General features: G+C 43.7%; 1 protein-coding gene across 2 annotated transcripts; it reads right to left on the bottom strand.

Annotated features, from left to right (window-relative positions):
• Positions 1-29,092: 29,092 nt before the first annotated feature.
• On the bottom strand, positions 29,093-62,989 carry EMP3 (epithelial membrane protein 3). 2 transcript variants are annotated; one of them, XM_040434782.1, is made up of 5 exons: positions 62,848-62,989; positions 41,557-41,656; positions 37,514-37,616; positions 35,015-35,155; positions 29,093-32,263 (listed from the first exon to the last, which is right to left on the bottom strand). In XM_040434782.1, the coding sequence occupies exons 2-5, from the start codon at positions 41,632-41,634 to the stop codon at positions 32,094-32,096; spliced, it is 492 nt and encodes a 163-aa protein (XP_040290716.1). In that variant the 5' UTR covers positions 41,635-41,656; positions 62,848-62,989; the 3' UTR covers positions 29,093-32,093. The 2 variants fall into 2 exon arrangements, with proteins under 2 accessions (XP_040290716.1, XP_040290724.1); XM_040434790.1 differs by lacking the exon at positions 62,848-62,989 and adding an exon at positions 58,779-58,917.
• Positions 62,990-72,089: the final 9,100 nt, after the last annotated feature.

Here is a 72,089-nt window from a genome sequence, read left to right as displayed (position 1 = left end):
CAGACGTCTGCATGATTTTTACGGATCCACTGATAGATGGATCGGATCCGCAAAACGCATCCGGACGTCTGAATGAAGCCTTACAGGGGCATGAACAATGACTGTGGTGATCACCCCATATAGACTCCCTGATCACCCCCCTGTAAAGCTCCATTCAGATGTCCGCATGATTTTTACGGATGCACTGATACATGGATCGGATCCGCAAAACGCATCCGGTCGTCTGAATGAAGCCTTACAGGGGCATGATCAATGACTGTGGTGATCACCCCCCCTGTCATTGATTACCCCCCTGTAAAGCTCCATTCAGATGTCCGCATGATTTTTACGGATGCACTGATAGATGGATCGGATCCGCAAAACGCATCCGGACGTCTGAATGAAGCCTTACAGGGGCATGATCAATGACTGTGGTGATCACCCCATATAGACTCCCTGATCACCCCCCTGTCATTGATTACCCCCCTGTCATTGATTACCCCCCTGTAAAGCTCCATTCAGACGTCCGCATGATTTTTACGGATGCACTGATAGATGGATCGGATCCGCAAAACGCATCCGGACGTCTGAATGAAGCCTTACAGGGGCGTGATCAATGACTGTGGTGATCACCCCCATATAGACTCCCTGATCACCCCCCTGTCATTGATTACCCCCCTGTAAAGCTCCATTCAGACGTCCGCATGATTTTTACGGATGCACTGATAGATGGATCGGATCCGCAAAACGCATCCGGACGTCTGAATGAAGCCTTACAGGGGCATGATCAATGACTGTGGTGATCACCCCATATAGACTCCCTGATCACCCCCCTGTCATTGATTACCCCCCTGTCATTGATTACCCCCCTGTCATTGATTACCCCCCTGTAAAGCTCCATTCAGATGTCCGCATGATTTTTACGGATGCACTGATAGATGGATCGGATCCGCAAAACGCATCCGGACGTCTGAATGAAGCCTTACACGGGCGTGATCAATGACTGTGGTTATCACCCCATATAGACTCCCTGATCACCCCCCTGTCATTGATCACCCCCCTGTCATTGATCAACCCCCCTGTCATTGATCAACCCCCCTGTCATTGATCAACCCCCCTGTCATTGATCACCCCTCTGTAAGGCTCCATTCAGATATTTTTTTGGCCCAAGTTAGCGGAATTTTTTTTTTTTTTTCTTACAAAGTCTCATATTCCACTAACTTGTGTCAAAAAATAAAATCTCACATGAACTCACCATACCCCTCACGGAATCCAAATGCGTAAAATTTTTTAGACATTTATATTCCAGACTTCTTCTCACGCTTTAGGGCCCCTAGAATGCCAGGGCAGTATAAATACCCCACATGTGACCCCATTTCGAAAGAAGACACCCCCAGGTATTCCGTGAGGGGCATATTGAGTCCATGAAAGATTGAAATTTTTGTCCCAAGTTAGCGGAACGGGAGACTTTGTGAGAAAAAAATTAAAAATATCAATTTCCGCTAACTTGTGGCAAAAAAAAAAAATTTCTATGAACTCGCCATGCCCCTCATTGAATACCTTGGGGTGTCTTCTTTCCAAAATGGGGTCACATGTGGGGTATTTATACTGCCCTGGCATTCTAGGGGCCCCAAAGCGTGAGAAGAAGTCTGGTATCCAAATGTCTAAAAATGCCCTCCTAAAAGGAATTTGGGCACCTTTGCGCATCTAGGCTGCAAAAAAGTGTCACACATCTGGTATCGTCTTACTCAGGAGAAGTTGGGAATGTGTTTTGGGGTGTCATTTTACATATACCCATGCTGGGTGAGAGAAATATCTTGGTCAAATGCCAACTTTGTATAAAAAAATGGGAAAAGTTGTCTTTTGCCAAGATATTTCTCTCACCCAGCATGGGTATATGTAAAATGACACCCCAAAACACATTCCCCAACTTCTCCTGAATACGGCGATACCACATGTGTGACACTTTTTTGCAGCCTAGGTGGGCAAAGGGGCCCATATTCCAAAGAGCACCTTTAGGATTTCACAGGTCATTTACCTACTTACCACACATTAGGGCCCCTGGAAAATGCCAGGGCAGTATAACTACCCACAAGTGACCCCATTTTGGAAAGAAGACACCCCAAGGTATTCCGTGAGGGGCATGGCGAGTTCCTAGAATTTTTTATTTTTTGTCACAAGTTAGTGGAAAATGCTTTTTTTTTTTTTTTTTTTCATGCAAAGTCTCATATTCCACTAACTTGTGACAAAAAATAAAAAGTTCCATGAACTCACTATGCCCATCAGCGAATACCTTGGGGTCTCTTCTTTCCAAAATGGGGTCACTTGTGGGGTAGTTATACTGCCCTGGCATTCTAGGGGCCCAAATGTGTGGTAAGGAGTTTGAAATCAAATTCTGTAAAAAATGACCTGTGAAATCCGAAAGGTGCTCTTTTGAATATGGGCCCCTTTGCCCACCTAGGCTGCAAAAAAGTGTCACACATCTGGTATCTCCGTAATCGGGAGAAGTTGGGGAATGTGTTTTGGGGTGTCATTTTACATATACCCATGCTGGGTGAGAGAAATATCTTGGCAAAAGACAACTTTTCCCATTTTTTTATACAAAGTTGTCATTTGACCAAGATATTTATCTCACCCAGCATGGGTATATGTAAAAAGACACCCCAAAACACATTCCTCAACTTCTCCTGAATACAGAGATACCAGATGTGTGACACTTTTTTGCAGCCTGGGTGGGCAAAGGGGCCCACATTCCAAAGAGCACCTTTCGGATTTCACAGGTCATTTACCTACTTACCACACATTTGGGCCCCTAGAATGCCAGGGCAGTATAACTACCTTACAAGTGACCCCATTTTGGAAAGAAGAGACCCCAAGGTATTCGCTGATGGGCATAGTGAGTTCATGGAAGTTTTTATTTTTTGTCACAAGTTTGTGGAATATGAGACTTTGTATGAAAAAAAAAAAAAAAAAAAAAAATCATCATTTTCCACTAACTTGTGACAAAAAATAAAAAATTCTAGGAACTCGCCATGCCCCTCACGGAATACCTTGGGGTGTCTTCTTTCCAAAATGGGGTCACTTGTGGGGTAGTTATACTGCCCTGGTATTCTAGGGGCCCAAATGTGTGGTAAGGAGTTTGAAATCAAATTCAGGAAAAAATGAGGAGTGAAATCCGAAAGGTGCTCTTTGGAATATGGGCCCCTTTGCCCACCTAGGCTGCAAAAAAGTGTCACACATCTGGTATCCCCGTACTCAGGAGAAGTTGAGGAATGTGTTTTGGGGTGTCTTTTTACATATACCCATGCTGGGTGAGATAAATATCTTGGTCAAATGACAACTTTGTATAAAAAAATGGGAAAAAGTTGTCTTTTGCCAAGATATTTCTCTCACCCAGCATGGGTATATATAAAAATGACACCCCAAAACACATTCCCCACCTTCTCCTGAGTACGGAGATACCAGATGTGTGACACTTTTTTGCAGCCTAGGTGGGCAAAGGGGCCCATATTCCAAAGAGCACCTTTCGGATTTCACAGGTCATTTTTTACAGAATTTGATTTCAAACTCCTTACCACACATTTGGGCCCCTAGAATGCCAGGGCAGTATAACTACCCCACAAGTGACCCCATTTTGGAAAGAAGAGACCCCAAGGTATTCGCTGATGGGCATAGTGAGTTCATAGAAGTTTTTATTTTTTGTCACAAGTTAGTGGAATATGAGACTTTGTAAGAAAAAAAAAAAAAAAAAATCATCATTTTCCGCTAACTTGTGACAAAAAATAAAAAGTTCTATGAACTCACTATGCCCATCAGCGAATACCTTAGGGTGTGTACTTTCAGAAATGGGGTCATTTGTGGGGTGTTTGTACTGTCTGGGCATTGTAGAACCTCAGGAAACATGACAGGTGCTCAGAAAGTCAGAGCTGCTTCAAAAAGCGGAAATTCACATTTTTGTACCATAGTTTGTAAACGCTATAACCTTTTACCCAAACCATTTTTTTTTTACCCAAACATTTTTTTTTTATCAAAGACATGTAGAACTATAAATTTAGAGCAAAATTTCTATATGGATGTCGTTTTTTTTGCAAAATTTTACAACTGAAAGTGAAAAATGTCATTTTTTTTTGCAAAAAAATCGTCTAAATTTCGATTAATAACAAAAAAAGTAAAATGTCAGCAGCAATGAAATACCACAAATGAAAGCTCTATTAGTGAGAAGAAAAGGAGGAAAAATTCATTTGGGTGGTAAGTTGCATGACCGAGCAATAAACGGTGAAAGTAGTGTAGGTCAGAAGTGTAAAAAGTGGCCTGGTCTTTCAGGGTGTTTAAGCACTGGGGGCTGAGGTGGGTAAAATGTAGTGACAGGCACTCAACCTTTAGCACCATTCAGTAAAGTTGTGAGATTTGAGGTTTTTTAAAAAAAAACTTAGGTTTAATGAAAAAACTATATTCACAATCCACAAAATCTTTATGGATTGTGAATATTGTTTTTTCATTAAACCTAATTATTATTTTTTTTAAATGCAAATCTCACAACTTTATTGAATGGTGCTAAGGTGAGTGCCTGTCGCTACATTTTACCTGATTATATCCATTTACTCTTTATCTGTAATGGGGTGCCGAAGGCACACTCGGTCTCCCATCAGCCACAGACCTGCTGCTTAGCGTCGGGAGCAAGGATCTGTGTTTGACCTCGTTCCCAGGGCGGCTTTTGCTAGCTGGGAGGCTCCCTGCTCCTAGGTCTGCCTTGAGCGCCGAGCTGATCACTCGGTGCTCGACTGGTCGGTCTGTCGATCATGTGACGCTGGCCACGTCATATGACCCTCACTCCCACTATAAATACAGGCAGCCTTCTGGCCACAGGTTGCCTGTTAATTTAGGTTCCCTGGCAGTTGTTGGATACCTGTGAACTTACCTGATCCTGTTCCCTGACGATCCTTTGCCTGCTCCTCCTGTACTGCACATCTTCCTGGTATATTGACCTCGGCTTCCACCTGACTATTCTTTGTGGACTCCTTTGGTACTTCTCAACTCTCCTGGTATTTATGACCCTGGCTTCTCCTGTACTGCTTTGTCCTCTGGTTTTGACCCGGTCCGTTCACTATCCGTTATTTGTCTTGTCTGTCCTTCTCGCACGTATACTAAGTTAGGGACTGCCGTCCAGTTTTCCCCCTGTCATCAGGACTCGTGAGGCAAGTAGGCAGGGCAGGGGTGAGGGTGGAGCGCAGTGGTCACTATCCTCCCCCCTGTGTGTGTGTTGTGTACGTGACCGTTACAATATCCATACCTACAGGTGGGTGAGCCTCTATAACACTTTCCATATTACATTTATACTCTGCTCACGATGCCCCAGGCAGATGGGCGTTTGCTCAGTCTAAAACAGGCGCTACCCTCAATATATACTACAAGAAAATTTAGACTAGCGCATTCATATTCATAGTCACAGGTGCATTCCATCAAGCAAACATGGTTGATAAAAAAATTGGCTGCACAACATAATGTTGATATTGCTTGCCTTAATTGTCTGTTGTGTCATCCCCTGCATTAGAAAGCTCTTAGTAAAGCCTTGGACGAAACTGTTCCTGAAATGATAATGGGAAACTTGTACGATGATGTTGATCAAGAAAAACAAAAGACTTTACTGGAACAGGAACAAGTGGGCCCTTCCCCCCACTCCTTCATACCAATACACACAAGGCCAGGGATAGATCATCTAACTTCCCTATGTCAAATCCAGTGTCATGGGAGGCTATTCGCAAGGAATAGGTTGTCATGGAAGCTGGTGAAAGAGGACGCAGGGCAATATGGGATAGATGGATAGGATTTTAAAAAAAAGAATGAGATTAAAGGGGGGTCTGATAGAGAAGTGAATATCATTCAGTTTCCCTACTCAGATTCTGCTCAAAAGAACAGAAGAAAATGGCTTCCACAGACAAAATGGCTCCCATGTCCGGCTACAGCTTCTGTTCACCTCAAGCAAGCAGCTTCAAGCAAAGAAACAAAGACTAACGGGTTCACCCATCTGGCAAGGGGGAGGGGGGGGGGGGACTTCCTCTGTGTACACACGGAGTGGCAGAAAATAGATATATGTATCTATGCAGTGCTTTTGGCCAATAGTCAGATATATGCCACCCTACATTCCCCCCACTTGTTCCTGTTCTATATTGCTACCATATATAATGTCAGCTGTTCCGCAATAAAGTTGAGAAGTTACTTTGACCATACCTGAGTCAGTGTGATTTCTTTTGTGCATCCGGAAATACCATTTTAATTTGGAGCAACAGAGCAAACCCTAATTACCCTGTTTAGGGGTGACTTTAACACAGGCATCTACATAACATTGGCGGATCTACTGAGCTTCTAAATGTAAGATAGCTTTCTAGCTGTCTTACATTTAGACCATTTTTTACACATAAACCAGGAGTAAAAAATGGTAAATGAGACGGACCTGCCCACGCCACACCCACTTTTTTTACAACTAGCATGAGTGGGGCACAAGTCGCAGATTGCGCCAAAATTACATAATATAGGAGTATTTATGGTTAGTAAATGACCCCCATACTGTATACAGAAAGCTACAGCATAAGATACAGAAACAGTCACTTAGCCTGCACTTAATTCTCAGGAGGCCGGGGCCCAATATAGTGGAATGCAAATACATAGGTAGTCGTTTCAGAGACTCCTTCCTTGGAGCCTAAATGGGTTGTCCATGATTAGAAAAAAACGTGCCTGATTTCTTCCAAATTACAGCACCACCCTTGTCCACAGGTTATGAGCAGTATTGCAGATCTACCTCAATGTTTCCAATAGAGCTGAGATGTAATGCCAGACAGAACCCATGGACAGGGGTGGTGCTGTTTCTTGGAAGAAATTCGCTATGCTTTTTTAATCCTGGAGAACCTCTTTAATTATCTGTTGCATGCATAGAACTTTATATCTTTAGGCCCCTCCTAAAAGGGCTCCATTGGATAGTACGCATGTACAGTGACTTCAGCCCTAGGAATGCGGCCTAGTACCAGTTATCAGTCTTGCTAACTGTAGATTAGGGTCCTGTATCTGCCTTAGTACACTAACAAGTAATGAATGGAAAGAACCACTAAAATAAAATATCTATCTATACTACTTACATACATAAATTTGTTTATTAGAATTTATTTGTGGCATTTGCATAATTCCTTTATGCTTTTTTTAAAAAGTCTAATAAAAAAACTTTAATAAAAACTGTAATAAAAGTTAGATATGCGAGGTAGCTACATAGGGGGGCCCAATTCAGAATTTTGCTACAGGGCCCCATGGTTTGTGTGTACGCCGCTGGCCACTAGTAAGGTTGAGGTAGGGAAGGGACTGATTATCAGGGGATTTCTGGTCAACCAGAAACCCTCCTACGTGGGACCCTGCTGTATTCTACACTGACCAAAATACACTTTCAGTTTTGCTCCCATTTTGCATGAGCTGAACTCAAAGATCTGAAACATTTTCCTACATACACAAAAGACCCATTACTCTCAATATTGTTCACAAATCTGTCTAAATTCAATTGGTTAATACGTTTTCCCCAGTTGCCAGGGAATGCAGTCGAGCTAAAGATCAAACAGGTTGCTGGTTTAAACGATCCTCTGCCGGGCAGCGCCCCAACGAGCCAATTTTATTAGATGACATTGTGGATCTAGCCACCCCCCTCTTTTGCCATTAACTTTAACATGTTTAATCACAATTATTTATTAAGCAACCAATCAGAAACATGATGGTATGAAAAATGACACGTAGACTCACACGGCATGACTCATATTTATCATGGACATGAGTCATCTATCTGCAAAAGTGCCCCCTGTCTGTATATATCACATTCTGCCAAGCAGTTCTTTATTTGTGGCGTCTGTCCAACTTCCTTAATGAATCAAGTGACTATATGGTGAGTCATATTTCACAATCAAAGGTTTTAGGCATAAAACCAGAAATTTGAGATTTGAACAATTTAAGTACAATTAGCACCATTAATGTTCATTAACCACTTAATTTCTTTTACATTTTCTCCTCTTGAACATAATTGCTAATTGTCTATAGAGAGTTTCCTAATTGACTACATTCAGTTATTAAACCAGGGCCTATGGGCCATCCATTAACTGAGGTGTACTCTTCCGGTCGAACCTTATATCCCCAATGCAGATCTTATATCTGTTCTCCCCTGGGAAGGAGAAGGAGACACAGGTGAGCATATGTCTTCCTCCTCTTAGAACACCGTCTGCTTAGGTATTCAGAGGATCCCCCCCCCCCCCCCATGACATATTCTGACTAATTTCTGTTACATTACTTAAAAGGGCAGGGCCGGTGTTGGGGGTGGGGGTGGGCGGGAACTGGGCAATTTCGCTGGGCCTCCATCACCCAAGGCAGCTCCCTTCCAGTCAGTGGCAAATTACAATAGGGACATCGGGGTCAGAAAGCTGGGGGGGCCCAACGCCGACCCGAATCGCCCCCACATACTGTGGAGGGGCACGGGAGCGCATAGTTCCCTGCCCCGCTGCTGATCACTCTGCCATTAGCCTTCAGGCTAGTAGGCCTAGGCCTATGCGATAATGAAATCCCAGCGCAGGCCTGCGCGATGATGTCATTGCACGCACCTGTGCTGGGACGCAGCACAGTGAAGTGTGCGTGCCTGCGATCACACGCCTGGACATTGGTGAGTAATTAGCTTTTAATTTTTTTTTCATTTTTATTTTATTTTATGTGCCGACATGGGGGACACACACAGGAGTACATGAGACAGTACATTGAGGGGAATTTGCAGTATGGGGGCAAAATTACAATGGGGGAGAAATATTATAGTGGGATTACTGTGTGTGGGCAAATTATTATGGGTGGGATTACTATGTGGGGGCAAATTACCTATTATGGGGGCAAAGTGGGGAAACTGCTGTGTGGGGGGAAACTACTATGTGGGGCATTGTGGGGGAAACTACTGTGTGGGGGCATTGTGGGGGAAATTACTGTGTGGGGGCAGTGTGGGGGAAAACTACTATGTGGGGGGCAGTGTGGAGGAAATTACTGTATGGGGCAAACTACTGTGTGGGGGAAATTACTGTGTGGGGGCAGTGTGGGGGAAATTACTGTATGGTGCAAAACTATGTGGTGGGGCAGTGTGGGGGAAACTACTGTGTGGGAGCAGTGTGGGGTAAACTACTGTGTGGGGCAGTGTGGAGGAAACTACTGTGTGGGAGCAGTGGGAGATAAACTACTGTGTGGGGGCAGTGTGGGGTAAACATACTGTGGGGGATTACTATATGGGGCAAGATGGGGGCTTGCTATTGGGGAGGCACTGTAGGGGCAATTCTATTATTTTTGGGGACACTATACAGGGATTAATTACTGGAGCACAATAAAGGGTGTTATTATTACTGGGGTACTCTAGGGGACATTATAGCTGCTGTGGGACACTATAGGGACATTTGGGGTAATTTATCAAACTGGTATAAGGTAGAACTGGCTTAGTTGCCCATAGCAACCAATCAGATCTCACCTTTCACTTTTGAAAGCTTTTTTGGAAATTCCAGTTCTACTTACACCAGTTTGATATAATGACCCCAATTATGTCTACTGGGTCACTATTCTTTTCAGCAGTATAGCAACTGTGGCATTGGGGAGCACAACAGGTACAGTATTGGGAGCTGGCAGCAGGATGACACTGTGGGGACACTACTGTATGGGAGCAGTGTGGGGTAAACTACTTCTGTGGGAGCAGTGTGGGGACCTATTTAGTGGGGGACGTGTGGGGGGCAGTGTGGTGGGAAACTACTGTGTGGGGGCAGTGTGGGGTAAACTACTATGGGGGGATTACTATATGGGGCAAGATGGGGGGCCTTGCTATTGGGGAGGCACTGTAGGGGCAATTCTATTATTTTTGGGGACACTATACAGGGATTATTACCTGGAGCACAAAATAGGGTGTTATTATTACTTGGGTACTCTAGGGGACATTATAGCTGCTGTGGACACTATAGGGACATTTGGGGTAATTTATCAAACTGGTATAAAGTAGAACTGGCTTAGTGGCCCATAGCAACCAACAGATCTAACCTTTCATTTTTGACAGCTCTTTTGGAAATCCAGTTCTACTTTACACCAGTTTGATAAATGACCCCAATTATGTCTACTGGGGTCATATTTTTTTCAGCAGTATAGCACCTGTGGCATTTGGGGAGCACAAACAGGCACAGGTATTGGGAGTGGCAGCTGGATGACACTGTGTGGACACTACTGTATGGGAGCAGTGTGGGGTAAACTACTGTGTGGGAGCAGTGGTGGGGTAAACTTCTATGTGGGGGCAGTGTGGGGGAAACTACTGTGTGGGGAGCATTGTGGGGTAAACTACTATGTGGTGGAAGTGTGGGGTAAAGTACTGTGTGGGGGAAGTGTGGAGTAAACTACTGTGTGGTGGCAGTGTGGGGTAAACTACTGTGTGGGGGCACTGTGGGGTAAGCTACTGTGTGGCGGCAGAGTGGGGTATACTACTGTGTGGGGACAGTGTGGGGTAAACTACTGTGTGGGGGCAAATTACTATATGGGGGCAGTGTGGTGGAAATTACTGTGTGGGGCAGTGTGGGGCAAATTACTATGTGGGGGGATTACTATGGGGGGGGGGCAGTGTGGGGGAAATTACTGTGTGTGCCTTGCTATTGGGGAGCCACTGTAGGGGCAATTCTATTATTTTTGGGGACACTATACAGGGATTATTACCTGGAGCACAATATAGGGTGTTATTATTACTGGGGCACTCTAGGGGACATTATAGTTGCTGTGGACACTATCGGGACATTTGGGGTAATTTATCAAACTGGTGTAAAGTAGAACTGGCTTATTTGCCCATAGCAACCAATCAGATCTCACCTTTCATTTTTGACAGCTCTTTTGGAAATCCAGATCTACTTTACACCAGTTTGATAAATGACTCCAATTGTGTCTACTGGGGTCACTATTTTTTCAAGCAGTATAGCACCTGGGGCATTGGGGAGCACAACAGGCTCAGTATTGGGAGTGGCAGCTGGATGACACTGTGGGGAACACCATGATGGGGAGGTTGATGGAAAAAATTGAGAAATCTAAGTGTCAGTGTTACAAACTCTGTAGAGACGAGATGAGGACTGAAAGAATTTGTCATGTCGGTCTGGGTCAAACGGAGGAGAAGAGGAAAGAGAAGGTCTACATGACAGGAGATGTCCCTAGATGTAAGAGGTATGTGGTCACTATGACATGTAGAAAGTTTTTAAAGGAGAGTAACACTTTAAAGGCTATATTTGTCCATATTTCTTGTTTCGGCACCACTTAATATTTTGCCCCACACTTTGTCTAAAACCGTCCCTGCTTTAAAGGGTAGATAATTTCATCATGCTTAGAGTTTTACTGATTTAAAATAATGATGGCAGTTACCAAGGTCAACATCTGATATTTCAGGTACAACTACTGTATCTCACTATACAAATCACACCAAAGCAGCTTTTCTGCTGCACCATAGAACCTCTGAACTGATAGAGGGTTATCATTATTTCAGCAAACAGGTCATTTATTACATAATTGCAAGTTATACAATTTTTCAGTATTCTTTCTTCATCAATTCCTTATGATTTTTTGCTTGCAGTCCGTCATTCTTTCCTTCCAAAGTCCTGGTCATGTGATGATCATACCGATGTTTGGCTTGTTAGTAAACCCATCTGTGATACCTGTACTGTAACAAACCCTGCACCTATGTGTCCATCAAAAGACCATGACCGATTTTTATCTACTGGGAGTAAACTAATGTTCCGATTACAATAACAGCAAGCAGTGATCTTGAAAACAGGAATCAGGAATTCATACAGAACATACACTGGAAACTCCACTGTAATTATGGAACCTTTTATGGAACCTTATTTGCTCAAACCGGAGCACTCAAATACAAATACATCTGTCGCTCCTCCTGTTTTAATAATTGTATTCCTCGTAAAATAACAATTCTGGAGCCTCATTTCATAGACCTTTGTGTTGTGCCAGTCCTTCATTTTTCTTCTGAAATATTTATGAATAAATGGACAACTGGGTGTTACCATTCACCTTGTCAAAGGGGTGTGTCCCTACAAGCTCTGATACCAATCGTAATATTTTTTTTACAAATTTCCAGGAGAAATGACACAATGCAAAGAGAGGCTCCAGTATTTTTTAATAAAGAGTACAGGTAGATAATAAAATAGGTCAGGGGTAATGACGGGACCTCTCTTGCATTGACAGGACTGTTGTTTGATCAGAAAAAAGTTTTTAAGGGTACGTCCACAGATCACTGAAAATACTGTAGAAAAGTTTGCTGCAGATTTTGCTATGGATCTACAGCAAAAAAACCTGCTTGAATTAGATGCGTTTTTTGCTTCAGAAATATCGGTGGAATTCACCCTTTCCATTACAGAGGTTCAAATCCATGGTGGAGATCCACAGCATATACAGTGCCTTGCAAAAGTATTTTCATATTTTGTTACATTACAGCCTTAAGTTTAATGTTTTGTTAATCTGAATTTTATGTGATGAATCAGAACACAATAGTCTAAGTTGGTGAAGTGAAAAGAGAAAAATATATAACTAAAACTATTGTTTAGAAATAGAAAACAGAAAATTGGCATGTGCGTATGTATTCTCCTCCTTTGTTAGGAAGCCCACTGGTGCAACCAATTACCTTCAGAAGTCACATAATTAGTGAACTGATGTCCGCCTGTGTACAATCTAAGTGTCACATGATCTGTCATTACATATACACACCTTTTTTGAAAGGCCGCAGAGGCTGCAACACCTAAGCAAGGGGCATCACTAACCAAACACTGCCATGAAGACCAAGGAACTCTCCAAACAAGTAGGGGACAATGTTGTTGGGTACAAGTACAAGTCAGGGTTAGGTTATAAAAAAATATCCAAATCTTTGATGATCCCCAAAGATGTTGTTTGTCCTTCCTTCAAATTATAGAACATGTCATATTCCTGTCCGTTTTGGGGACCACTGGTAGAAAAATGTGGCATATAAGCGGCAAAATACATATGGTTGTGTACATGTAGCCAGAGGTTTCACATAATTGTATACTTTTAGGTTTCAGTAGAAGACAATACTTGAATTCAGGTGTATGGAGTACATTTGCACATTATACACTTGGATTCTACTAAATAAAAAACACAAAGGGGCACATTTGTTAAGACAGAAGTTTTAGACGCCAGTCTTAATAAAGGCCCTGTGCTGGCAGTGGATCTGCTGAAGTTATGAAAAGGCGCCGGCCTCTTCATAACTTCGGGGCATCAAGCACCCATTCTAAGGCCCCTTGCAGGCGAGCGTTCCTCCCGCAGCGAGTCCGCAATGCAGCTCCCGGCCTGACCTCCCAGCGATGTCGGAGGTCACATAGCATTATATTGATTTATGATGCTATGTAACCCTTACAGTTCTTGAATGTATTGGATAACACTGGCATAAGGCTGTCAGTGTTATCCAATACATTCCAGAACTGTAAGGCCTCTTTCACACGGTCGTCACGGATTTGGGCCAGATAAGATGCGGGTGCGTCACGGGAAAATCGTGATTTTTCAGCGCGAGTGCAAAACATTTTAATGCGTTTTGCATGCGCGTGAGTAAAATCGGAATGTTTGGTACCATGGTGATGGATCATGTGACGGACCATGTGATGAGCGCAGTGACGTCACCACAGGTCCTTTTCCTCAAAGAGGAAGACAGAAGAGAAGCAGGGCTGCGCGAACAAGTTGATTAAGGTGAGTTAAATTTTTTATCATTTTTTTTAGCCCCTCCATCCCTATTTTACCAAGAATTCTGTATTAAAAATGCTATTATTTTCCCTTGTTATAAGGGAAAATAATAATGATCGGGTCCCCATCCTGATCATCTCCTAGCAAACATGCGTGAAAATCCCACTGCATCCGAAATTGCTTGCGAATGCTTGCTATTTTCTATGGGGCCTGCATTGCATGAAAAACACACAAAATAGAGCATGCTGCGATTTTAACGCAACGCACAAGTGATTCGTGAAAATCACCGCTCATGTGCACAGCCCCATAGAAATGAATGGGTCCGGATTCAGTGCGGGTGCAATGCGTTCACCTCGCTCATTGCACCCGAGCGGAAATCTCCCCTGTGTGAAAGAGGCCTAAGGGTTACATAGCATCATAAATCAATATAATGCTATGTGAATCCCGTCAGTGCTGGGAGGTCAGGCCGGGTGCTGCGATGCGGACTCGCTGTGGGAGGAACGCTCGTCTGCAAGGGGCCTAAGTGTAAGACTGCTTCCCAGCTGTCTTACATTTAGACGATTTTCTATGCCTAAAACAGGTGTAGAAAATGGTGAATGAGACAGGCCTGCAGCGCCGTACCCTTTCCCTGCCCACAATTTTTGACATGGTGTCAGCGGGCCGTTGCACCGCCATTCTGCATATGAAATATGCTAATTTAGTACATGACTACCAAAGAATTTAACTACTCTTACAAAAACAAAAAGATGTATCCTTCAGCTATATGATACAAAGATAACGTGAACGTAGGCACAATATACCAGTGTAACCACCAATTTCTTTTTTTATTTTCAAAAATTAAAAATTACAGTGACATGAATCACTCACAAGCTCCATTAAATATTCACTCACGCGTTTTCAAACGCAACATGTGTTCCAAGTCACATCCATGGTATGGCTAAGAACACATGTAACATTTCAAATGCGTAAAAGATTTTTTTTATGGGGCTCAATATGATTTAAAATTTTTGCAAATAAAGAGAACTATTGGTTCCACTTGAGTACTGGATCATCGCATTCTTGAAGTTATAATAAATGGACCTGGCCGGGCCAGATCTGTGCATCTGGAACACACAGTAGGAGGACAAGAGACTTGCCCATGCCTGGACTCCATGTAAATCCTTTGCCATAAAAGGAACTTTTAACAGACATTTTGGCTTCTATACAAATGCCATTATTTGCAGAAGATGCTCCTTCAAGGCATTATAGGACAATAGAGTTTTTCACTTATGGTTCCTACCCCAAAGCTAATTGTGTCCTGAACAACAAGGCTGTTTGTTAAGCAACAATTATTCTTCAAAGATCTGGACTTAAGGATATTTTGTATACGTTTCAACAAAATGAAAAATTATGTTACCTCTCATATTAATCGAATAATATAGGTGAATTCACATAGTGTTAAAGAGGACCTTTCACCGATTATTACTCTATGAACTAACTATACAGACATGGAGAGCGGCGCCCAGGGATCTCCCTTCACTTACTATTATCCCTGGGCGCCGCTCCGTTCTCCTGCTATGCCCTCCGGTATCTCCGTTCCCTAAGTTATGGTAGGCGGAGTCTGCCCTTGTTCTTCTGTAGCGCTGGCCAATCGCATTGCAGAGCTCACAGCCTGGGAGAAAAGAACCTCCCAGGCTGTGAGCTCTGCGCTGCGATTGGCCATCGCTAGAGCAAAACAAGGGCAGACTCTGCCTACCATAACTTAGTGACTGGAATCTCCGCCTACTATAACTTAGTGAGCGGAGATACCGGAGGGTATAACGGGAGAACGGAGCGGCGCCCAGGGATAATAGTAAGTGCAGTGAGATCCCCGGGCGCCGCTCTACATGTCTGTATAGTTAGTCCATAGTGTAATAATCGGTGAAAGGTCCTCTTTAAGTACCATTACAGACAAATCCATTGCAAAATCCAAATATAAGGCTGCAGATTTGTCCGTGGCACAATATTAAGCCACGTGTGAATCCACCTTCAAAGTTTTCCTGGGCCTTCATTGAGGAAAATGTTGACCAAACTGAAAAAATATCATGCATAAAAACTAGTGGACCATCTGCCTATAGGAACCAGTCTGATAACTTCTTACATATTCTAGGGTCCACTAAATTACAGCTTGAGTCTCCCATGGTCCACTGAGGCACCAATATGTTTTATTCTGTCTATTAAACAAAAAAAACTATCCAGAAAGACCCTTCTTTATTACTAACACAATGGCTTCATTTTTATGTTTATTACAAAGAAAACGGAGCGGCTGTCACATGATTGCTGGCCCAGTTTCTCTCTACTGATCCCTGGGAGTTGCATCTCTAGGACATATGCAGAGCCACTGAATAAGTAGTGCTGGCTGGACTGTTCACTAGATATTTCCCAGTTTACTCATGTTGGGCTACGGTCCTGTCCTACTTAAAAGGGTTGTCTTGGATTTTAAGAAAGTTGCCTAAGAACTGGTCCTACATAGAGTTGAGCGAACACCTGGATGTTCGGGTTCGAGAAGTTCGGCCGAAATTCCGGAAATGTTCGGGTTCGGGATCCGAACCCGACCCAAACTTTGTCCCCGAACCCGAACCCTTATTGAAGTCAATGGGGACCCGAACTTTTGGGCACTATAAAAGGCTGTAAAACAGCCCAGGAAAGAGCTAGAGGGCTGCAAAAAGGCAGCAACATGTAAGGTAAATCCCCTGCAAACAAATGTGGATAGGGAAATTAATAAAAATTAAAAATTTAAAAAATAAAATTAACCAATATCAATTGGACAGAGGTCCCATAGCAGAGAATCTGGCCTTCACGTCAGCAGAGAATCAGTATCTTCATGCCATAGCAAAGATCTGGCTTCATGTCAGCAGAGAATTAGTCTCTTCATGCCATAGCAGAGAATCTGGCTTCATGTCAGCACAGAATCAGTCTTCATGTCACTAGCAGAGAATCAGGCTTCACGTCACCCACCACTGGAACAGGCCACTGTCACACATTTAGGCCCCGGCACCCAGACAGAGGAGAGAGGTCCCAGTTAACAGAGAATCTGGCCTTATGTCAGCGCAGAATCATGTCTTCATGTCATTGCAGAGAATCATGGCTTCACGTCACCCACCACTGGAACAGGCCACTGTCACACATTTAGGCCCCGGCACCCAGACAGAGGAGAGAGGTCCTGTAACAGAGAATCTGGCCTTATGTCAGCGCAGAATCAGGTCTTCATGTCATAGCAGAGAATCAGTGCTTCACGTCACCCACCACATGAACAGGCCCACTGTCACATATTTAGCCCAGGAACCCAGACAAGGAGAGGACCCGTAACAGAGAATCTGGCCATATGTCAAGCGCAGAATCAGTCCTTCAAGTTATAGCAAAGAATCAGGCTTCACGTCACCCACCACTGGAAACAGGCCACCTGACCACACATTTAGGCCCGGCACCCCTGACAGAGGACAGAGGTCCCGTAACAGAGAATCTGGCCTTATGTCATCGCCAGAATCAGACTCTTCCATGTCATAGCATGAGATCAAGCTTCACGTCACCCACCTACTGGAACAGGCCACTGTCACACATTTAGGCCCAGGCAGAGGAGAGAGGTCCCGTAACAGAGATTATGGCCTTATGTCAGCGCAAGAATCAGTCTTCATGTCATAGCAGAGAATCAGGCTTCACGTCACCCACCACTGGAACAGGCCACTGTCAAACATTTAGACCCCAGGCAGAGGAGAGAGGTCCCGTAACAGAGAATCTGGCCTTATGTCAGCGCAGAATCAGCCTTCATGTCATAGCAGATAATCAGGATTCACGATCACCCACCACTGGAACAGGCCACTGTCACACATTTAGGCCCAGGCACCCAGCAGAGGAGAGAGGTCCCATAAACAGAGAATTGGCCTTATGTCAGCACAGAATCTGTCTTCATGTCATAGCAGAGAATCTGGCTTCACGTCACCACCACTGGAACAGGCCACTGTCACACATTTAGGCCCCGGCACCCAGACAGAGGAGAGAGGTCCGTAACAGAGAATCTGGCCTTATGTCAGCGCAGAATCAGTCTTCATGTCATAGCAGAGAATCAGGCTTCACGTCACCCACACCTGGAAACAGGCCTCAGTCACACATTTAGGCCCCGACACCCAGACAGAGGAGAGAGGTCCCGTAACAGAGATCTGGCCTTATGTCAGCGCAGAATCAGTCTTCATGTCATAGCAGAGAATCAGGCTTCACGTCACCCCACCACTGGAACAGGCCACTGTCAACAATTTAGGCCCCGGCACCCAGACAGAGGAGAGAGGTCCCGTAACAGAGAATCTGGCTTATGTCAGCGCAGAATCAGTCTTCATGTCATAGCAGAGAATCAGGCTTCATGTCACCACCACTGGAACAGGCCACTGTCACACAATTTAGGCCCAGGCACCCAGGCAGAGGAGAGAGGTCCCGTAACAGAGAATCTGGCCTTATGTCGCGCAGAATTCAGTCTTCATGGTCATAGCAGAGAATCAGGCTTCACGTCACCCACCACTGGAACAGGCCACTGTCACACATTAGGCCCCAGGCACCACAGCAGAGGAGAGAGGTCCCGTAACAGAGAATCTGGCCTTATGTCAGCACAGAATCTGTCTTCATGTCATAGCAGATAATCAGGCTTCCACGTCACCCACCACTGGAACAGGCCACTGTCACACATTTAGGCCCAGGCACCCAGGCAGAGGAGAGAGGTCCCCTTAAACAGAGAATCTGGCCTTATGTCAGCACAGAATCTGTCTTCATGTCATAGCAGAGAATCAGGCCTTCCGTCACCCACCACTGGAACAGGCCACTGTCACACATTTAGGCCCCGGCACCCAGACAGAGGAGAGAGGTCCCGTAACAGAGAATCTGGCCTTATGACAGCGCAGAATCAGTCTTCATGTCATAGCAGAGAATCAGGCTTCACGTCACCACCACTGGAACAGGCCACTGTCTCACATTTAGGCCCCGACACCAGACAGAGGAGAGAGGTCCGTAAACAGAGAATCTGGCCTTTTGTCAGCGCAGAATCAGTCTTCATGTCATAGCAGAGAATCAGGCTTCACGTCACCCACCACTGGAACAGGCCCACTGTCACACATTTAGGCCCCGGCACCCAGACAGAGGAGAGAGGTCCCGTAACAGAGAATCTGGCCTTATGTCAGCGCAGAATCAGTCTTCATGTCATAGCAGAGAATCAGGCTTCATGTCACCCACCACTGGAACAGGCCACTGTCACACATTTAGGCCCAGGCACCCAGGCAGAGGAGAGAGGTCCCGTTAACAGAGAATCTGGCCTTATGTCCGCGCAGAATCAGTCTTCATGTCATAGCAGAGAATCAGGCTTCACGTCACCCCCACTGGAACAGGCCACTGTCACATATTTAGGCCCCGGCACCCAGACAGAGGAGAGAGGTCCCGTAACAGAGAATCTGGCCTTATGTCAGCACAGAATCTGTCCTTCATGTCATAGCAGAGAATCAGGCTTCACGTCACCCACCACTGGAACAGGCCACTGTCACACATTTAGGCCCCGGCACCCAGACAGAGGAGAGAGGTCCCGTAACAGAGAATCTGGCCTTATGTCAGCGCAGAATCAGTCTTCATGTCATAGCAGAGAATCAGGATTCACGTCACCCACCACTGGAACAGGCCACTGTCACACATTTAGGCCAGGCACGCAGGCAGAGGAGAGAGGTCCCGTAACAGAGAATCTGGCCTTATGTCAGCGCAGAATCAGTCTTCATGTCATAGCAGAGAATCAGGCTTCACGTCACCCACCACTGGAACAGGCCACTGTCACACATTTAGGCCCCGGCACCCAGGCAGAGGAGAGAGGTCCCGTAACAGAGAATCTGGCCTTATGTCAGGCACAGAATCTGTCTTCATGTCATAGCAGAGAAATCAGGCTTCACGTCACCCACCACTGGAACAGGCCACTGTCACACATTTAGGCCAGGCACCCAGGCAGAGGAGAGAGGTCCTGTAACAGAGAATTCTGGCCTTATGTCAGCACAGAATCTGTCTTCATGTCATAGCAGAGAATCAGGCTTCACGTCACCCACCACTGGAAACAGGCCACTGTCACATATTTAGGCCCAGGCACCCAGCAGAGGAGAGAGGTCCCGTAACAGAGAATCTGGCCTTATGTCAGCGCAGAATCAGTCTTCATGTCATAGCAGAGAATCAGGCTTCACGTCACCCACCACTGGAACAGGCCACTGTCACACATTTAGGCCCCGGCACCCAGACAGAGGAGAGGTTCATTCAACTTTGGGTTGCCCCGCAATATAATGGTAAAATGAAAATAAAAATAGGATTGAATGTGGAAGTGCCCTGGAGTAGAATAATATATTGTTAAGGGGAGGTAGTTAATATCTAATCTGCACAAGGGATGGACAGGTCCTGTGGGATCCATGCCTGGTTCATTTTTATGAACGTCAGCTTGTCCACATTGGCTGTAGACAGGCGGCTGCGTTTGTCTGTAATGACAGCCCCCGGCCGTGCTGAATACACGTTCAGACAAAACGCTGGCCGCCGGGCAGACCAGCACCTCCAAGGCATAAAAGGCTAGCTCTGGCCACGTGGACAATTTGGAGACCCAGAAGTTGAATGGGGCCGAACCATCAGTCAGTACGTGGAGGGGTGTGCACAGGTACTGTTCCACCATGTTAGTGAAATGTTGCCTCCTGCTAACACGTTCCGTATCAGGTGGTGGTGCAGTTAGCTGTGGCGTGGTGACAAAACTTTTCCACATATCTGCCATGCTAACCCTGCCCTCAGAGGAGCTGGCCGTGACACAGCTGCGTTGGCGACCTCTTGCTCCTCCTCTGCCTTCACCTTGGGCTTCCACTGGTTCCCCTGTGACATTTGGGAATGCTCTCAGTAGCGCGTCTACCAACGTGCGCTTGTACTCGCGCATCTTCCTATCACGCTCCAGTGTAGGAAGTAAGGTGGGCACATTGTCTTTGTAGAGGGGATCCAGCAGGGTGGCAACCCAGTAGTCCCGCACACGTTAAAATGTGGGCAACTCTGCTGTCGTTTCGCAGGCACTGCAGCATGTAGTCGCTCATGTGTGCCCAGGCTGCCCAGAGGTAAGGACAAGCTGTCCTCTGTGGGAGGCGTATCGTCATCGTCCTGTGTTTCCCCCCAGCCACGCACCAGTGATGGGCCGAGCTGCTTTGGGTGCACCCCGCTGTGAAACATGCTTCATCCTCATCCTCCTCCACCTCCTCCTCATCCTCGTCCTCCTCGTCCTCCAGTAGGTGGGCCCTGTCTGGCCACATTTGTACTGGCCTCTGGTGTTGCAAAAAACCTCCCTCTGAGTCACTTCGAAGAGACTGGCCTGAAAGTGCTAAAATGACCCCTCTTCCTCCTCTTCCTCCTGAGCCACTCCTCTTCCATCATCGCCCTAAGTGTTTTCTCAAGGAGACATAGAAGAGGTATTGTAACGCTGATAACGGCGTCATCGCCACTGGCCATGTTGGTGGAGTACTCAAAACAGTTCAACAGGGCACACAGGTCTCGCATGGAGGCCCAGTCATTGGTGGTGAAGTGGGGCTGTTCCGCAGTGCGACTGACCCGTGCGTGCTGCAGCTGAAACTCCACTATGGCCTGCTGCTGCTCGCACAGTCTGTCCAGCATATGCAAGGTGGAGTTCCACCTGGTGGGCACGTCGCATATGAGGCGGTGAGCGGGAAGGCCGAAGTTACGCTGTAGCGCAGACAGGCGAGCAGCGGCAGGGTGTGAACGCCGGAAGCGCGAACAGACGGCCCGCACTTTATGCAGCAGCTCTGACATGTCGGGGTAGTTGCGAATGAACTTCTGCACCACCAAATTCAGCACATGCGCCAGGCAAGGGATGTGCGTCAAACCGGCTAGTCCCAGAGCTGCAACGAGATTTCGCCCATTATCACACACCACCAGGCCGGGCTTGAGGCTCACCGGCAGCAACCACTCATCGGTCTGTTGCTCTATACCCCGCCACAACTCCTGTGCGGTGTGGGGCCTGTCCCCCAAACATATGAGTTTCAGAACGGCCTGCTGACGTTTACCCTGGGCTGTGCTGAAGTTGGTGGTGAAGGTGTGTGGCTGACTGGATGAGCAGGTGGAAGAAGAGGAGGAGGAAGCTGAGTAGGAGGAGGAGGAGACAGGAGGCAAAGAATGTTGCCCTGCGATTCTTGGCGGCGGAAGGACGTGCGCCAAACAGCTCTCCGCCTGGGGCCCAGCCGCCACTACATTTACCCAGTGTGCAGTTAGGGTGATATAGCGTCCCTGGCCGTGCTTACTGGTCCACGTATCTGTGGTTAGGTGGACCTTGCCACAGATGGCGTTTCGCAGTGCACACTTGATTTTATCGGACACTTGGTTGTACAGGGAAGGCACGGCTCTCTTGGAGAAGTAGTGCCGGCTGGGAACAACATACTGTGGGACAGCAAGCGACATGAGCTGTTTGAAGCTGTGTGTGTCCACCAGCCTAAATGACAGCATTTCATAGGCCAGTAGTTTAGAAATGCTGGCATTCAGGGCCAGGGATCGAGGGTGGCTAGGTGGAAATTTACGCTTTCTCTCAAATGTTTGTGAGATGGAGAGCTAAACGCTGCCGTGTGACATGGTTGAGATGCTTGGTGACGCAGGTGGTGGTGTTGGTGGTACATCCCATGTTTGCTGGGCGGCAGGTGCCAACGTTCCTCCAGATGCGGAGGAAGAGGCCGAGGCGGCGGCAGAAGCAGCAGAAGAGGCCGAGGCGGCGGCAGCAGCAGAAGAGGCCGAGGCGGCAGCAGCAGAAGAGGTAGCAGGGGGAGCCTGAGCGACTTCCTTGTTTTTAAGGTGTTTACTCCACTGCAGTTCATGCTTTGCATGCAGTTGCCTGGTCATGCAGGTTGTGCTAAGGTTCAGAACGTTAATGCCTCGTTAATGCCACTCGGGTCTTGTCATCAGCACATTGTTTGAAGAAGTGCCATGCCAGGGAACTCCTTGAAGCTGCCTTTGGGGTGCTCGGTCCCAGATGGCGGCGGTCAGTAGCAGGCGGAGTCTCTTGGCGGCGGGTGTTCTGATTTTGCCCACTGCTCCCTCTTTTGCTACGCTGTTGGCTCGGTTTCACCACTGCCTCTTCCTCCGAACTGTGAAAGTCAGTGGCACGACCTTCATTCCATGTGGGGTCTAGGACCTCATCATCCCCTGCATCGTCTTCCACCCAGTCTTGATCCCTGACCTCCTGTTCAGTCTGCACACTGCAGAAAGATGCAGCAGTTGGCACCTGTGTTTCGTCATCATCAGAGATGTGCTGAGGTGGTATTCCCATGTCCTTATCATCAGGAAAAATAAGTGGTTGTGCGTTAGTGCATTCTATCTCTTCCACCCCTGGGGAAGGGCTAGGTGGATGCCCTTGGGAAACCCTGGCAGCAGAGTCTTCAAACAGCATAAGAGACTGCTGCATAACTTGAGGCTCAGACAGTTTCCCTGATATGCATGGGGGTGATGTGACAGACCGATGGGCTTGGTTTTCATGCGCCATCTGTGCGCTTTCTGCAGAAGACTGGGTGGGAGATAATGTGAACGTGCTGGATCCACTGTCGGCCACCCAATTGACTAATGCCTGTACCTGCTCAGGCCTTACCATCCTTAGAACGGCATTGGGCCCCACCAAATATCGCTGTAAATTCTGCTGGCTACTGGGACCTGAGGTAGTTGGTTCACTAGGACGTGTGGCTGTGGCAGAACAGCCACGTCCTCTCCCAGCACCAGAGGGTCCACTAACACCCCCACGTCCGCGTACGCGTCCCTTATTAGATGTTTTCCTCATTGTTCCTGTTCACCACAATTTTGAGAATGGCAAATTTGGGAATAGTTTTTCACCCCAGAACAAAAACTGTGCTTTTACGGTCTCTAGAAATAACTTGACCAGCTCAAACAGTACAGATTTGGTTGAATAGAAATGTGAGGCCTATTTTTTTTTGCGCTGTGTGACAGGTATATGTTTAATCACAGAATTAGACTTGTATCTGCATGGTAGCGTGTGTGTTAAGTTTTTCTGAATGACACTATCAGCACCTTGAATCTAAGATATCCTTTTTGGGATAGATTTCAAGTAGGCCTCATATAACATAAACTACTTAGTTATTTTGAGAATGGAAAATTTGGGAATAGTTTTTCAACCCAGAACAAAAACTGTGCTTTTTCGGTCACTACAAATAACTTGACCAGCTAAAACAGTACAGATTTGGTTGAATAGAAATGTCAGGTCTATTTTTTAGGCGCTGTGTGACAGGCTCAACTTGCCCCTGATGTAGTATATGGCCAAAAAATAACCACACTATTGATGGTTAAATGCACTTGGGTTACACAGGCTCAGCCTGCACCTGATGTAGTATATGGCCAAAAAATAATCAGACTGTTGATGGTTAAATGCACTTGGGTGACACAGGCTCAGCCTACACCTGATGTAGTATATGGCCAAAAAATAACCAGACTGTTGATGGTTAAATGCACTTCGGTGACACAGGCTCAGCCTGCAGCTGATGTAGGATATAGCAAAAAATAACCACACTATTGATGGTTAAAAGCACTTGGTGGTAGCTTGTGCTGGCGCACCACAAGCCACAAAATGGCCGCCGATCACCCCAGAAAAAAGTGATCTAAAAACGCTCTGGGCAGCCTAAAAAAAGTGAGCAAGTCGATATTAGCACTTCAATGATCCACAGCTGCAGATCGATCACTGAATTAAGTCTTTTGGAGGAGTTAATCTGCCTAATCTCGCCCTAACGTCGCAGCAGCAACCTCTCCCTATGCTTGAATCAGCAGAGTGACGTGCAGCGCTACGTGACCCAAGCTTATATAGAGGCTGGGTCACATGCTGCACTGGCCAATCACAGCCATGCCAATAGTAGGCAAGACTGTGATGGCCTCTTGGGGCAAGTAGTATGACGCTTGTTGATTGGCTGCTTTGCAGCCTTTCAAAAAGCGCTAAGAAAGCGCCAAACACCGAACCCAAACCCAGACTTTTACGAAAATGTTCGGGTTCGGGTCCGTGTCACGGACACCCCAAAATTCGGTACGAACCCGAACTATACAGTTCGGGTTCGCTCATCCCTAGTCCTACACCAATGACATCATCCACATCATTCACATGTCCACTGCAGCCAATCCCCTGAGCACTGATGCTTGTACAGTATGTACGGACTGAGGCCAGTGATTGGCAGCAGATGTCACTTGACAGCTTTGTTTAACTCTGGAACACTGCAGCTTTTCACAGAAAATATAGAGGAAAAATGGTTTAAATGTAAGACAGCAAGGAAGCGGTCTTACATTTAGAATTGAGATGGATACGCCGAAGTTATGTGGAGGCCAGCGCTTCTACATAAATTCGACGATCCACCGCCAGCTAAAGTTCTCATCTTAATAAATGTGCCCCATAGTTTAAAAGCAAGGTAGAAGAAGGAGAATAGTCAACTAGACATCTCTTTTCTGGCTTGCCCCATCCGATACGGTCTGATTCACATGTCTATCCCTACTGGTCATTAAAGGGGTTATCCCATGAATAATGTAAAAAATGAAAATCAGACATCATATACTGAATTACAATTTCTTTCTAACAAAGCTGGAACCAGCCCTGTACCTCACATGGATCCAGAGATCTCCACATTCATTGCTCTGCTGGATTTATATCAAGCAGGCAGCTCTCCCTATCACAGCTCAGGAGGCAGTTGAAGGAGGCCCTTCATTTTTCCATAACCATCCCTTCCTGGTGCCCCAGCAGTAATATACTGTTTTTATTCCCAATTGTACTCACCAGTATCCCCCAAAAATTATACTGCAAAAATAATAGTGCCATACAGATAGTCCCCTCATAGTAATAGTGCTCCCCAAAGTCCCACCAATAGTAATTATTCTCTCCCAGACTGTTCTCATTAGTAATAGTGCCCCCTACAGTACCACCAATAGCAATTATGCTCCCCAAGAGTGCCACCATTAGTAGCAAAGTCCTCCATATTGTGCCCAATAATAATTTCCCCCTGCACCTCCAGTAGTAATAAGGCCCCCTATAATGCACCCAGCAGTAACAATGCTCCTCTATAAGGCACCCCTATACAGCCCCCAGGACATAAGGCATCCATTTTTGGTCCCAGTATTTATAATTCCCCTTAAAGTAGCCCCAGTTGTTATAATGCCCCCTGTAGTATCCAAAATATTTATAAGCCCCCTCCCCCGTAGTGCCCCCATATATATAAAAAATATGAAAGTATGAAATACTCACCTGACTGCTATTCTCCACCACCGTCTGCAATGTAGGCCACAGATCTCTTCCGGCCTGCAGTCTGAGTTGCTGCATCCTGGCGCAGGCAGTCACAATTACATTAACCTCCTGCAACCTGCAAGCATTCATGACTACTTCATCACTACCCCTGAGACCCGGGGCAGTAGGTCACGATGATGTACAGTAATCGCGGCCTGATGTGCCATTCTAGTGCCTCATAGGCTTCAGTAGCTCTTTTATGTATACGCACACAGTGGGTATAATGTGCAGATTTTCGGTGTGGTTTTTCATGGAGAAAATCCACACTTTAATATAGTACAAGCTGAGATTTTTTTTAAATCTCACGTACACAGTGCATACATTTTACGCATGGAAATTGACCTGCGGTGGGGATTTTGAAATCCATAGCATGTCCATTTTTGGTGTGGATTTTCAGTGCAGATTTCACCCTTTGCAATGCAAAGGGTGATATCTGGGGCAAGTCTGTGTGAAAATCTGCAACACATGCAAGTATCACATGTGGACTCTGCTGCGTATTTGGTGCGGAGACGTAGCAAAAAAAAAAAACTATGAAAACCCACGAAGAAAACCTGTGAGTTACAGCATATTCACAGGGTACACCATAAGGGTAGCTATACATGGTGCGGATTACACGTGAATACTATCCACAGCGTATATCCACAGCGTAATACATTACTAGCAAAGTAAATGAGGTTTTCCAAATGTCATGTAGACGGTGCATATTTGGCATGGACATTGATCTGCAGTGCAGCTTCTAAAGTCCACAGTATGTCAATTATTTGTGCAGGTCTGCGGCTGATGTATTGTGGTTTTACCCACAGACTCTAATGGGGTTGTCAGCATGATCAACGCCATTAAGCCAGGCATACTGCCTGCTAGGGTTCATCATGCTGATTAAAATGATACCTTTCTTTTGTCTATGTATGTTAACCCCTCAGTGACCAGCCTGTTTTGGGCCTTACTTACTTTCATCGTCGCGTTCCAAGAGCTATAACTTTTTTATTTTTCCGTCTATATAGCTTTATGAGGGCTTGTTTTTTGCGGGACAAGTTGTAGTTTTTAATGGCGCCATTTTGAGGTACACATAACTTCATGATTAACTTTTTTTTTAACTCTTTCTGGGAGGGAGATGGGAAAAACAGCAATACTGCCACTGCATTTTTACGTTATAAATTTTACGGCGTTCATTTTTAGGTATAATTAACATAATATATTTATTCTCTGGGTCAGTACGATTACAGTGATACCAAACACGTCGTTTTTTTTTAGGTTTTACTACTTTTTTGCAATAAACCCCCTTTTTTTAAAAGAAAAAAATGTTTTTACATTGCCGCTTCCCAAGACCCATGACTTTTTATTTTTCTTTCTATGGAGTTGCGTGAGAGCTTGATTTTTGCGGGACGATTTGTATTTTTATTTGGTATCATGTTGGAGTAAATGGCGCTTTTTTATCACTTGCTATTACGTTTTTTTGGGTGGCAACTAAGAATAAATTAACAATTCTGATAATTTATGTGATATTTATGTAGTCCGGGTCGTTACAGACGTGGCAATACCAAATATACGGGGGGGATTTTTTTTTTTTGCAATTTTTTTCATTGAAAAGCGTATATTTTCAATGGAAAAAAAAAACATTTTTTTTTGTTTTTTTTTTTGTTTTTTTTTTACCACTTAATAGTCCCACAAGGGGATTATAACAGACAGTATTTTGATTGCTTTTAATTATCCCTATATTGCATTGCATTTTAATAGCAGTGCTATTTTAACATTGACCAGCAGGCTTCGCCAGAGAGGCGCAGCCTGCTGGAAATTACTACAGACGGGACTAGGGCCTACATCGGAAGCCAGGTAGCCTTCAAACACTTTGGCACCCCACGATCGCATTTGCGGGGTGCCGATGGGAGACAGAGGGAGTCTGCTCCCTCTGTCACCGCTTTACATGCGGCGGGCGCCATTGCCCGATGCATGTAAAGTGTTAAACAACCCGGATCGGCACTCCTGCCGGTCCGGGCTGTTAGAGCCGGGTCCCCGCTCCCCGCAGCCCAGCCTAAGACCCCTTAGTGACCATCGTAAAAACATGTATCGGTGGTCACTAAGGGGTTAAACAACTGCAGAGACTCTTACGTCAGTTAGGGCTCTTTCACACTTGCGTTCTTGTCTTCCGGCATAGAGTTCCGTTGTCGGGGCTCTATGCCGGAAGAATCCTGATCAGGATTATCCTAATGCATTCTGAATGGAGAGAAATCCGTTCAGGATGCATCAGGATGTCTTCAGTTCCGGAACGGAACGTTTTTTGGCTGGAGAAAACACCGCAGCATGCTGCGCTTTTTGCTCCGGCCAAAAATCCGGAACACTTGCCGCAAGGCCGGATCCGGAATTAATGCCCATTGAAAGGCATTGATCCGGATCCGGCCTTAAGCTAAACGTCGTTTCGGCGCATTGCCGGAGCCGACATTTAGCTTTTTCTGAATGGTTACCATGGCTGCCGGGACGCTAAAGTCCTGGCAGCCATGGTAAAGTGTAGCGGGGAGCAGTATACTTACCGTCCGTGCGGCTCCCGGGGCGCATGGGGCGCTCTGACGTCATTCTGGAGCGCCCCGGGAGCCGCACGGACTGTAAGTATACTGCTCCCCCGCTCCCCGCTCCTACTACGGCAACCAGGACTTTAATAGCGTCCTGGGTGCCATAGTAACACTGAAAGCATTTGGAAGACGGTTCCGTCTTCAAATGCTTTCAGTACACTTGCGTTTTTCCGGATCCGGAGTGTAATTCCGGCAAGTGGAGTACACGCCGGATCCGGACAACGCAAGTGTGAAAGAGCCCTTAGTCCCACCCTTGTAAAAAAAAGAACCATGAACATGCACATGTGAATGCTGCTCTCCCCTTTGCCCATATAGCTCTGTTTTTAAGTTTTGAGGGGATCAAAACTACCCACAGGCTTCCTTTAAGAAAGCAAACACATTTCCAGGGACATATGTTTAAAAGCTGGCACTGTCCCTGAAAAATTAGAGCATGTGGTGATTATGACATAGGAAACATATTAACCATACATTATATAGGTCAGTTTAAAGAAAAATATATTTGTTAGGTTTATCAAGGTTAAGACATTTTCACAATGCAATAAGCAATGAACACATTTTAGACTACATACAAAAAAGGGCTGCACAGTTCTAATGTGCTGAGCCGCAATTCATACCTCAACACAAGAAAGTGATAGCATCTGTCTGTATAAGGCCAGGTTCACAAAGGGAGTTTTGCCTGCTTTATTCTTTCATATTTTATAAGAAAGCAGAAAGTTGCATACCATCACCTGTGTGAACACAGCCTAAAGCAGAATATACATAATTACTGTATGTCAATAATACCACAAAAGCACTGTGCTGAACTCTAGCAAGAACTATGATGGACCAGTATGGATGACAACAGACAGGCGCTGAGCGAGCAGGCAATTATCAGGAAGGGACCATTCCTTCCCAATAATCGCCTGCTTGTCAGAGGAGGAGAAAGCTACATTTACATGCAGCAATCACCTCCACTGTATGAGGATGAGTGATGGCTACTGGGGCTCTTCCTTATACAGATTCATTGATTTAAAGGGGTTATCATTATCAACCCGTATAATGACCCCCCAATGCCCCTGCCCCTCATATAGATTATACTTACTCTGCTCCCAGGCACCTGCGTCGCTCCTGATCCCCGCATGGCCGCCGCTGCATCTCCACGTTGCGCGGATCAAAAGATCCAGCGATGAGGGAGAGCAGCAAATAGCAGGCTGCAAATGGGACGAGCCTCAGTAGCATCGTGGCGGCGGCTGTGCAGGGATCAGGAGCGCCGGGGATGGGGGGCCTGGGTATTGGGGGAGAGGTCATTATAGGGGTTGGATAACCCCTTTACAGTGCTGCATAAATGATGAATTCACGACGCCAGCACATTTCCACAAGCAGATTATCAGAAATGTGCTGATTGACAATGGTGCGGTGTAAATCCGCCATAAAAGAAACATAAGGGGTAGTGTCTCTATTTAGGACTCTGCTGATAATACAACTAATTCCTAGATCACAGAAGTTTCAGATTAGAAAAGCATTTATTTAGTAATGATACATTGTATACAGTTGGACTATTACTGCACAGAGGTCTGATTGCTCCCTTGCTTTAGCTATGCTGTGGAATTTGGCACCTTCGAACCTCCAGTGCCCTTTCAAATATTTTGGACGTTCCAGCATTTCCTTTCAAACTACTAAGCAGGTGCAGAATGCTATACATGTGTGCTAAATACTCTTCACATACAGCAAACAGTATTCTATTTATACTTGCACTAAAGAGGTTCAACTTAGTTAAAATGCTGATTTACTTTGTAGTTACTAATTGCTGAACTAGCAGTTCCCTGATATAATGTTAAAGGACGTTAAAGGGATTATTAAGACCAGTGGAGTAGATAGAGAAGTAAGGGCCCCATAGCAAGGATCAAACCAGCCCGCCCCCCCACACACACAGGACAGAATAGTTTCTGCCATAACCCTTGGGCCATTTTTCCACTGCTTTCCAGTAGAAGAGGAGATAATCCCAACTATGACTGGGCCCCATCTTGCCCTGGGCCCCATAGCAGTCACATGGTCTGCCGCTATGGTAGTTATGCCTCTGATTAAGACACCTCCTTTTAATACAAGCTGGTCCAGTGATTAGATGATTGCCACGGGACCGACTTCAGAAACTCTATTACCGACGAGGAAGTCCTACTTGGCCACATATTTCCCCTGCACGTAGTGTTACATGACGGACATTCAAATGAATGACTGACCTCGAAATACATAGAAGGGTCTGATGGAGCAAGAGTCCTGCTTTGTTAGTGGGGTTTCACAAGGCGAGAATCCTTCCCGTACTTTTGACATCCATATTTATGGGAAGGGATCTTAAGTGATTCAACAACTCCTTTAACAATGTAATATAAAATTATAATATTCTTATAATATCATTGTATGGAACAGGCCTGCAGACCATGGACATCCTCTACTGAAGCCTGTATTCTATGAACACACTATCCAGTCAGGACATCGTACAGAATAAATAGAGACTGTGTTCTGCCGACAGAAGTTAATGATGCAAACCTCTTGCCACCCTATTATGGCATTAGTCTTGCTTGTGACGGGGGCAATTTTGTTAAAGAGTTCCGGTCTTTACTCCTGACATGCGACATGTTCTGGAGCATCTTTTGTTAGGTCTCTACATTGTGCCGATCCTCTGTTATTCCTTCTAAAATATATGAATGAATTGAAAACTGGGTGTTGTGATTCCCTCTAGTGAAAGTGATGTGTCTCTACACATTGGACAATGTGCAGGGGCACACCCTAAACGGGAAATACCCAGTACGGTAGTAGTACAATGAAGAGTGATAAGAAAATATGCTCCAGAATAATTATATTACTAGTAAAACAGACATGTCAGACGAGGTGACGGGTCCTTTTCAATCACATTATATTATGGAATTGCTAGTGGTGTAATTATCTAATATAATAATTACAGTGGATCTATACCAGAGCTATAATCTGAATGCAAACAACACCTTTATATCCTCAGTCTTGAATGTAAAAATATATATTTATATATCTAATGTTATAGTATATACAACAGTAGGAAGAGCAGAAGCTATTTTCAAGGTCATCTTGGAAACAGCTTCTGCCTGCCGTCTTACCTTCATGTGCTTTATGATAGAACTTCTGCAGCATATATAATGTATTTCTTTTAGAACGACTTTTTCAATCGTAAATGCTAACATTATGACAAGAAAAAGAAGAGGACATCTTACAAAGCATTATTCTCCAGAACATCGCATTGGTTTTCAAGCTGATGGGTACAAATATGTGGTCTCTTCACAAATCCTATTTAGTAATACCTGACAATTATTTCTGGGAATGTGCCAATCCATGAAGTGGGAGTAATAAAGAATATTATTAGTACGTGTCAAATCCAATGGGCCACACGTTCACATGACAAACCCAGCAGGTGGTCTTCTCATAGTCTGTTTAGAGCTCTTCATTTGCGGTAAAGAAAATGTCTCTTTCTGTTACTCCCGTTTTCTTAGGTGGATGTACATGATGCCACTCAACATGCTGAGCGGGAAGGCCACCCAAGCCAATACATAGCAGTGGCCAAAGGATCCTCCTTCACCCTTATCTTTATGAAATTCTGTCACATGGGTTGTATAGATGACTGCTCCAGAAAACACAGCCAGACCTGCACAAAAGATACAAGCAGTCCATTATTCAGTATGTTATAGTTCAGCATGTTTTCTGATGGCCTCCTGGATCACAATGGAAATATTAATATCAAGCAAACCTACAAGCTGCTGGAGAAACACACAATCCACACATAGAGGTCATCACAATCCCTTGGACCATTAGGTCTCTTTCACATGAGGGGTACAGAATGAGTCAGGGTCAGTTCAGTGAAAAACTGATGGTTTTTTATGCAAGTTTAATCAGTTCTGTTTGCGATTGTGTTCAATGTTTCTGTTTTTTCCATCCGGATTGCATCAGTTTTTCATGCACATTAGAAAATACTGAAGAATAACACTGAACATCTTCTAGAAACCATCAGCGAAAAACGCATCTGGGTGCCTTCTGTTTTTCACCCAGCCCCATTAATTTCAAAGGGGCAAGGGTTGCAACGTAGAACATGCAGCGATTTATCTTTAAGGCCTCATGCACACTAATGTATTTTCTTTCCGTGTCCGTTCTGTTTTTTTTTTTTGCGGACCGTATAGGGAACCATTCATTTCAAAGGGTCCGCAAAAAAAGCGGAAGTTACTCCGTGTGCATTCCGTTTCCGTATGTCCATATTTCTGTTCTGCAAAAAAATAGAACATGTCCTATTATTGTCTGTATTACGGACAAGGATAGTACTGTTCTATTAAGGGCCAGCTGTTCCGTTCCGCAAAAAATGGAATGTACACGGATGTCATCCGTATTTTTTGCAGATCCGTTTTTTGCAGACCGCAAAATACATATGGTCGTGTCCATGAGGCCTAACTTGAAGATAATCAGTAAAAAAGTATGCTCATGTGCATATACCCATTGAAATTAAGGCGTCAAAAATGAGTCTAGAAAGCTGCCTGCAAACTGGATCGCATCTGACCCCTTGTGTGGAATTAGCCTTATTGGTAGGTACTAACCACTCCACATGCTTCAGACCTAGTCATCTTGGTCATCTCAGTTTGTCCCTTGTCAAAGTCACTGAGATCATTACACTTGCCTAATTTTCCTGCTTCCAACTCATCAGCTTTAAGAACTGACTGTTCACTTGCTGCCGAATATGTGCCACCAAATAGACAGTTATTCACTTCACCCTTCAGTGTCTACTATAGTATGGTTTATCGAGTCCAGTTCATGGGTCAATCCTCCAGCTGTGTATGGTCACGTTTAGGGTGCTGCGACAGTCAGGTTTTTTTATGCAGTTTTTTAAGCCACAACCAGGAGTGGATTAAAAAAAGAGAAGCTATAGCTGTCTTATAATTTCTCTCCATTTATGATCCACTCCTGATTCTGGCTTCAAAAACTGCATAAAAACCCAAAAGTGTGGCAGCATCTTCATGCTTTTTAGCAGCAGTTGCTATTGATTGGCATTTACTATTACAAGAAAGCACATGTACTAAAGCATTTTTGGCAAGGAATGGGGAATAGGCCTTTTATCCTGGGAACTAAAGCTCCTTGCACAAGAACGCAGTGATATAAATCATCTTTCAGTTCACATTTTTAAGCCATGCTAAAATATAAGTTTGAAAAATAATGTATTTCAATATAGGTAACACATAAATTGAAGAGGACCTATCACTAGTTCACCAAATGTAAACTGTGTGCATTGCCCAATCCAGTGGCCCCCTGAGCATTATTTGTTTTTTTGTGGATCCAACCCCCTATTCCCAATATATGACCCTCTTTGCATCTCTCTGACATACTACATTATCATACGAGACCACACTGTGTGATTAGATAATCCTGCACCATTTTAATGAGATCAGAGGAGACCAGGACTGGGAGGAGAAGATAATAGACCCTAGTCAGCGGGGAAGCAGAGCATTCAGGGTAGTTAAAAATTCCCTTGGGCTTTGCTGGGCCAGACCACTCTGATGCAGTCTGTGATGACTGGACAGGGTCAGAGCAATGTAGAAGACTCATCCTCAGGAGACAAGATGTGGTTGCTGCCTCCATGACAGACCACCATCCTTTTATATATAGGTTTTGCTAAATAAAGGGGGCCATATTTCAAGAACAGTGGGTGAGATCCTTCGAAAAAAGGAATGCTCATGGGCCAATGGGAGATGGGCACTGTACACGCTTTACATTTGTTGAACCAGTGATAGGTCTTCTTTACAATCCGTTTGGATCTACTAATACTGTGTGAAATGATCGTCGTCTTCTCATGTAATGTCTATGACTTTTATATTTAAAGGGGTTGTCCGATGTTAGCATGGGAGCATGTCATGCTCAGATGCTCTCCCTTTCCCTGTGCTGGATCGAGCTTCAGCCCAGCAGTGTGTTCAGTGACGTCACCGGCTCTGATGGGTCGGATTTAGAGCTGCGCTAAAGCCCACCCATCAGAGCCGGTGACATCAGCGGGCTTACTGCTGGGCGGAAGCCTCCGCCTGGCAGCCCCATGGAGAGCCCGGTTTGTCACCAGAACTCCTGAAAATGCTTTTGCCCTGTGCGATTCAGCACAGGGCAAAGGAGAGCATCAGAGCATGAAATGCTCAGATGCTCTTGTTAGGGGGGCTGCCTGGGAGAAATTCTGGGTATGTTTGGGTTCAGCTCTGAACCCGGACAACCCCTGCAAAAGCTCTTAAAAATTATATAACTATGAGGATGTAATCCAAACGTTGTTCAAACAATCCTAAGTAAAATCACCATAATGAACATTAGAGCAGGTTGTGAGAAAGGACAAAACATGCAAGCTGTGGTAATAAGTAAAAATCAAAGATGTCATACTTACTGGCAAGAATTTGAAAGGCACCCGTTGCATAAAAGAGCCCCCCTTTCTCCATGTTGTAGAGCTGGCACATGAACAGCATGAAGGAAAAGCTGGAAAACAGGACAGAGAGCACCACCAGAGCCTGCACCGCTTGGAACCACTCTGAAGAAGACAAGACACAAGTTACAAACTCTCAATGAGCCTCCGTTCTTCTATGCATAGTGTAATCACTATCTAATCATCGTTGCGAATGTGTGACTACCTCTCTATTGTCAACAGCCTGAAGACAGAAGTTGGAGGACCGCTATTTTGGAGATAGGTCTCTTTTAGGGTCAATTCACACGTCCGCAAAACACGGACATCGGCAATGTGCGTTCCGCATTTTGCGGACCGCACATTGCGGACCGCACATTGCGGCACTCTCATAGAAAATGCCTTTTATTGTCCGCAATTGCGGACAAGAATAGGACATGTTCTATTTTTTTGCGGAACGGAAGTGCAGATCCGGAAGTGCAGATCTGGAAGTGCGGATCCGCGGATGCGGACAGCACATTCCGACCCCATTGAAAATGAATGGGTCCGCACCTGTTCCGCAAAATTGCGGAATGGATGCGGACCCATTTTTCGGACATATGAATGGACCCTTATAGCCAATTCTGAGTATATGCCATAAAGGTCTTAGGAGCGTCCATTGGTACTCAGGTGGGCTACAACGACTAAGATTACAGTAAGAAAAAACTGTTGAAATACAATTTTCCTAATGTCAATCATAATTGAATTCTGATAAAATGATTACATTTCATAGTTCAATAGTGGTATGTATAATTAATAGCGCTGAAAATGAAAAACGTACAAAAACAAATGAGATTTTATGGCTTAGTTAAAACAGTACGACCACTGCTGGGCCCTGGCAGCATGTACAGGGATATGTCAGTGACAGATATGCTACAGCACCAGTGTATTTGTCAGTACGTCTTAATGCCAATTCGTACATATGTATCACAAAGATTGCTTTAGCATTGACATCTATAGCACAGGTACAGTATATCTAAATGCTCGTCACAGATATATTGCAGGACAAGCCGGGAAACAGTCTCTTATTCAATGGTAAATGGGGCCAGAACGCAGCTTGATGTGAGGAAAAACGTATTCCAGTGCGATTGCACTTTTCACCAGTCCATACTCCTTGATGGGACCTGTTGTTTGCTTGCTTTGTAAAGAACTTCTCAAACAGCTGATCGGAAGGGGTCCCAGGTGTCCGACCCCCACCGATCAGATAATGGTTAGATGCTGATGACCTGATTCTCAACTTTACAAACATTTATAGAAAAATTAGTTCCTGATTATGTCCCATGTAAAAGCCCCCAGGATCAGTTGACAAATAAGCTTGCTCTTGTTTGCTGGCGGATCGCATATTTTTCAGTAAAAATGACTGTCAAGAGCTCATTTCCCCATGTAATAAGAGCATGTGCTGAGTGCCGTCAACAATAATGAAAACAATCCTTTGCGAGGCCATTTTTAAATGATCTGTGCTCATTTTGGTTCTAGTGTCCGCAGTCTTTTTCTCTCCTGGAGAACACGTTCCTCAGATGAATTGTATCATCCATAATACACTGCTTATATGGTGGGGGCCGTGGGGTCGTGACGCTCTTCACTGTTTACATTACACGTTATCTACTTGGCGATGCAGGGTATTACAACTTTCTTCAATGTTTTCAACTTCTTTATTCTGTGAATTATTTTGTTTGCTTTTTATTTTTATTTCTATGTTTTTAAGTGTGGGGGTATAAATTATGTGTACTACTACTGAACTATCTGAGATACTTTATTATCAAGCATATTAACAGTACATCGTTAGACACAAAATTCTAATCTTGGTCTTCTAGAAAGCTTGATCTTTTACCAGGTTTTTCAGGGTGTGAAGACCCACCAGACATTGAGGGGGTTTACAGTGAGAACGCTCACTTGAGTCCACCCTTTCACAGCAGGTCTGGCGGTGGAAAATCCCTCAAAGATAAAATAATAATGTAAAGTTGATTTGTGATTTGCATGAGTGTGTGAACCTGATCTGTGATTTTGTAATACACAGAGGTTTACAATTCTATTTCCTTATGGCTAAATGGTCTTTGAGGATGACAGGAAAGACATAAATGTGAGTGGGCAGGACCATGGTGGCTCAGTGGTTAGCACTGGTACATTGCAGCGCTGGGGTCCTAGGTTCAAATCTGACCAAGGGAAACATCTAGATTCGAGTTTGGGTTTCCTCCCACAATCCAAAGACATACTGATAGGGAATTAAGATTGTGAATATCTCTGGGGACAGCAAGTAATAATAATGACTGTAAATTGCTGCAGAATATGTTGGCGCTATATAAGCAAGAGAAATAATATAAAATGTTCAAGTCCTCTAAGGGGACTAAAATGTACAGTAACAAAAAAGTGAAATATCAGTTATTGCCAATGTACTTGATGACAGCAGACAAATGTTGTATCATGACATCTAATGTGACCAAAACATACCATTTGTAGACACCGAGGAGCACATCCAGCTTTCCGAATTGTTGTTAAAAATGCAGTCATGCCACAGGTTCAGGGTCTCATCTTGTGAGAGCACCCACCAAGACTGGATATACAATAAAGATGGGAAAGTTAGATTACATGTTCATTTTTACATGTCACGCAGACAACAAGCGGTAAGTGAAGGTTCGGGCAGACAGGACATGATTCATCTTGTCACATAATCACAAGCATACGCCAAGCTGCATCATCTTAACCCACCCTGTTTTATAACAATATGCTGATGTGATTACAGGAGAATTTCTATGGTCAATGCAAGGATCAATCAACTGCTGGGAGCCGTGAAGATGCTAAATGATGCACAATTGCAGCCAAGCAGGCATAAATTCTAATTTAGGTTTACTTCTTTGTTAAAAGCGTTGTCGCATATTAGACATTGATATCATATCACTAAGATATTATTAGCTGGGCTCCGACCTCTGCGACTCCCATTTGATCCCTAGAACCAAGTGTCAGTGGCTCTGGAAAGCCCTGCGCTACTTCATCAGGTAACCAGTGCAGGACAGCAGAGACAATGTCTGGGTGCCTGGGTGCAATATTCCAGATGGTCCTCACTCCCAGTGTATCAGTTCAGGAAAAACAGATGAAGCATTAGTGTCCATGAAAACTGACTTACAGAGAAATGGTGACGTTTCGTCCCATAGTTACAGCTGGGTGTTTTTTAAACCTGAAAGGGTTGAAACGTTCCCATATCTCCATAAGTCATCTTTTACTCAATAAAGACTAAGCATCGTACATTTTCCCTGCCCTGTGCTACGCTACTTAATCTACTCTTGGCTTTACTTAGCTTTTTCCAATGGTAGCTGCGTTAATGACTATTAAGAGTGGGGTAAGTATAACCTATCTGAGGGGCCCGGGCATTAAGGGGTCATTATAGGGGCTGAATAACCTCTTTAATGCTAAAATTAATTATGTCACTAAGGGTTGAAAATGCAATTGAGTCTCCTTGAGTTGTGCACTAACAAGATTTGATGCAGAAACACATAAAATAAAAAAGTGTCATTTTGTGGATTTTCCCAATTTTAAAGTGACTGTTAGGAGGTTAAACACAAACTGAACGGATCTTGGACTTGAAAGTGTAGGAGCACACAGGCTAGATGAAAAGAAAACTTGGAGCATGACAGGAACACGGGCAGAAAATAACGCAGGATCAACAAAACCTTTGCTAGTCACCAGGGAACCTAAAGTTGAAGGCACCCCCTGCCTGGAGAGGTGCCTTAAATACCCAAACACCCTCAGCCATTGGCTGGGAAAGGATTCGGGAGCTCAGACACTGGCCATTTAAGAGGCCGAGGGAGCATCAGGAGGGAGCATGGAGAGGGTGCAGGAGACCAGGATACCGGGGATATGGTGAGTGGTGCAGCATCCACACCTGAAGGTGGCAGCAGGAGAGTGGTGGGCATGGGCAACAGACCTTACAACCTCCATATTCCTTCATAGAAGCAGGACCTTATGGTAACTGATCTTTAATACTACAGTATCTTGTACGATCACTATATAATATTAGTCGATGGGAAATGTAATAATGACTGAAGAAAAATGTTGAAATTTAACTATTTAAATGTAGTTGAGGAATACTTTATCTGGCTAATTGTGAATAGATGGCTACTAGTCATGCCCATTAAATCACATGCATTTCTGACTGTCAGCTACTGTCTTTTCTCAGCGTACATTCCATTCTCTGGATGCTTTACAATAAACTCACAGTGGTATGAAATGGTTGTAAATTCTGTACTAAATACAGACTAAATACGGAATGCAAGACAGCCCCTAACGACTAAGAATCCGCTGGTCACATGGATCTCTTCATTAAGTTCTGAACAGAACCGTGACATGTGAGGTGTCAGATGACACAAAAATGGGGCATAAACATACAACTAAACAAAAAAGCTCCGGCATTCAATAGATGAAATTTGCTGTGCTTTTTATTTGCAATGTAATATTATACAAGTGATGTTTCGGTCATACATCGACCTTTATCGGACTTGGATTTATGTGGAAGCAGTGTGCATGCAGGACTAGGTAAGCCAGGAAACGCCACAGGAGAAAGACTCACCCTGCTGCAATGGTAAAGGTAATGCAAAGGTAACGCCAATTTAAGGGATTTACACCTTAGATGTCACAGTCAATAAAGAGTTAAAGGAAATGTCACCCTCTCCAGCGTGATCATGGGGTGCTGATGGTTATCTGCTGCTGGAGGCCACCAGGTTTGCCTTTTGTGTACACCTTTTAGGCCCTACTGAGGAAGAACCTAATAGTATGCCTGTCAGCGTTACATTGACAAGCATAATAAACTGCAATACATAAGTATTTGTGACTAAGCGAGTGCGTGGTCAAGTCCCCTATGGAACTTAAAAAATATGTACAATAATAAAAACGGTAAATAAAATGGTAGAAGTATTTAAAAAATGAACAGAAAACTAACAACAAAAACTTTTTTTTAAACAATGCATTATGTAAAAAAATAAAAAATAAATAAAACAATGCACAAAATAATTGGTATCACCGCAACCGTAATGACCGATACTATAAAACTAGTATGTCATTTATAACACACAGAAAACTCTGTAAAAAGAAAATAAATCATTACAGAAGGGAGGGATTGGGAAGTCTTCAGTGCACAGATCCTAAGACACTGCACCTCAAGAGGCATTTGCAATCGCATCTACAGTGGCATTAAAACTTCTATGGACCTAACCCCTCATCGAACTACATCCACATGGCACAGATTAGCACAGATTAGACCTATCCTATGATATAAAAACATACAAGCATGTAAATAATTCAGTTGATACATGAATCCTACTATAGAGCAGACTGTACTGTAGTAAATGTTGAATGCAACTGAACCTAATGAATGTGAATATTGCCTTCATCCGAGCCTATTTACAGGACATACTGGGGTCATGCAACAAAATTGATACAATTTATGAAAAATAACACAAAAAAGAAAAATATATGTCTTTCAATACTTAAAAAGATGATGAATAAATATTAAAACGGATCCCTTTATTTCATCAGGATTTTTTAGATTGACAGGAAAATGCTCCATACAACGTTCTCTGCTCCAGCAAATTTACATAAATGATCTGATCTCATTTTGCAGTATTGTAAGCATTAAACCCTTCTTTGGTTCTGTATGCAGTTGCTAGGCTGTTTCTAATGTGTTAATCAGTTTCTCCTATATATGCCTGCGCAATAGGTTTACAAGCTTGCTAAATCCTGCAAAGGTGCTACAATCTGCTTGTCTGCCCTTGTACTGACTTCTGCCTGATTCCTGGATTCTGATGCTCCACCTCCTGACCTCACTCATGCCTGATCACCATAGTGACCCTGTGCTGCCTGCCCTGAGCTATTGGGGTGTCACATTCGCACAAACCCTACCTTCCTCAAACTGTTTCTGACTACTAGTTATGCTTCGCACCGGTGTCTCTGACCTCTGTGGGTCAGTGGTCAACCACACGGAGACTACTCTAAGAGGTGGCCTGGTGACTCCTCTGCAGCTAAGTCCAGATCCCTGTATAGGGGTTAAAGGGTAAATACTAGGGGACTGCCATGATAACGCCCTTAGGATTATCCCAAAGTTAAACCGGTTGTTGACACAGTGGTTCCATACTCATTGTCCATAACAGTTACTAGAATTGAAATCCATAGCATGGCAAATTTAGGGGATCAAAACAATGGATATCACAGATGACATTGATTTTATGTAACAAATATAATGGAATGACTGATGTTTCCATCCATTTAAGTGAATGGGACAAAAGATGGCAAAACTTCTCTGTCTAAAGATGAAGTTTATCATCAGGTTCGTTTTTTTTGTCATTTGTCATCTGTTCCAACAGCACAGGTGACAAACAGACATACCTTACATAGACTTACAGTATGTGAATATGAAGGTCCCTAGATTAATGTATATTATTAATGAGGCTGGTACTTGTAGTATTTTGTGTAGTAGATTTTGTTTCACTGATTTATTTGCTTACACTGTCAAGGGTGGCAACGAAGAGGATGATCAAGATAATGATATGCAGGGCAGTAACACCAAATAGGAGAAGACTCATCTTCTGATCTTCTGCGGGCAACCTGCAAAAAAAAGCCAATGACCTATTATTATTATTATTATTATTAGAAGGTAAAGATCATCACACTTTGCAGCCTTTATTTCAAGTAGTCATCTAATTAAAAAAAAATACATGTTAACAGAATTCAAAGAGAAGATTCCATTTTAGTCCTACGAATTTCCAGCTACTCTTCTTATTAGACTTTACCCTTTGAAAGCAGGAGGGATCCAGATAACAGGACAGAGAGGCAACTGAGTAAATCCAATTTTGTGTGTTTAATCTCACCAGGCTAAATTACAAGCACATATAGGGTCCATTCACACATCCGTGTGTGTTTTGCGGATCCACGGATCTGCGGATCCGCAAAACATGGACAGTGGCAATGTGCATTCCGCATTTTGCGGACCGCACATTGCCGGCAATAAGAGAATATGCCTATTCTTGTCCGCTATTGCGTTCTATTTTTTTCAGGATCGGAATTGCGGAATTGCGGACCCAGAAATGTATGGGTCCGCAATTCCGTTCCGCAAAATGCGGAATGGAATTGCGGATGTGTGAATGGAGCCATAGAGGTAAGACGCTGAGGTTTGGACTGGCCAAACACAATACCAGAGGGTCTGGTGAAATCAGAAATTATTTATATAATGGTCCATGAGAAGACAACCCCATTCTCTTTTCAGTTTATTCTCAAATAATCTATTTTAATTTTTCAATTTTTAATGAATATGTCAATCAATGGCAACCCTTGTCCAGTTACACTATAAGGATATGCAAACATCAAGGAGAGCGTCCCCCACTGAGGACTCCCAGAACACTTTGGCAGGCCCATCTAGTTCATGGTCAACCATTGATATTAATAATGGTTGCATATAATTCCCCTGTAGAAATATATGCTTGGATATGGCTTCCCCCAGCACTAACATCTGATTGCTGAAGGTTAGAGATACCTTCACGAGACAACCCCTTTAAGGTTATATTTCCACAAGGCGAATATACAGCAGATCTTTTGGTCAATGCTAACAGCAAATTGGATGAGATTTAGCAAAACTCATCCACATTCTGCAGGAAAAATCCATGAAGCACCTGTCCCACACAGAATCTGGCCTGTGGTGAGTATTTCAAATCTGTTGCATGTCTACAATTTGCTCTGTGGATTTCCCCCTTTGCAATGCCTAGGGTGATATCTGCAGCAAATCCATGACAAATCCATATGGATCTGTGGCAGATATTTCTCTGTTCAGATTACGTCCCATGTAGACATGTGGAGTAGAGAACGTGCACATGTTTTGTCAGGAAGGAGAATGGATCATTCAGAATCATTTCCTCTGCAGGGACCAAGGAAACCCAGTCTGACACTGAAGACTCTATTTGTTCTACTCATATCAAGCTTTCGAATATTATAGATCCCAAGAAAACACTGAAGAGAACATTTCATCTCAGATAGAATGTTCTGCCTTTAATCTCCAATCTATGCAGACTTAACACGGTCACACTCACAAGTGCCACTTTCTATTAGATGGCATAAATTTACGGTAGGTTTTATAGAGCAGCTGGCTAAAAGCATAAGATCTAATTAATCTTGTACCATTTATGAACAGAATATATGAACATGGACACGACTCTCCTTCCTACAAGAAATTAATTTTATTACATTCAATGTAGTGGTCACAGCTTGTACTAAAGAATTTGCAGTCAAATATTACCGCTGGCCAGAATTATGTAATATAAACTATGCACTATAAATTATTCTCTTTTCACCTTGGCCAGCAGGGCACTATACCAAGGCTGGCATTACTCAATTTTGTGACTATTATCTCAAACTACAAAATGTAATAGACCTTAAAGAGCATATTTTTCAGCAGGATCAACACTACTAAACCAGACATACTGCATGGTAGAAGTGATCCTGCTGAATAAAACGATACCTGTCTCACGAAAATCGGTTGTGGCGGTCCAGAGAAAGAAGACTTTCATTCTTAATACAAGTGAGGGCTTCAGCGCACTGTGGAGCGTGGCCAGCCCTGGAAAGCTGAGAAGCGAAGTTGGGGTTAGGCCCCGCCCCTCAGTGCACTGAAGGCCTAACTTACATAAAGAATAAAAGTCTTTTTTTCTCAGGAATTATGCAACCAATTTTCACAAGACACATATCATTTTAATCAGCAGAGTCAACTCTACAGGGTAGTATGCCTGGCTTAATAGTGACCACTCCTCTCAAGCCTGGCATAGTACATCAGATCTGCTATGCCAGGCTTTAGCAGAGCAGTCACAGGCAGGAGCAGCGATGTGTGCTCCTGCCAGTACATCGCTCACAGCGGCCCCTATTCCTGCAGTACAGTGGAATCTGTACACCGCACACATGTTAGAGGTGTACTGGTGTACGGATTCCAAAGCGCTACAGATACCTGAACTTTCGGGTGGCTATTTTCTAAGTAAAACTGTGAGAAAAAAAAGTATAAAAAAAGTATATTACAAAAATGAATTATATGGCATTTAGAATAGTTTTTTTTATTAAATGTAATATTAGGTATACTGTAAAGTTAGACAGCTGCAGTGACTGATCCCACATTTTCTTCTTAAATAGGTTGTCCAGCCAGGAAAAATTATTTAGAAAGCAGCTTCTAAACTAATAAAAGAGTCATACTCTTCTTACCTGATCCCCCGCCGATCCAGTTCTCATGCTTCCTGAGGTAATTGCCATTCTCTACTTCATGCTCCCTCTGGACTTATGATTGCTGCAGTCAATCACTGTAGGCTAGTGGATTACCGCTGAAGGAGTAGGAAGTAGAGACCACCAGGGAACCCATGAAGTGCTAGAACCAAAGCATCTGGGATAGGTGAGTATTGCTTCTTTTGTTATGGTAGAAGAGTTGTAGTCTACCTAAACTTTGAAATTGATTTTATTAAAACCTATTCTAAATATCCTTAATCATTTTTTTAATGTTTTCTATGCAAAATATCCACCTGAAGGTCAGCTTTGCTATCCGTACACTCGTAGGAGGTGTACTGGTGTATGGATTCCACTGTGGCACCCATTATACAGGCTGGAGCACACATCGCATGTCCATTCTGCTAAAGCCTGGCAAATATGTGTTACGCAAGGCTTTAGCTGAGGGCACAGGCAGAGCAGCGATGTGCTATGTGAGCTCCTGCCTGGGCACACTACGTTCTGCTAAAAGCCTCCCATACCACATCTATACCATCTTTTAGCAGAGCGGAGCAAGAGCAGGCAGAAGCTCTGCATAGCACATTGTTGCTGTATGGACCACAGGAGCATGTTATAAAAAATAATGTACCCAATAAAATACATTCATATACATAATATAAAGTACATTAAAGGGGTTGTCTGGATTCAGAGCTCAACTGGGACATAACCCCATTTTCACCCAGCCTCTTTGACATGAGCATCAGAGCATTTCATGCTCCAATGTTCTCCTTTGCATTGTGCTGAATCGCGCAGGGCAAAGGCTATATTTGAAGATCAAGTGACGTACCAAGCTTTTGGAGATCCAGTGACACTAATGGGTGGGCTTTAGCGCTTCCCTAGCCTGTAAAATGGCTAGGGCAGTGCTAGATCCCGCCCATCAGTGCCAGTGACGTCACTGGCAACACTGATAAGCAAAAGCCTCTGCCTAGCAGTGTAAAAATATAAACAAACAGCCCTTGCCCTACCCAACACAGCGCAGGGTAAGGGAGAGCATCGGAACATGAAATGCTCCAATGCTCATATTAGGGGGCACGCCTGGGTATTAAAGGGGTTGTCCAGGTTCAGAGCTGAACCCCTTTAATATACTTTAAGAAGCCAACCAACAATCTCATATGTTTATATGACCATGTAACCACTAGAAGCATTGTCAATTTATATTTGAGGGTACCTTATTCCCAGCTATAGGGAAAGCAGGAGAAGCGGCTGCTACGAGGCCCACACTCAGAAGGGGCCAGCCCGGGAGGAGGACTGAAAAATGTTCTTGTCAGGGCCCCCTCAACAGTATTATACAATGACATTATATAAAGTGGCATGACATATAGTATACTGTATATGTGAAGGAAAAGGACGGAGCGGCTGGCTGGCCTGGTCTGAGAGAGCTATCTTGACTACTGACTAGCCTCAGGAGTGAGGTTTGCATGGGAGGACGGGGTTGCTGGGGGTCCCAGTCAGTTTTAGTTATGCCACTGATTATTCCGTATTTAATAGCCAAACATGAAGCTGTGACCCATTCATGCTCAGGGAATGTGTTCCAGACACAGTATTACCTATCAGATCATTGATTGCCGTTTCAGTGAAGGAACTATTTTATGTACGCACTTTCGCAGCCCAAAATATAAATGACATATGTGAAGATTTCAGTGAATGCTCACTGTGTGGAGGAGCAGGGGAGTATCTAAACGTAACAGTTTTCATGCTAGGAAAGTATGACTATTATTCAATCGCTCCACTGTTTACAGGAATGCCTCCTGATACCGAGCCAGATGAGACCGAATGTGCCCTAAGCAGAGACATTTACTGGAATCTTAAGGGTTCACAGTCACATTCATCCATGAGGAACTGAACAGAAACTTCTTAAAATATGTAATGAGTCAAAGTAAATAATTCATGTTTGATGGTGTTCTTGACAGTCCAATGCCCTAGGTCACAGCAAAGTGATGTGTTGGTGCCTCCCTGCCACTCAGCACCCAAGGTGCATGCCCCATGCCTTCTCTGTACAGTTTTCTTCTACAATGTGAGCCTGTTACAGTCAATGGGATCTGTTCGGATTCGTTCTCCCAGTTATCTGTTGGATCCAGCACTTCCAATATTTTTTTTGACAATGAAAATATTGGAGCAGTGGTGTGAACTGACCCTTAATAAGGCTCAAGGAAAAACTAAATGTTCACTAATATCTTCTAAGGAATGGTTTTCCCTTTTCAGAAAGCCACAAGGCAGTCCTCATTTTTAAAAAGATGTAGAGGAGACGTACAAGGGAGGGTATTTGGGTATACACAGACAATGAACGCAACTTTTTGTGTTTTCATAAGAAAAAAAATTGCAAATTAATCGCTTGATATAGTCAACCAATTTCCCATCAGAATTGGAAACTTCTGTGCAGCTGCATGCAATTAAATACACATGTGTAGTCACAGCCCCGCCCCAGTCTTATCAGACATGTTAGGGGCTATTATGTATGCGCCGGGTGGTTCTGTACACACTTTATTATGATGATTTACCTAAGTGAGTCTGGTTCTGTTACTACTGAATATCTATGACACAGCTTAGTTCTGTTACCTTATCTATACTGGATTCTGTTACTGTATCTATACACACAGCTCGGTTCTGTTACTGTATCTATACACACAGCTTGGTTCTCTTACTGTATCTATACACACAGCTTGGTTCTAGTACTGTATCTATACACACAGCTTGGTTCTAGTACTGTATCTATACACACAGCTTGGTTCTAGTACTGTATCTATACACACAGCTTGGTTCTGTTACCGTATCTATACACACAGCTTGGTTCTGTTACCGTATCTATACACACAGCTTGGTTCTGTTACCGTATCTATACACACAGCTTGGTTCTGTTACTGTATCTATACACACAGCTTGGTTCTGTTACTGTATCTATACACACAGCTTGGTTCTCTTACTGTATCTATACACACAGGTTGGTTCTCTTACTGTATCTATACACACAGCTTGGTTCTGTTACTGTATCTAAACACACAGGTTGGTTCTGTTACTGTATCTATACACACAGCTTGGTTCTAGTAGTGTATCTATACACACAGCTCGGTTCTGTTACTGTATCTATACATGCAGCTTGGTTCTCTTACCGTATCTATACACACAGCTTGGTTCTGTTACCGTATCTATACACACAGCTTGGTTCTGTTACTGTATCTATACACACAGCTTGGTTCTGTTACCGTATCTATACACACAGCTTGGTTCTGTTACTGTATCTATACACACAGCTTGGTTCTGTTACCGTATCTATACACACAGCTTGGTTCTGTTACTGTATCTAAACACACAGGTTGGTTCTGTTACTGTATCTATACACACAGCTTGGTTCTAGTACTGTATCTATACACACAGCTTGGTTCTAGTACTGTATCTATACACACAGCTTGGTTCTAGTACTGTATCTATACACACAGCTTGGTTCTAGTACTGTATCTATACACACAGCTTGGTTCTCTTACTGTATCTATACACACAGCTTGGTTCTAGTACTGTATCTATACACACAGCTTGGTTCTAGTACTGTATCTATACACACAGCTTGGTTCTGTTACTGTATCTACTGTATACACACAGCTTGGTTCTGTTACCGTATCTATACACACAGCTTGGTTCTGTTACTGTATCTAAACACACAGGTTGGTTCTGTTACTGTATCTATACACACAGCTTGGTTCTAGTACTGTATCTATACACACAGCTTGGTTCTAGTACTGTATCTATACACACAGCTTGGTTCTAGTACTGTATCTATACACACAGCTTGGTTCTAGTACTGTATCTATACACACAGCTTGGTTCTCTTACTGTATCTATACACACAGCTTGGTTCTAGTACTGTATCTATACACACAGCTTGGTTCTAGTACTGTATCTATACACACAGCTTGGTTCTGTTACTGTATCTATACACACAGCTCGGTTCTGTTACCATATCTATACACACAGCTTGGTTCTGGTACTGTATCTATACACACAGCTTGGTTCTAGTACTGTATCTATACACACAGCTTGGTTCTGTTACCGTATCTATACACACAGGTTGGTTCTGTTACTATATCTATACATACAGGTCGGTTCTCTTACTGTATCTATACACACAGCTTGGTTCTGTTACTGTATCTATACACACAGCTTGGTTCTGTTACTGTATCTAAACACACAGGTTGGTTCTGTTACTATATCTATACATACAGGTCGGTTCTCTTACTGTATCTATACACACAGCTTGGTTCTGTTACTGTATCTATACACACAGGTTGGTTCTCTTACTGTATCTATACACACAGGTTGGTTCTCTTACTGTATCTATACACACAGCTTGGTTCTCTTACTGTATCTATACACACAGCTTGGTTCTGTTACTGTATCTAAACACACAGGTTGGTTCTGTTACTGTATCTATACACACAGCTTGGTTCTGTTACTGTATCTATACACACAGGTGGTTCTGTTACTGTATCTATACACACAGGTTGGTTCTGTTACTGTATCTATACACACAGCTTGGTTCTGGTACCGTATCTATACACACAGTTTGGTTCTCTTACTGTATCTATACACACAGCTTGGTCCTGTTACTGTATCTATACACACAGTTTGGTTCTCTTACTGTATCTATACACACAGCTTGGTTCTGGTACCGTATCTATACACACAGCTTGGTTCTGTTACTATATCTATACATACAGGTCGGTTCTGTTACCGTATCTCTACATACAGGTCGGTTCTGTTACTATATATATACACACAGCTTGGTTCTGGTACCGTATCTATACACACAGATTGGTTCTGTTACTATATCTATACACACAGCTTGGTTCTGTTACTGTATCTATACACACAGGTTGGTGCTGTTACCTTATCTATACACACAGATTGGTTCTGTTACCGTATCTATACACACAGCTTGGTTCTTATACTGTATCTATACACACAGGTTGGTTCTGTTACCGTATCTATACACAGCTTGGTTCTGTTACTGTATCTATACACACAGCTTGGTTCTGTTACTATATCTATACACACAGGTTGGTTCTGTTACTATATCTATACACACAGCTTGGTTCTAGTACTGTATCTATACACACAGCTCGGTTCTGTTACTGTATCTATACATGCAGCTTGGTTCTCTTACCGTATCTATACACACAGCTTGGTTCTGTTACCGTATCTATACACACAGCTTGGTTCTGTTACTGTATCTATACACACAGCTTGGTTCTAGTACTGTATCTATACACACAGCCTGGTTCTGTTACCGTATCTATACACACAGCTTGGTTCTTATACTGTATCTATACACCCAGCTTGGTTCTAGTACTGTATCTATACACACAGCTTGGTTCTGTTACCGTATCTATACACACAGCTTGGTTCTGTTACAGTATCTATACACACAGCTTGGTTCTGGTACCGTATCTATACACACAGCTTGGTTCTGTTACTGTATTTATACCCAGCTTGGTTCTAGTACTGTATCTATACACACAGCTTGGTTCTGTTACTGTATTTATACCCAGCTTGGTTCTAGTACTGTATATATACACACAGCTTGGTTCTGTTTCTGTATCTATACATGCAGCTTGGTTCTGTTACTGTATCTATACACACAGCTTGGTTCTCTTACTGTATCTATACACACAGCTTGGTTCTGTTACTGTATCTATACACACAGCTTGGTTCTCTTACTGTATCTATACACACAGCTTGGTTCTCTTACTGTATCTATACACACAGCTTGGTTCTGTTACTGTATCTATACACACAGCTTGGTTCTAGTACTGTATCTATACACACAGCTTGGTTCTGTTACCGTATCTATACACACAGCTTGGTTCTGTTACTGTATCTATACACACAGCTTGGTTCTAGTACTGTATCTATACACACAGCTTGGTTCTGTTACCGTATCTATACACACAGCTTGGTTCTCTTACTGTATCTATACACACAGCTTGGTCCTGTTACTGTATCTATACACACAGCTTGGTTCTGTTACTGTATCTATACACACAGCTTGGTTCTGTTACTGTATCTAAACATACAGGTCGGTTCTGTTACTGTATCTATACACACAGCTTGCTTCTCTTACTGTATCTATACACACAGCTTGGTTCTGTTACCGTATCTATACACACAGCTTGGTTCTGTTACTGTATCTAAACATACAGGTCGGTTCTGTTACTGTACCTATACATACAGCTTGGTTCTGTTACCGTATCTATACACACAGCTTGGTTCTGTTACCGTATCTATACACACAGCTTGGTTCTGTTACCGTATCTATACACACAGCTTGGTTCTGTTACCGTATCTATACACACAGCTTGGTTCTGTTACCGTATCTATACACACAGCTTGGTTCTGTTACCGTATCTATACACACAGCTTGGTTCTGTTACCGTATCTATACACACAGCTTGCTTCTCTTACTGTATCTATACACGCAGCTTGGTTTCATTACTTAGTCAAACAATTTGGTTAATATAGCTATGCCAATGGGAAAATGTACATTTTATGGCTCTTGCAATGCTGCCTTCTAAAGGCCTAGAACCTAAATGGCAATATTTGCATGAAACTATGAAGTGGGACTCCAGGGTCTTTTTTACTAGTGGTCCCCTGGGAACCCAGTCTGACACTGTGCTGGTCATATATGCGCAGTCACTTTCTTCAGGTCTCTGCACAGTGATCATATATTCCTTGCATAGCAGGTAAAAGAATTAGCTTTCTGCAGAGGAGACATTTTTATTAGTACCTTTACAGTGAACACTGGGAAGGAAGCTATTTCATTTATCAGCTCTGTACTGAACAGAGGATCACTATGCAGAGACGTATGTGTGGGGAGAGCGATTGAGCATGCACGACCAGCTGCACACAACTCAGTGAACAGACATACACATTGCTATACACGTTATACACCAGGTGGCGCTGTACTGTGTAAGTAATGTCAGAACTCCTCAACGGATCTTTCTTTAACAAATGTGCTTCATTACTTATAATCCCATTTCAATGACCAACACCCAGATTTTCCGGTTCATTGATGAGTATATGTATACAGCTATCATAATACTCAGTTTAGCCCGGCTGCTGTGTAGCTCAGTCTCTCTCGCCCTAAACCTTTATTTTTACTAAGAATTGTTGAACTTTGTCTTCCATTCCTGTTGCAGCTCCCAAATAAAATGAATAGAGATGAATGGTAATAAATATGTTCTAGAGTCACATTTCTACTTTCCACACCAGCCCTCCCCCATCAAATCTCTGGGGGCTCTCGCTGTGCAGTTGCTGTTGTTAGATCCAGTGCCCCCTCTCCTGAACCAGGCAGGAATGTCTACAAGTCGTTAGGGTTTCCTAAGGAGCTCTGAAGAATTCTGCTCTGCAGTCAAAGGCCACTCGGCTGCAAATAGGCCACAGGATTATTTTAGTAATTTGAAAACTCAGATGAATGAACGTCCATGAAACTACACAAATGTAGAAAAGGAGACAGGCAAAATATTTTATTAATCTAACTTCCTGTGACTTTCACACAAAAAAAAATCCTTGTGTTCAGCTTAAATGAAAAGCAGATGTGAGTCATCTGACCGCAGCGAGGGACCTTCCCATGCCATGTGCTCCATGCACTGAAGATTCAATTTGTAGCTTATTTTATTCTCGTGTCTTGAATTTTCCAGTCCAAGCTACTGTTATTATTATTGTATTTTTTAATGTATGTATATCCATAAAGCCAAGGAGGTATAAGGAGTAGGGTCCTGTAGAAGCTCTGCATAAGGGCTTGTTCTCACGACCGTACGGCTTTTTCAGTGTTTTGCGGTCCGTTTGTAACAGATCCGTTTTTCCATTTTTTGTTTCAGTAGTGTTTACGGTTCCATTCCGTTTTTCCGTTCCGTTTTTTTGTATGACATATGAAGTATACAGTAATTACATAGAAAAAAATTGGGCTGGGCATAACATTTTCAATAAATGGTTCTGCAAAAACGGAACGGATATGGAAGACATACGGAGTACATTCCGTATGTGTTCCGTTTTTTTTTTGCGGACCCATTGACTTGAATGGAGCCACAGAACATGATTTGCGGGCAATAATAGGACATGTTCTATCTTTGAACAGAACGGAAATACGGAAACGGAATGCATACGGAGTACATTCCTTTTTTTTTTGCAGAACCATTGAAATGAATGGTTCCGTATACGTACCGTATATGGAACAAAAAAAACGTCCCGTATACAGAACGCAAAAAACGTTCCTGTGAACGAGCCCTAACTTAGAGGTTGTGTAGAGCAGTATTTGTGTGCATGAGGTCTTTCCAGACTCGCATCCAAGTTTAGGGATTGTTCATTCAAGCTCTAAAGCCTAAAACACATTCACAGCTCCATTTTATTTTCCTTCTGAAATATCTATTACTAACTATCATGCCTGGTCAGGTAAAACAATACAGAAAGCAAAGCCCCCTTTAGTTCCCATAAATGAAAGCCATTCACGTAAATCTTAGCTCCTAGTAAATTCCAATGCTGCGCCAGCTGGCACAGGCACCCTGGCCTTGTCTCAATGACTGTGTTTGTGCCATGTACTATTCATGGCATTTACAGCTGAATGTAAAGAACATATGACACATTATCGCATAGAGATGGGACTGATGTATCCGGGCAACATTCTGACCCTATAATCACTGATTATCTAATATATATATCCCAACTGGAGTAAGAACCAAAGTATGTACATTCTCCGTAAGGGCTCGTGAACACAAACATATTTTCTTTCTGTGTCTGTTCCGGATTTTTTTTTGCGGACCATTCAATTCAATGGGTCTGCAAAAAAAACCTGAAGTTGCTCCGTGTGCATTCCGTTTCCGTATGTCCATTCCGCAAAAGAATAGAACATGCCCTATTATGGTCCGCATTAGGGCTCATGCACATGCTGCATGTAAAATACGGATGATGTCTGTTTTGCAGAATGGAACAGCTGGCCCCTAATAGAACAGTCCTATCCTTGTCTGTAATGTAGACAATAATAGGACATGTTCTATTTTTTTGGCGGAACAGAAATATGGACATACGGAAACGGAATGCACGTGGAGTAACTTCCGTTTTTCTTTTGAGTATCCATTGAAATGAATGGTTCTGCATACAGTCCAGCAAAAAAAAAACGAAACGGACACGGAAAGATAATACGTTCTTTTATGGGGCCAGCTGTTCTGTAAAATACGGAATGCACACGGATGTCATCCGTATTTTACGGACCGCAAAATACATTCGGTCGTGTGCATGAGCCCTAAGATACAATAGCGCTATATGGTGGTACATGTGGGGTAATAATATATCTGTGAAGAAATACATTCATTTAGGCTTAGTTTATACAAGCGACACGGAATGAGTCAGAGTCTGTTCAGTGAAAAACGGATGGTTCTGCATTCAGGTTGAATCCGTTTTGTCTGTGATTGCGTTCAGCTTTTTCTGTCTGGATTGCATCTGTTTTACACCCGTATTTCATGCACGTGAAGAAAAACCGAGGAGTCAGGCCTCATGCAGACAACCATGTGCATATTGTGGTCTGCAAACCATGCACCTTCCATGTATACGCTGCATTTTTCTCCCTCCCATTACTAGAAGTTACTGTGTTTATCCGCAATACAGGAAAGAATAAGAAATGTTCTAAAATGTGGGGAACACACACAAATGTGGACGAGTGCTGTTTTTTTTTTTACAGACCCACAGAAATGAATGGGTCAGAGTGCAAGCTGCAAAAAATGCAGATCGGACACAGATACAAAATTTTAAATAGATGGTTCCGCAAAAACGGAACGGATACGGAAGACATACGGAGTACATTCCGTATGTGTTCCATTTTTTTTTACGGACCCATGGACTTAAATGGACCCACGGAACGTGATTCGCAGGCAATAATAGGACATGTTCTATCTTTGAATGGAACGGAAAAACGAAAATACGGAAACGGAATGCATATGGAGTACAATCCGTTTTTTTTGCGGAACCATTGAAATGAATGGTTCCGTACACGGACTGTATACGGAACTCAAAAAACGGCCCGTATAAGGAACGCAAAAAACGTTAGTGTGAACGAGCCCTGAGGCTAACACACCGCATCTCCTAGCGACCATCAGTGAAAAATGGACGTCATGCATGTGCTGTCAGTTTTTTTTTTACTGACCCATTGGCTAGAATGGACCAATCCTGTTTGAAAAACGGATAAAGATAGAGCATGCTGTGATTTTTCCTGAATGGACAGATAGTCAGGGAAAAACAACGCTGATGTGCATATACCCTCTGAAATGAGTGGGTTCAGTCCGGATGTGGTCTATTCGTAAAACAGAACGCATCCGCATAGAAATCTGACTTGTGTGAAATTAGCCTAAGGCGAGTTTTCCGTCCGGATGTGAACGGACAGCATCCACTGCATCCTGACCCATTCATTTCAGAGGGTATATGCATATGAACATTGTTTTTCACCGTCCATCTGTCCGTTCAGGAAAATTTGCAGCATGTTCCATGTTGTCCATTTTTCACGCAGCCCTGACCCATAGAAATGAATGGGGGTGCATGTTTTAGCATGTGCAGATCCATGCACTGGGTGCCCAGAGAAGTGATGTGAATTAATAACCAGCTATCATTAGAGAACTGGAACTGCAAATTTTACCAAGAAGTGTAAAAATAAAATATGGGTTTTGCAACAGGATAAGGGGTGGAGATGCACTCTCAGGGTACTCCCTGGTTAGGCAAGAAGACAAACAGCCTGTATTCACATGCAAACCACTTTAAAAAGGTTTTGCGAGATTTAAAGTCGACTGGGGGTTGGAACACTTGTGAAGCAAAAGAATGAAGGGTCCTCAGTGCTTGCCCGTTCATTGTTTTTCCAGATGTAAGTGTGTCCGTGCCTGGAATTACAGTTCACGTGCTTTGTACTGTATACTGTATACAGATCACAGGTTGGCATTCGTATGTCTGTTACTAGTGAACTGCATATAGCAGCTTGCAGGAAAGAACCGTTTGTGTCTTCCTTTCCTACCTAGGATCAGTTCCCTGTCACATACAGTAACTGAAGGCTCAATGTTGTGATGTCCTATTCCAAGTAATGCAAACGGGTCACTCTGGGATTACAAAGAGGTCTTAAAGGGGTATTCCAGCTATAACAAGTTATCCCCTATCTACTATCAGATCGGTGGGGTTCCCACCGCTGGGAACCCTTGGAACCCCCTGAAATGGACGGAGCGGCTACAGAAATACACACCGCCTCTCCATATGGGAAATAGCCGAGCAACGTACTAATAGAAAGGAAACCATAGTGGAGCGCTCTTCTACCTAGCTGCACTGCTCCGGAGTGCTCTCTTTCAAAAATTCTTGGTAGATTACACCCTTTTTTTTTCTTAATAACTACATGTACTCATTGGAATTTTGATGAATTCTCACAAGTAAGGCGGGGGGCTTCCATCTGCTTAGATCAACCTCCAGTCATTCTGGACTTATGATGAATACTTCCACAGTGCGAGTAATCTGTTTCATTTACTCGCCTTGTGTTTTACCCTGATACCACTTCTTAGCATTCAGACTTCCCTCTGTGGTTTCCAGCACCATCAGACAGTGTTGTATTTGTTTGTTGCCTATAGAGAGAACACAAGCTATAAAGAGCGGTGCAGACCAGGAAGCCGGCAAGTCTTGATTTTCTCCATAGACTAAGTAAACAACTGGGTAAGGCCTCATGCACACGACAATACTTTTTCACGGTCCGCAAAACGGGGTTCCGTTGTTCCGTGATCCGTTTAAGTTTTTGTTTCCGTGTGTCTTCCTTGATTTTTGGAGGATCACCAGACATGAAAAGTGAAAAAAAAATCTAAGTCAAGTTTGCCTTGCAAATGATAGGAAAAAAACGGACACGGATCACGGACGCGGATAACAATCTTGTGTGCTTCCGTGTTTTTTCACGGATCCATTGACTTGAATGGGTCCGCGAACCGTTGTCCGTGAAAAAAATAGGACAGGTCATATTTTTTTGACGGACTGGAAACACGGATCACGGACGCGGATGACAAACGGTGCATTATCCGAGTTTTCAACGGACCTATTGAAAGTCAATGGGTCCACAGAAAATCACAGAAAACGGAACAACGGACACGGAACACAACGACGGTCGTCTGAGAGATGGGATCTTGTGACGCCACCAGTATTTCTACAAGTCAATTTGTGAAATGTCTTCCCTCCCCGATATGCCATGGTCAACTGTGAGTGGTATTAATGTAAGGTGAAGCATTTAGTAATCAAAGCAACTCAGCCACACAAGGTGGAGACCACGTCAAGTTACAGAGAGAGGACACTGACTGCTGAGGCGCATAGTGTGTAAAAGTCAACGCTGACTCAATAACTGCAGAGTTCCAAACCTGTCGTGACATTAATAATAGCATAAAAACTGTGAGCCAGGAGCTTCATGGCATGGGTTTCCATGACTGAGCAGCTGCAGGTGCGCCTTCCATCACCAAGAACAATGACAAGCGTTGGATGAAGTGGTGTAAAGCATGCTGCCACTGGACTCTGGAGCAGTGGAAACATGTTCTGTGGAGGGATGAATCCCACTTCTCTATCTTGCAGTTGCACGCCAGCCTGCAAGGGAGGTGTGGTGGAAGTTGTTGAAAAACATGGGAGTGTTAGTGGTGAAAATGAGTGTGGTAGTAGTCCTCATGGTGGCTTATCCATATTCATAGAGCTTGGGCCCCACGTGCAGTGATTGGAGAGGACACCCTTGCTTCTCTTGAGGCGCACCCTGGAATTTCTGGGGGTCCTGCTGGTGGTGGCTGGGGTGCCTTTGATGTTAAGTAGATGGGTGCAAGGGAGGAGAGTAGGGGTTCGTAGGGGCCAGTGAATGATGGTGGAGGCAATGACCAGGCTGTTTGATTGCAATAAACAGTCTATCTTTAGAGAATGGATGATGGGAGTTGCAGCACATATATCAGCAATAGGCACAGTCCTGAAGTATATCACACACCACGCTTTTCCCCAAGGTTGTATATAGGGGAGGTGATGATGGTAGTAATCTTCCCGGAGTCTCTCCCTAGATACACTTTGTAAACTTCCAAATTACCGAAGGGTGTGCAGTTCCATTATCAATAACATTTTCTGCAATTCCCAGTCTGCGAGGTGCAGATCTTAGATCAGATGGCCAGTCCACCTGTGGCGGATGCCGAAGCAATATACTATTTCAACCAGCAGCAATGTTGTTTACCATAAGTGAGCCAATACCTTACTCTTTCCAGCACAGCCGTAAATTGGTTTTCAACTTTCTGTGAACGTCCATTCTTTTTCACTCAAGGGTTGTCTTCAGTTAGATTATTCTCTGGCCTGTCTCCTGCCATCTAACTAGGACTGCCAGTGTTTAGTGGGTTCCCATACATAACCATTTGGGACATACATAGTGGAAAGAAATAAGTACTTTAACAATTAGCATATTGCTAGGGGACGCTTCCAAAAAAAGTGAAATGTCCACATTGGACAACCACTTAATATGGCTGCTAACAGTCCCAGATTTTCAGGAATTTTCAGAAACAATCTTGGTAAATTTGGATTGTACTGGTTCAAAAACAGGGCTTAAATGCCCCAAATTTAGCAATAGAAATGTTGGTATGTACCGTATACCTAGTATATGTCACCTTAATACATAGCATATAGTTATCATTCATAGACAGGTATGAGCACACATGTACTTTCATACAAGAATCACAAACAAGTATGTTCAGTATAGTGTTAATGGTGAGACAGATGTACCATTGAATACCAGATTCTTCAGTGTCACTTACTTCTGTATTTAGCCATCAAGTACAATGCATTTCATTTTCTAGTACATAATGTATTATAATACTCAATAAATAATTAAACTCAATAAACATTATAATACCACTTCTGTCATGCATCTGAGTTCCTTTTGATGTTTGCTTTGTGACCGCAATGACTATAGGCCACTCCTCCAATTCATCTAGGTCACCTTTTATGTCAGCCATGTGACGGCCATGACCATGTCCCATTTCACACATTGCCCACATGCCAACCCTGTGCCCACATAGCAATCCATTTCACAGACAATTGAGAATAGAGAGCACATGACAGCTCTTGGTTTTATTCCCATCTTGTCAACGAACTGCAGTTATTCCACAATTCTTAATTTATTATTTTTCTTTTCTGTCAATAGTCACAGTTTCCTTATTAAAGTAAATTTCTTTCATCTGCAGTTTACAACAAATAAAGCTGAAAAATATCCTGGAATTTCATGAGAAGACAAGTAGCTCAGGTGGTACTGGTTCTCACTGAAGATGACAGTGGAGATAACACTGGGTGAATGGAGAATTATATTCAAGGTGTTATGCTGGCAGCCTGTGACCACCACCATCCCGTTCCTCAAGGCAGGCACCTGCACAGCTCCACTTACCCTAACACTGCTGCTGGTCCGGCAGTCCAGACCTGCTGCCCTCCCAGAGCGGGCCCTGACACCGGAGTCCTCTGTGTCTGTTCCTAGCAGGCTTCGGCCTGCTTCCTCCTGGCATCCTCTTGTTGTCTTTAGGGAGCATACATGCTCTTCCTCTGGCTCTTAAAAGACCAGCACATGCCATAATTTTTTCCAGGCTATGTCTGATCACTTCTAGATATTTAAGGACCCTTACCCAAGAGAGTGGTGCTTGAGCAATAGGTGTTCTAGTTTGCCGGTCCCTGCAAAGGTGATCTGTTCCTTTTTGTCTTCCCGTGTACCAACCTCTGCCCAATTCCTGACTCTGACCCTCCCCTTCCTGACCTGTGCCTGATTACTGTACAGACCCTTTGCTGCCTGCCCTGACCTACACAGATTCTTCTCTCTTCCTGCCCTAACCTCAGCCTATTACTGACTGACTACAAGTTTTGGCTGATCCCCCAGTGCCCTGCAGGGGTCAGATGTTAACTACACTGGGATCAGTGTGGTCGTGGGTCAGCTGTTAACCACCCTGGGACCACTCCAGGAGATAACGGCCTGGTAACTCCCCTGCAGTGAAGTCCAGATCCTTGTATAGGGGTTAAAGGGTGACTACCACGATAATGCCCTTAGCTTTAGCCCAAAGTCAAACTGAGTGGTTGACACAGTGGTTCCACACCTACTGATCCTTACACTAGAGAATGCCAGACGCTCCTGCAAAAGGAGGAGTGACCCATCTGTACAAAGCACTTTTGGAGGTTCTTGCAGTCATTCGTTACAGCATGGTACTGGTTTGCTGAATGAGACATAGCTGGATGGGCAAGTTAACTGGTTCTCAGCAGGTGTATGTTATGAATGCTTATTTTCAAGACAATGCTCCATGGTAAAAAAAACTAAGGAGCATAGATCACCAGCTAGTACTGTGTGAATAAATCTGCCCCATTTTATGAATTTACCTGTTAAAACTAGCGCACCCGAAATGATGAGGAGATGCTCAGTACAATCTTACTGCTGCTTTCATCATTCTACCATGCACTGGAAAAATGAAAGTTGTAACCACAATAATGGAAGCATGGATTTCCTATGTACTCCATGTGCTTACACAGGATTCCTCTAGGTTCCCTGGCTTCTTACCACAGTCCAAAACCATACTGATAGGTTATCTAGCTATCAGCCCCTGTGTGTATGTATGTATGTGTGTTTGAGATAGGGAAATCAGATTGGGGGACTATTTGGGGTCGGATGTACAGTAAATAGTGACAATCTCTGCAGAATATTTTGGCGATATATAAGCAATGGAAAATACAATATTTAGCTGTTATGTACAACTCCTCCCTTTTTGTCTTCTCTCATTTTCATAAATGAAGCCCATAAACTATGCTTCAGTGATGGTACAATCTCCGTGGCTCAGTGATTAGCAGCCCTGGGGTCCTAGGTTAGAATCTGACCAGGAACAACCATCTGCATGGAGTTTGTTTGCTTTCCCTATGTTTGCATGGATTTTCTACCATATCCCAAGGACATACTGATAGGGAACATCATTGGGGACAGTTAGTGGTGATAGTCTCTGCAAAGTCCTGCAGAATATGTCAGTGCTATATATAGTGGGTAGATACATATATAGATATTAGATAGATACTAAGAAAAAGAAGCACATAAATTATTGACATTTTGGTACACACCCACAGGATATGACAAAAATCACCCCAACTAAAGATCCAGAAAAATCGGCAGCACTCCAAACTTTTAGCTACCCAAATGTTCATTTGCATCATTTCAGCCCACCATCTCGGGCCTTTTTCAGACGGCTTAAGAAAGTCCAAGATGGGGGGGCGGAAACGTAACATGTGAGCATACAGGTAAATAAATCACTACGGCTTTCACCAAGTTTGAAGTGTGCAGATATCAATACCTCTATAGTCTGCCCCAAATTCTAGTCCCAGTTAATACATCTTTTATATTGCCATCAGACATGTGGCAGAGAGATCAGAACATTTGCCCAAATTTACAGATTACAAGGTCAAAGAGTTTTTTTTTTAAAGTTACAGGTCAAAAGTAGAGATACGAGGAATGTTGAGAAGTAACTCACCTCTCTTCTTGATTTTTAATAGAAATTAAGCTCAATTGCATAAAAAGAGACATATGCCCTGCACAGGATGCGTTTGAATATGCTTAAAGGAACAGCACAGCCAACAATGCCCCAAACCAGGCATACCATAGAAGTCAACAATTAAATTGCCTTCATCTTAATCAGCCAATCTTAAAAACATTAACTGGTGTGTGCGTTGGTGCATTCAGTGCTGGCCCATGTGTAAGATAGTCAACAGCATTAACTTGACGGGTAAACTGCGTAGTAAGGGTTTTCTGGGATTTTTAAAATTTTAAAAAGTTGCCTAAAAGCAGAAAATGGTAAAAAATAACCATTACTCCTTTGCTGAATCCCTTGCCACTCCTGCCAGTCCTCCATCATTCATGTGACCACTGCAGCCAATCACTGGCCTTAGCAATAATGCTTGTATGTACAGCACATGATTGATGGAACTGGCTGGAGTGGAGGAGTAATGGTTATTTTTTACAACTTTCTTAAAATCCTGGACAATCATTAGTTTGCCTCAGTTAAAGGGGTCTTCCCACCACAAGAATTGATGGCTCATCACTAGGATTTGCTATCACTTCCTGATTGTTCGGGGTGTGACTATAGGGAATCCCACTGATCCTGTGACTGAAGGGGCGCCAGAGATGAATGAATTTCTTAAAATTCGATTCTGGACTGATTCGGCCCAATCACCTGTCTGATTCGGGTCTGAATCAAATCAGTCTCTCTTTCTTTAAGGCCTATTGCACACGACCGTATGGCTTTTTCAGTGTTTTGCGGTCCGTTTTTCACGGATCCGTTGTTCCGTTTTTATTTCCGTTGTGTTTCCATTTCTGCTCCGTTTTTCCGTTCCGTTTCTCCGTATGGCATGTACAGTATACAGTAATTACATAGATAAAATTGGGCTGGGCATAACATTTTCAATAGATGGTTCCGCAAAAAACGGAACGGAAACGGAAGACATACGGATGCATTTCCGTATGAGTTCAGTTTTTTTGCGGACCCATTGACTTGAATGGAGCCATGGAACGTGATTTGCGGGCAATAATAGGACATGTTCTATGTTAAAACGGAACGGAAAAACGGAAATACGGAAACGGAATGCATACGGAGTACATTCCGTTTTTTTTGCGGAACCATTGAAATGAATGGTTCCGTATACGGACCGTATACGGAACGCAAAAAACGGCCAGTAAACGGGAAAAAAAAACTGCTGTGTGCAGGAGGCCTAACTCTCCGAAATTGAATCACACACAGTTTGGATTCATTAGAATTAGACATTTTTTTAAAAAGTTTGGGTTGAATTTCCAAATCTTAGAATTCGCTCACATTTCCTCATGTCTGCCCTCTGTGCAGGGAACATAGCTGCCAAAGGTCAGACCCCACTGATAATAATGTTATGGCATATCCTAGTGAAATATTTTGAACATAACCATATGTGGTTATGCACCTCTCCCTCTACATAGCCATCCTATGAAAGCATGTCTTCATTCTGTAAAGCAGATATTTTGTGCTATTACATATACACGGAAATAGTTCTGCCATAGGAAAGACTGTCCACATGGACTGTGATGGTCGGCAGACAAAATGAATGAGTGTATTTTACTTCTGGAAAAGATGGAAACCACATGTTCATTCTGTTACAAGCCTGGAGTTCATTTCACCTCCCTCCACATCTCAGGGGCCCACAAACTACCTCCAACATCTGGGCCTCTTCTACTTCTGCAGCAGGAGAACAGAGGTTCGGCTATAGAAGGAAAAGTAGCAAGGGATGTTTTTGCTTTCACATTTCTCCTTCCAGTATGAGAAGAAGTTTTAATTCATTATTCTGTCTAAATAACCAATAAAATACATTTAGTCAGAATGAAATAAAAGCTATCGCATGCCAACTAATAGTATAAAGTGTGAGACTAAGCAGGTTATAGAGAACATTTGACTGTAAATAGTAAAGTATCTTACCAAGAAGATGTCTGAGCTCAAAAAAGTAACTTCTTTTAAGGAGATGGTCTTCTCCTGCCTTTTTCTCTGTGGTGCTGTAGCTGGTCACATAGAAGTGATGCCTTAAGAGGGAGTGTACATGAAGTGTTTGCTCTCCAGCCCTCCTCCCTTCTGCTAAAAGTTGATGGAGACCTACACCCTCCCACCCCACACCCATCCAAACCGCACAGTCAAAGAGAACTTTGCTAGTCATATTAATCACAGCCCCCACCACCACCCTTCCCTTTTTGTAAATCTAGGCTGCTCTCCAGCACTCACATTCTGCAACTGTCTCTACAGACAGATGTTTTAGCTTAAAGGGGTTGTCTCACTTCAGCAAATGGCATTTATTATGTAGAGAAAGTTGATACAAGACACTTACTAATGTAGTGTGATTGTCCACAGGGGCGCACCGACAGGGGGAGTCCAAGGCGTCTGGACCCCCCCTGGAAACAGTCATTTTTTTAAAGTTAGGGGATCAGTTAGCCAAGGCGATCGCCTTGCCTAATTGGCGGTGCGGCCCTGGATCTAAGTGGGGGCGATGGCAGGGCAGTAGGAGATGAGCACTTTCATTGTGGAAGCACTCATCTCTATATTTATCTGTATCGCCATCCTCAGGACCGCGATACAGATCGGTGCTACGGTGGGGCAGGGGAGAGGCGTCTTCCTTCCACGTTCCTCTTATAGGATATCAGAGGCCGACTCAGGCAGCGCAATAACGTCACTATCATCCCGCTGCCTGAGCCGGGCAGCATACAGCACGAGACACAGGCCGGAAGAGGTCTGCATCGCATCGCTGACAGCCGCATCCGCATGGAGGTAAGTATTAGTGTTTAGTTGGCACAATACAGGAGAGAAGAACTTTGGGGGGTATCTAGGGGCAGTAAGAATGGACATTTTTTTAATGGCACATTATAGGGGACACTTTGGGAGAGAGGAGCACTATGGAGGCATCTGGGGCACTAAGGACATTTTTTACTGGCACATTATGAGGGGCACTATGCGGGAGAGGAGCACTATGGGGGCATCTGGTGGCACTAAGAAGGGACATTTTTTCCTTGCACATTATGGGGGGCACTATGGGGAAGGGGGAGAGGAGCACTATGGGGGATCTGCTGGGGCACTAAGAAGGGGAGGATAGAAGCACTATGGGGGCATCTACTGGGGGCACTAAGAAAGGGCATTTATACTAGCACATTATGGGAGGCACGATGGAGAAGGGGGAGAGGAGCACTATGTGGGCATTTACTGGGTTCTCCAAGTAGGGGTATTTTATAGTGCTACATTATGGGGGACACTATGGGCATCTACTGGAGGCACTATATAGGGGCATTTTATACTGGGACACGTTATGGGGGGTACACTGCTGAACGGGGAAAGATGAGCACTATGGGGTCATCTACCGGGGGCACTATATAGGAGCATTTTATACTGGCACATTATAGGGCACTATATAGGGGTATTTAATATTGGCATACATTATGGGGGCACTATGGGGACATTAGCTCAACTGTGGGCACTAAGAGGGGGTATTTTTTGTACTGGCACACAGAACGGAGGCGTTGTACTAGTTTACATACCGTAATTAGGGGGAATTTGCACTGGCACACATTTTAACCACTTGCCATCTGGGCCATTTGCCCCCTTCCTGACCAGGCCTAATTTTGCAAAACTGACCTATCTCACTTTATGTGGTAATAACTTTGGAACGCCTTTACTTATCCAAGTCATTCAGAGATTGTTTTCTCGTGACACATTGTACTTCATGATAGTCATAAATTTGAGTCAATATATTTCACCTTTATTTATGAAAAAATCCCAAATTTACCAAAAATTTAGAAAAATTTGCAATTTTCTAAATTTCAATTCCTCTGCTTTTTAAACAGAAAGTGATACCTCATAAAATATTTATTACTTAACATTCCCCATATGTCTACTTTATGTTGGCATCATTTTGGAAATGTCATTTTATTTTTTTAGGACGTTAGAAGGCTTAGAAGTTTAGAAGCAATTCTTCACATTTTTAAGAAAATTGCCAAAACCCACTTTTTAAGGACCAGTTCAGGTCTGAAGTCACTTTGTGGGGCCTACATAGTAGATACCCCCATAAATGACCCCACTGTAGAAACTACACCCCTCAAGTTACTTAAAACCGATTTTACAAACTTTGTTAACCCTTTAGGCGTTCCACAAGAATTAAAGGAAAATGGAGATCAAATTTTTAAATTTCACTTTTTTGGAAGATTTTCCATTTTAATCCAATTTCTTCTTTAACACATCGATGGTTAACAGCCAAACAAAACTCAATATTTATTACCCAGATTCTGCGGTTTACAGAAACACCCCACATGTGGTCATAAACTGCTGTATGGGCACATGGCAGGGCGCAGAAGAAAAGGAACTCCACATGGCTTTTAGACGCCATCTCCCATTTGAAGCCCCCCTGATGCACCCTTACAGTAGAAACTCCCAAAAAGTGACCACATTTTGGAAACTAGGTAATAAGGTGCCAGTTTTATTGGTACTATTTTTGGGTACATATGATTTTTTGATCATTAATTATAACACTTTATGGGGCAAGGTGACCAAAAAATTTGTTGTTTTAGCACAGTTTTTATTTATTTATTTTTAAAGCGTTCACTTAAGGGGTTCAGTCAAGTGACATTTTTATAGGGCAGATTGTTATGGACGTGGCGATACCTAATATGTATACTTTTTCTTATTTATTAAAGTTTTACCCAATAATAGCCTTTTTGAAACAAAAAAATTATGTTTTAATGTGTCCATGTTCTGAGAGCTATAGTTTTTTTATTTTTTGAGAGATTTTCTTATGTAGGGGCTCATTTTTTGCGGGATGAGGTGACGGTTTTATTGGTACCATTTTGTGGGACATACGCATTTTTGATCACTTGGTGTTGCACTTTTTATGATGTAAGGTGACAAAAATTGCTTGTTTTGACACAGTTTTTATTTTTTTATTTTTACGGTGTTCACCCGAGGGTTTAGTTCATGTGATATTTTTATATAGATGTTTTTTACGGACGCGGCAATACCTAATATGTATACTTTTTTTTATTTATTTCACTTTAACACAATTATAGCATTTTTTAAACCAAAAAAATGATGTTTTAGTGTCTCCATGTTCTAAGAGCTATAGTTTTTTTTATTTTTTGAGAGATTTTCTTATGTAGGGGCTCATTTTTTGCGGGATGAGGTGACGGTTTTATTGGTACCATTTTGTGTGACATACGCCTTTTTGATCACTTGGTGTTGCACTTTTTGTGATGTAAGGTGACAAAAATGGCTTTTTTTGACAGTTATTTATTTTTATTTTTTATGGTGATTATTGGACTGGGTCTATTATGTGATATATTTATAGAGCCGACTGTCACGGACGTGGCAATACCAAATATGTCTATTCTATTTAATTTTTTCTATTTTTTTATTATTTTTTTTATTCCTTACTTGGGGAATTTTTTTTTTTACATGTGAAAACTTAATTTTTTATTTTTAACATTTTATTTTTATTTTTTTTATTTTACACTTTGCGTCCCCCATAAGGTCATACAAGACCTCTGGGGGGACATTTAACTTCACTTTTTTTTTTTCTTTTCACTGTTGATTTCTCCTATAACTGGGGCTGACATAGTAGCCCCAGTTACAGGAGAAATGCACCCCCAGAGAGGCTGTACAGCAGAATACAGAGCTGTACAGCCTCAGTGCAGGGCTGATCGAGGTCTCTGAAAGACCTGACAGCTCCTGCACTCTCCCGGCTCAGACAGTCACATGTCCTGGAGATCGTGCTGATTAGACTCCAGTGAAAACAGCTGCTGGGTGAGTGTAAATGTTCCGATCTCTCTCTCCTGCTAGCACTAATGAGAGGGAGACAGTACAAGCCTCTCTGAGCGCTGTAACTGCAGATTACAGCGCTCACAACACATGCTCTGGAGACAATGCTGCTGATTTGTCTTCAGTGTAAACAGCTGCTGGGGGATCGCTGCTGGAGTGTGAATGTACCGATCTCCCTCTCCTGCCAGCGCTACAGAGAGGGAGACGGTAGAAGCATTTCAGAGCGCTGTAACTGGAAATTACAGCGCTCACATGCCCTGGAGACCATGCTGATCGGTCTCCAGGGCTTACAGTTAAGAATTACGATCTCGATGCCTACTTTAAATACCGATCTCCCTCTCTGACTGGCAGTAATAAGAGGGAGATGGTAGATGCATTTGTGATTGCTCTGACTGCTTGTCAGAGCGATCAAAAGCCTGGAGACCAGCAAAAAAGGTCTCAGGGTAAAGCTCCATGTTCTTGGCTGTCAGGAGGGAGCTTAGTCATGGAGTTTCTATGTACAGGGGCAGAGCACAGGAGGGAAAGCTGCAGGACGTTTTAAAACGTGCTATCAGAAATAGAGATCCACCTCCTGGACGTTTATAGTCAATGGGCAGACGGGAGGTGGTTAAGGGGTCATTTTAGTACATTATATTGTCACATTATAAGGAGAATTATTACTACTAGGGGGCATAATGGTGAGTTTTACTACTACTACTACTGGGGGGCTATGGGGAACATGATTACTAGCATGGGGGCATTATTACTGCTAAGTGTGCTCTGGCAGAGAACTATTTCTATTGGTGGGATTTTGGGGAGCAGTATTACTGTGGTGGACACCCTGGCACAGTATCAGCTTAGCACGATTATTTTTGGGGGACATTATTTTTATACTATTAGTGTCCGGGATAGTATTTGCTGGGCGCAGTAATTCAGAGCCCTGTGTGCCAATAATTATTGAAGGGGGCACTATCTCTGTGGTGCTAGTATTTTCAGGGGGACTGTTTCTGCAGTATAGTATTGGGGAGCACAGTATTGGGAGTGGCAGGATGGGGTGTTCAGAAGATGTTAGGATGATGGAAAAGTGGGAAACTAATGTCTGTTTGTCAATCTTCATCATGGCGGTCTGGTCTGAATGGAGAAGATGAAAAAAGAGAAAGTCTACATTAAAGGTGCATCACTAGATGTAAGAGATAGGTAGCGCTATGTAGCAGGGGAGATGCTCCGGCTCCTCCCCCTGCCATTTTCAGAAGGTGGGCAGCTATAAGCATGGTGGGTGGCGGATGGTGGGGAGAACCACAGGTCGCAAGCAGGATCCAGGGAGGGAGGAAAGGGGAGGAGTTTCCTGGCTGTAGCCTGCTGTTGTCTATTGTATAAACGTAAGGCAGGCAGTGCCGCCAGGGCACGCCCTCCCCTCCCTGTATAATGTGTAGAGCCGGGCTCCTCCCACCTTATGTGCAGCCCCTCCTCCACTCCTCTTTTAGCACCTTCAGGACTAGAAGGGAGAAAGTGAAGCTAGTTTGAGTCCAGTAGCTTTATGTTGGGGCCCTGAGTATTAAGTACAGTGTGTCTATGTAGGATGAAGGTGAGACTCTTACCTTCATCCTTAAAAATATCATTTTAGGGCTCTTTCACACCTGCGTTCTTGTCTTCCGGCATAGAGTTCCGTCGTCGGGGCTCTATGCCGGAAGAATCCTGATCAGGATTATCCCCATGCATTCTGAATGGAGTGAAATCCATTCAGGATGCATCAGGATGTCTTCAGTTCCGGAACGGAACGTTTTTTGGCCGGAGAAAATACTGCAGCATGCTGCGCTTTTTGCTCCGTCCAAAAATCCGGAACACTTGCTGCAATGCCGGATCCGGAATTAATGCCCATTGAAAGGCATTGATCCGGATCCGGCCTTAAGCTAAACGTCGTTTCGGCGCATTGCCGGAGCCGACATTTAGCTTTTTCTGAATGGTTACCATGGCTGCCGGGACGCTAAAGTCCTGGCAGCCATGGTAAAGTGTAGCGGGGAGCGGGGGAGCAGCATACTTACCGTCCGTGCGGCTCCCGGGGCGCTCCAGAGTGACGTCAGGGCGCCCCAAGCGCATGGATCATGTGATCGCATTGGACACGTCATCCATGCGCATGGGGCGCTCTGACATCACTCTGGAGCGCCCTGGGTGCCATAGTAACACTGAAAGCATTTTGAAGACGGTTCCGTCTTCAAATGCTTTCAGTACACTTGCGTTTTTCCGGATCCGGATTGTAATTCCGGCAAGTGGAGTACATGCCGGATCCGGACAACGCAAGTGTGAAAGAGCCCTTAGCTGTGTGGTGTTTGTTGGGAGTGGCCTATTATATGTAGGAGCTTATAACAATGGACTGGGCCTAAAATCTTGCACAGTGCGCTATGCCCGCCACATTTTTTTCAACTCTAACCCCCCCTAGACAAAATTTCTGGGTGCTCCCCTGATTGTCCATATTGCTTCCTTTGCTAGCTTGCTTCATTTTTCCATCACATTATGCACTGCATGTTTCCAGGGGTTACGACCAACCTGCAATCCATCAGTGGTTGCCGTGCTTGCACCGTTCTCTCCCCAACCGTGGGAGTGTGCATAGGCGCAGCGCCTCCCTGCGGTGGTGGTTAGTATTGAGCGAAGTTCTTGAGAATTCGATTAGACTGCTTTGCTGAACTTTACAAAAAAAATTGCTTTGTGACGAATGTTTTTTTTTTTTTTTTTACTAGTATAGACCATAATATTGTCAAATGCCGCGATGAACAAGGCATCTGAGGGGTACAAAGAAATGTGCTTCGTGATGGAGTACATCACGAAGCACATTTCTTTGTACCCCTCAGATGCCTTGTTCATCGCGGCATTTGACAATATTATGGTCTATACTAGTAAAAAAAAAAAAAAAAACATACTTACCTCATTCAGTTAATCGTGAAAAGTCCGCCGCCAACTTGATTGAGGATCCAGTGTGAAATCTTGCGCCGCATGGTGATGTCATGCTTCACCGCGCACAGGATTTCATACCTTTCTTATATCTGTATGATAAATAGCTGCAGAGAAATCTGTGGTTTTATTCATATGCAAATGAACAACTTGAGCACCAAGAGGCGGGGCTGAATAATCTGAGCATTGCCTTGTAACTCCTCCTGTACTCTGAACGCTCCCACTCCTCTTCACTGACAGGGACATGCTGAGGGCAGAACTGTGTCGTGGCTTATACATATCTACTGTATATATACAGTATATATACACTCACCTAAAGAATTATTAGGAACACCTGTTCTATTTCTCATTAATGCAATTATCTAGTCAACCAATCACATGGCAGTTGCTTCAATGCATTTAGGGGGGTGCTCCTGGTCAAGACAATCTCCTGAACTCCAAACTGAATGTCAGAATGGGAAAGAAAGGTGATTTAAGCAATTTTGAGCGTGGCATGGTTGTTGGTTCCAGACGGGTCGGTCTGAGTATTTCACAATCTGCTCAGTTACTGGGATTTTCACACACAACCATTTCTAGGGTTTACAAAGAATGGTGTGAAAAGGGAAAAACATCCAGTATGCGGCAGTCCTGTGGGCAAAAATGCCTTGTGGATGCTAGAGGTCAGAGGAGAATGGGCCGACTGATTCAAGCTGATAGAAGAGCAACGTTGACTGAAATAACCACTCGTTACAACCGAGGTATGCAGCAAAGCATTTGTGAAGCCACAACACGCACAACCTTGAGGCGGATGGGCTACAACAGCAGAAGACCCCACCGGGTACCACTCATCTCCACTACAAATAGGAAAAAGAGGCTACAATTTGCACGAGCTCACCAAAATTGGACTGTTGAAGACTGGAAAAATGTTGCCTGGTCTGATGAGTCTCGATTTCTGTTGAGATTCAAATGGTAGAGTCCGAATTTGGTGTAAACAGAATGAGAACATGTATCCATCCTCTGATGGCTACTTCCAGCAGGATAATGCACCATGTCACAAAGCTCGAATCATTTCAAATTGGTTTCTTGAACATGACAATGAGTTCACTGTACTAAAATGGCCCCCACAGTCACCAGATCTCAACCCAATAGAGCATCTTTGGGATGTGGTGGAACGGGAGCTTCGTGCCCTGGATGTGCATCCCTCAAATCTCCATCAACTGCAAGATGCTATCCTATCAATATGGGCCAACATTTCTAAAGAATGCTATCAGCACCTTGTTGAATCAATGCCACGTAGAATTAAGGCAGTTCTGAAGGCAAAAGGGGGTCCAACACCGTATTAGTATGGTGTTCCTAATAATTCTTTAGGTGAGTGTATATGTGCAGTGACGTGCCCATGAGGGGGGGGGGGGGTCCGCCCAGGGTGCCAGCAGGCCCAGAAGCAATGAGCGCTTTCATCAATACAGATGGAAGCGCTCATTGCTGAAGCGCTGACAACCACATACTGCGGCGGGGCAGGGAGCAGAGCGCATAGTTCCCTGCCCCGCCGCCGATCACCGCCATAGGTTTCAGGCCTAGTAGGCCTGAAGCCTATGCGGTAGTGAAATCCCGACGCAGGCGCATGTGATGATGTCATCGCGTGTGCCTGTGTCGGGACTCAGCAGCACAGTGCCGGGACTCTGCAAGCAAGCACAGGTAAGTATTTAGCTTTTACAGTATTTTTTTTTTTTTTCTTTTATGTGCCAACTTTGGGGGACATGAGGGGGCCGGGGTGCACACAGGAGGACGTGTGGGGGGAAAATATGGTGGGATACTGTGTGGGGGCAAAATTTTTTATTTTATTTTATGTGCCAACTTTGGGGGACATGAGGGTGGTGCACACAGGAGGACGTTGGGGGGGATATGGTGGGATACTATGTAGGGGCAAATTATTATGGGAGGGATTACTATGTGGGGGGAAATTACTATATGGGCACTACTGTGTGGGGGCAGTGTGGGGGACACTACTGTGTGGGGGACACTACTGTGTGGGGGACACAAATGTGTGGGGGGCAATGTGGGGGAAATTACTGTGTGGGGGGCAGCGTGGGGGACATTGCTATTGGGGAGGCACTGTAGGGGCCATTCTATTATTTCTGGGGACACTATACAGGGATTATTACCTGGAGCACAATATAGGGTATTATTATTATTACTGGGGTCACTTTAGGGGACATTATAGCTGCTGTGGACACTATAGGGACATTTGGGGTAATTTATCAAACTGGTGCAAAGTAGAACTGGCTTAGTTGCCCATAGCAACCAATCAGATTCCACCTTTCATATTTGACAGCTCTTTTGGAAATCCAGTTCTACTTTACACCAGTTTGATAAATAACCCCAATTATGTCTACTGGGTCACTATATTTTCAGCAGTATAGTACCTGGGGCATTGGGAAGCACAACGGGCACAGTATTGGGAGTGGCAGCAG

Source organism: Bufo bufo, chromosome 1 (assembly GCF_905171765.1).
Source record: "Bufo bufo chromosome 1, aBufBuf1.1, whole genome shotgun sequence".
NCBI lineage: Eukaryota > Metazoa > Chordata > Amphibia > Anura > Bufonidae > Bufo > Bufo bufo.
This window is presented reverse-complemented; position numbering and strand designations above follow the sequence as displayed.

What these genes read in the sequence shown, in the direction of transcription:
- EMP3 (XM_040434782.1), bottom strand. Translation starts at nt 41,634, where the DNA reads ATGAGTCTTCTCCTATTTGGTGTTACTGCCCTGCATATCATTATCTTG. An exon ending in TCGTTGCCACCCTTGACAGT is followed by an intron (nt 37,617 to 41,556) that starts GTAAGCAAATAA and finishes TTGTATATCCAG; the next exon opens with TCTTGGTGGGTGCTCTCACA. An exon ending in CTCCTCGGTGTCTACAAATG is followed by an intron (nt 35,156 to 37,513) that starts GTATGTTTTGGT and finishes TGTCTTCTTCAG; the next exon opens with AGTGGTTCCAAGCGGTGCAG.